At 43.0% G+C, this 72,089-nt stretch overlaps 1 protein-coding gene across 1 annotated transcript; it reads right to left on the bottom strand.

The window, feature by feature from the left end:
* Positions 1-34,260: 34,260 nt before the first annotated feature.
* Positions 34,261-62,357, bottom strand: LOC126456495 (UPF0746 protein DDB_G0281095-like; the record flags this gene model as incomplete). The annotated part of the gene is made up of 4 exons (XM_050092244.1): positions 62,223-62,357; positions 43,546-43,632; positions 38,436-38,896; positions 34,261-34,282 (listed from the first exon to the last, which is right to left on the bottom strand). Coding segments are annotated over exons 1-4 (705 nt in total), but the record flags the coding sequence as incomplete, so codon positions are not given.
* Between the last annotated feature and the right edge of the window lie 9,732 nt (positions 62,358-72,089).

Here is a 72,089-nt window from a genome sequence, read left to right as displayed (position 1 = left end):
TTTTGAAAGATGATTACATCCCCATTATCCAAAGTGACCCTGATTTCAACAAGATGTGCTTGATGCAAGACCGAGCCCGACCCTGTCGAGGGACCGAATTCTGGCTCTGGGGTACCCAGAAGCCACTGGCATGCGCCTCGATTGGCTCCTTTTTGTGGGGCTATGTTAAGGACTAGGTGTACATCATTAACCCCAAAACCGTTGCTGAGTTGAAAACAGTCATTCAGGAGGTCATTGACAGCATCGATGTTCCGACACTTCAGCGGGTCGTGCAGAATTTCGCTATTCGATGGCAGGCATATCGAACATGTCATAACCTAAATCCAAATATCTGTAGTGACGATTACATGTTGAATAAAGTGTATGCACGCCGTAATTTCCAAATATTTTACGTTTTTTTCCCATGTAGTTCAATGATTGTCACTCTGTATATACGCAGCATAAAAGATCACCTGTAAATTTAAGAAAATCATTTCCAACTCACAGAAGAAAAGACTACACGTTATGATAGCGCACATTACCTTAGTAAATACGACAACAGATACATAAGAAATGAAACATTTAGCAACTGTTGGAACTGTAAAAAAGATCTCACAATTTATTCTTCATATCATAGGGCTTGGATACAGACTGAAGTCCCTTTCAACGCTTATTCCAATCAAGCACGTCTGTTTATTATATTAACGTCCATCAAATGTCGATATTTCGGTTTTTAGATTTAATTTCCTATAAGTACCGAAAAAAACTTATTATTATTACAGGATTAATCAGTACAAAGATTAATTAATAACACTATCTTGTTTTATTCCTGTTATCCGCCGCCAAGTCTCTTTATCCAGCGCCGGGCGCTTTAGTACGGAACCACACTGCTGTTACGGTCGCAGGTTCGAATCCTGCCTCGGGCATGGATGTATGTGATGTCCTTAGGTTAGTTAGGTTTAAGTAGTTCAAAGTATAAGGGACTGATGACCACAGATGTTAAGTCCCATAGTGCTTAGAGCCATTTGAGCCAACTTTATCCAGCGCATCCTCCTTGTCGATGCTGCGATTTTCCATTACTCCATTTACATGGTCTGTCCAAGAACGTCGTGGTCTTTCGCGCTTACATCTGCCGGGTGGTTTCCGTTTACAAACCTTCTTTGGCCACCGATGATCTCATCATATGTCCGTACCATTTTAATGTTTTTCTTTCATTTCTGTCTATCACTGTATCATTTGCCTTCATTCTAGCTCTTACTTCATCATTAGTTGTCCTTTCGAATCTTGAAGTTCTGGCACTCCTACGGAAATAACTCATTTTCACAGCTATTAGTCTTCTTTTGAGATCTGCATTTGAGATCCATAGTTCTGGTCCATAGCATAGCACTGATCAACCATTATCTTACCTACTCTTTTCTTATTGCTGTTGGAAATATTCTTATCCCACCAAAAAGAATTTTTTTCATTAAAATGTGTGTGAAATCTTATGGGACATAACTGCTAAGGTCATCAGTCCCTAAGCCTACACACTATTTAGCCTAAATTATCCGAAGGTCGAACACACACACCCATGCCCGAAGGAGGACTCGAACCTCCGCCAGGACTAGCCGCACAGTCCATGACTGCAGCGCCTGAGACCGCTCGGCTCCAAGAAGAATTCTTACACAACATTTTTCTGCTTTGCTGTATTCTGTATTTTACTTCTGTAAGGCCCACTCCATTGTTATGAGTATGTGCCCCGAGATATTTAAATTTTCTACCTATCTCATAACTGCTTTGTCATTGATGTGTACGTGACCGAGCGGTTCTAGGCGCTACAGTCTGGAACCGCGCGACCGCTACGGTCGCAGATTCGAATCCTGCCTCGGGCATGGATGTGTGTGATTTCCGTAGGTTAGTTAGGTTTAAGTAGTTCTAAGTTCTAGGGGACTGATGACCTCAGAAGTTAAGTCCCATAGTGCTCAGAACCATTGATGTGTATTTCAAATTTAGCATCACAAATTCACCACCAGATACTCTGTTTTTGTTAGACTCATTTGTAGTCCCCATATGTCCTAAAAACAAAAATACAGAAGGTCGACGGACTTTCATTCTCTCTGTATGCCACACGAGACCATTACGCATTCATTAAAAAATGAAAAAAGAAATGCTTCATTTCTTGCACCTATATTTATATACTCATCGCAGTAAGTGTCCCACAAACTTCTGGGGTCCTTAAGTATCTCCAGAAACTCCATCCCTAAAGTTTCGTCCGCCTCGCACCCAGTTATGTATATTACAACTCCCGGCGCACAGTGACAAAAGAAGAAATTTTGTCGGGTGGTTGGCACGACAGCGCGATACACGACACAATTTGTTGGGTGGAATTGGAGCGCGGGGGGCGGGGGGGGGGGGGGGGGGGGAGGTGGACTGTCGAGTGGTCCTTCCAGACCGACATCCCGACGAGGAAAGTTCGTCGGTCGGTCGATCAAATCGCCAACACCCATCCAATTTGTCGGTCCCTCTGTAGGTCGGTTGGTGCGTGTGTAAGACCGATTATATGCAAGATATCGATGGTCGAGAAATGTACGGTCGAGATGTAAGGCCCGCTAATACGGTACACTGACCGCGAGGTGGCGCGTGGTATTAAAAGCAGACACCAGAGCAAGCGGCGCGTGCTGTTCAGTCCAGCAGGCTGCGGCGACTCTATCCAGCTGGTGACGCGACATGACCGAAGGCACACCAATAGTATCATTCGACGTCTGCGGAGATATTATGACGACCCCGTCGCGAACCAGGACGCCGCAGACGCGCAGGGAGCTGGAGTCTCCCAAAGTGGCCTGGGACCTCTGCAACAGCTTCGTTATCAGGCTCTCTGCGGGCATCGATGCCGCCATCGGCAGGATCGACTACTACTTGGACAGAACGCGAAGGAATCTGGTAAGTTTCCGTGCTGGTTATAAGCCAGATGTAGTGAACTGGCTTTGCGTTACTTTCGTTCTGCTTCGCACACTTTCAACCTTCGGCAGTTTTATAGGGATTTGTAGTGTAGCAGAATTACAGCGTGCAGCGAGTTAGTTTCGAAGGTGATAGTTTGGATCTGACAAAGTCAGCGAATGTGTCTCAAAAACAAGAGGTTGTGGTAACTGATCTGGACCGTAGTTTGAGGCCTTGATAAAACTGGAAGGCTATAGTTTGCGAGTTGGCGCAGCCAATGAACGTGTTAAGGTAGTCAAATACCGACCACTACATGAAATTTACGTCACCAGTGTAGAAACTTTCTTCCTGCGGGTAGACATTGTCTAGTTTCAAATTCATTTGAAGGCATAAAGACGCCATAAGCAGCCAAAATTATCGTTGAGATCATGGCATTTACATGATTAAAACAAACGTAATTGGATGTCGATGTAGCTACCACACAAGTGAAGTTACTCGTCCAAGGTAAAGTGTTCTGCCGCTTCTTCGGTACTTCATCAGCTCTGAGCATTTACATACGAAACCACTGTGCGAGATATTCTATAAGGAGCACGTTAACGTTTGTGCCTAGAAATATAAGCGGGAACAGAAAACTTTGGTGTACAAAGTTAACAACTGTGTTAAGTGCCGTTAGTGTACTCGTTACGTAGCCCTGCCCCCCTCCCTCCCTCCCTCCCTCCCCCCCCCCCCCCCCCTCCGACTCCCCTTTTGTCGTTAATAACTTGTTTGAATGGCGATACGTAGTCGGATTGTTCAGCGTTCTTGCAGTAATGAAAGGCTCCGTCGTACGGATTCTAGTTAATCGAATTCCTAGTGCATCCAGCCGAAGAGTTGATCAATAAGAGAAGACGGCTGATAAAATTCAGGCTTTCGACAGTTTCGCTAAAGTAGTTTATGTAAACGCAAGACTAGTTTCTTAAGCACGGCTACTTCTTTTCCCAATGAGAGCTTGTGTTCCGTCAATTGATCGCTCATCTTCTCGACGCTTCTAGTAGAACCTTTCAAAACTTGGCACAGATTTCCATTGAGCTTACGCGTCAAATGAAAATTCTGGGGCAGATGATGATCACTGTTCAGTACTTTCATTGACGACTGGTGATAAATTCGTTTGGGGTTAGATAACAAACAACTAAGGAAACCGTTGCCATGCTAATGTCAGATGTTGATGCAAAATCAACAGCTGTCTCGGGCACTTTCTGTAGTGTCGTGCAACATTGTCTTGCGCTGCACAATACCGAGGCAGGTCTTCAGCCAAAGGCACTCTTCATGAACGCGGAAACTTAAGACTTTGCGTGTGAATAAGATTTTGTACCAGCCTGTTCAGATAACTTTCTCATCACTGTTTTAGCACTGGCATATACTCAACGTCGTGGATTTTGCTGATATTATCCACACTTTTAGTACACTTATATGTATGATATGCTTTTTAAGCGTTCTCGAGAAATGTTCAGAATTTTACGTACACGTTAGAGCACCATTCCTCGAGCAGTGGCATTAGAGCAACCGCCCATGGAGTCTGCTTTTACTGCATTTGTTTACAAAATTACTGTCCATACGTTATCCTTCGTAACGGAATATTGTGATCAATTCATAACGAGGTATAACATGGAATTCTGATGCAGTGATTTATCGATACATTCATGTGCATATTTTAGTGTAAGCTATTCAAATCAGTTAGTGCATTGGGGCTTGCTGCTATACACCCGTGAATTTTTCGACAGGTAAGTGTTCATTTGATCAGGATTCCTTCTCACTAGTAGGAAGCATATTAGCTTGTTAAGCTAACTCCGCACCTCGATGGGTAGGCTTAATACGGTATTAGACTAGCTTCTCGAAAACGCTAGTGAAGCGCATCGTACTAGCTGCATTTCCTACGTCTAAGTATGTACTACAGTCATGCGAAAAATCGAAACAAGCTTCCCGTTGGGTATTTTCTTCCCTTGTCCGTGCAGTTACTCCATAGCGAAAATTCAGTAGTTTTAAAGTCAACAGATCTGTTTTGTTCCCGGTTGTTTCATAATCTAAGTAAACGTTCTTTCACTTGGTCAAGAAAATGTAAATCAGTGATAAGAAACAACTACACTGATGTTTCTCTTACAAGGAAACCTCCCCATCGCACCCCCCTCAGATTTAGTTAAGTTGGCGCAGTGGATAGGCTTTGAAACACTGAATACAGATCAATCGAGAAAACAGGAAGAAGTTGTGTGGCACTATGAAAAAAATAAGCAAAATATACAAACTGTGTAATGCATGCGCAAGATATGCAACATCAAGGATAATGCGAGCTCAGGAGCGCCGTGGTCCCGTGGTTAGCGTGAGCAGCTGCGGAATGACGTCCTTGGTTCAAGTCTTCCCTCGAGACAAAAGTTTAATTTTTTATTTTCGCAAAGTTATGATCTGTCCGTTCGTTCATTGACGTCTCTGTTCACTGTAATAAGTTTAGTGTCTGTTTTGCGACCGCACGGCAAAACCGTGCGATTAGTTGACGAAAGGACGTGCCTCTCCAAAGGGAACCGAAAACATTTGATAGCAAGGTCATACGTCAACCGATTCCTCCACAGGAAAACACGTCTGATATATTCTACACGACACTGGTGACGGCATGTGCGTCACATGACAGTAATATGTTGTCGACCCACCTAACTTGTACACTTGGCGAATGGGTAAAAAGATTCTTCTACCTTGCCCGATTTAGGTTTTCTTGTGGATGTGATAATCACTCCCAAAAAGTGATGAAAACATAAGTTTCTCACATAAACTGCAACAAATGAATGCAACAGTTTGTCACACAGTTTTCCCTGTGCTCTGTCAAAACATGTTTTTAACGTTTTCAAATTTTTCCGTGTGTAGACCGTCAAATACTGCATATCTCCAAGCAAATCTGAACATGTCCTGGAATTTTGGAGAGTGAAGTTGATTGTGTGAGAGCCTGATCTTTGATAATTGTCTTAAAATAAAAAAATTAAACTTTTCACTCGAGGGAAGACTTGAACCAAGGACTTCTTGTTCCGCAGCTGCTCACGCTAACCACGGGACCACGGCGCTTCTGACGTCGCATTCTCCTTGTTGCATATGCTGCGCATGGATTACTCAGTTTGTATATTTTGCTTATTTTTTCATAGCTCCACACAACTTCTTCCTGTTTTCTCGATTGATCTGTTGAGTGTTTCAAGGCCTATCCACTGTGCCAACTCATAACTAAATCTGAGGGAGGTGCGATGGGGAGGTTCCCTTGTTAGTAAAACCAGACGCTATACTTAACAAAATATATCAAATTATGAATGCTGCTACATGCAGAATTTTTCACGTGGCTTAAACACAATGTTGCGTCTTGAAAACTGTTTGCTGTTAACTATGGCCTTGCAATTTTAGCGGCATCAGAAGGTATACATATAAAACGTAGTAAGCTTTCCAGTTAACGTATAAATGTAATGTTTAATTTTTCCAATATGCTTTGCTGCCTTGCCTTGTCTAAAACTTTCGAAATAAACTGTCCATGCTGTCCATGCTGTTCGTGGAGGTGAAACAGGCTATTTCTTCGCTCAGAACAAGAGTTTCGTATTTTCATTTAATGAGTGGCTGCGTAAAAACTGAAACACGGCACAGTCGGATACTACCGGTAAAGTGGCTAGGTTCTGTTTACACGGCAGGCATTGGTCTCACAAAATCACGGAGTGGAAAAACTGACGTGTTGTGTACCTAGCTTAAAATCTCAAGTTGCACTAACATGTTATGGAGCTTTGTAGCGGGGAAGAGTTCGCGCTGTTTTATTCACCACAGCGGCCCACAAGTTGTCTAATTTAAATTCTTCCATTCTGTGGAAGTTTCGTACATTCGAAATCTTGTGGTCTCTGGGTACGGCACCATAGCAGTGACGGGTTTTTATCAAAAATAAACTACCGGAGAAACGAATTTAGGGTGTATGTGTTTGTGTCGGAGATTTCACAAGTACGAGCCATCTAGTTCTCCGAAGGAAACTGAGGAAATGCAGCAGTGAGAGAAAGAGCCTTTGTAAAGCGTCAGGAGCTGGTTTTCCTTTAATAATGCAGGTACTTTGAGAAATTCGCCTATCCTCTTGTTCCTTATTGATTTACTGACCTTATTAACCCTCATGTTATTATAAATTTGGAAACTGAAAATACAAATCAAAACTGTAGAATCTTTGTGCAAATCGAAAAGTTTCTCTCCTCACCAGCCATGTGTCTTGGTTGTGATGTGCTGCTTACGTTGAACGGAGCTTACCTTACGGGTACGTAACCTGTATCCTTAATAGTAATGGTAGATTTTCAGTTCACTATAGATTGTAAAGTCTGAGTAGTTGCGTCATGACCTTGAGGGGTGGTTTTCTTAAAAACGGGTAGGAGAGGGGCGGCGGCAACAAAATATTTAGTTTCAGGTTATGCACAATCGACCTGCGAAATAATGGTATCCTTTGGCTGTCTGACGCCTTCACCTTGTAAACCTTTCATGAATTGCTGTCACTAACGCATACGCGTAAGATTTAAGGAAATCATTGTTCCGAAATTCATTTTTAACCCAGTAAATGGTATATTGGAACTTCAGTCTCCTTTACGTTAGCTTACCACTTGATACTACAGTCTGATTAAATTTAGGGCTAACTAAATGTGAAAGGAAACCCCTTTGTTCTAATCTCCCACCTCGTTTTTTTATGTATCAGGAGAGTTAAGATGTTTCTTACTAGGCATTCTATGCCACGTGCGTCTTGTTTAATACCTCATAGTTCCTACCGTAATTTTCTTCGTAATACACAAAATTACCTTTGAACTATGAATGCATGAAATTTCTTTTCCCTTTCCACTTAGATTTAATTCACTTCTGATATTAAAAAACTGCGTCTGGGGCTTGACTATCTGCTTGTGCTACAACGGGCTTGTGTTGGGCTATGAGAATACCACACACAACAGCCCCGTGTGACTGTCGTGTTAAAAATTTGTTTGAGAGATATATTATCTTTAGCCTATTCCACCCACACCACTTCGTTCAGGAGGGTGAGACTTGCCCTCTTTTATGATGGCAATCTCGAGTAATATTTCTTGCCCCTGTATGTGTTAAGCCACTGTTTATCGTGAGAGAATCTAAGAGTAAATTAGTCTTTCTGATTTGTATGAATACATTAAAGTTTTTCATGTAAAAGCCGTGGTAATTAAGTGTTCCGATTCTTGACCTGCCACACTGTACAAGGAAAAGATTCCTCTCTTCCATTGCAACATGCCAATCCAAATCGGCTTGGACACGTTAAGCCCATTCCATAGATGTGATTTGAATTTTTTTTCCAAAAGAGGACAGAAATTATCTGAAAATGAACCCCAAGTCGAATCCTGCGATGTCACCTTGCACTAAGCTTTTTTTAATAAAGTTATCCGTTGTCTTAATGCCCGTTTAATCTTACAAAACCAGATGCTCCACTAAAGTTCAATAGGTCGTAAACGCGTCGCGAGCAGAGCGATACTGCCGTGATATAGTGCAGATTTTGTTTAATCTCAGCAGAAGAACAGATTAGTTACAAAAATCCCTTAAAACATGGATAGCTCTGGTAATACTTTACTTCAACAAAATACAATTTGTTTCGTAATCACATTATCAAATGGAAATGTGACATACATCACGATAATTAGTATTTATCTGGTTACTTTTGTACTCTTTTAGCCCTTCCACCCCCATTTCAGTCCAGCTTTATCAGTGTGTACTACGATGTGATGACTATACATAGTTTCCAAAAAACCTCGAAAGTTCTTGACACTTACCTCCAACTTTCACACTGTACTGTAATAAATATTCAGATGGACTTCAAAATGCTTGAACTTCCTGTTGAGTCTGTCTTCGAGAAAAGGCTGTTGTGAAACTTTGACAAAAAAGGCAGTTTCAACTAAGATAGCACGGCATTTAAACAAATTTTATCCGCGCTACTATCCTATGGCACAACAGCTGGATGTCTGTCATAGCCCATACACCAACGATCTGCAGCAATTCATTTTAAGACTTCAATTCCCAAACAAGGTTTTGTTTGCAATAACAACATAGCTGAAAGTCATAATGTGGTAAGATTAAGGCGTATACCCCGTTTTAAAACAGATTTAGCAAATGCGAAGCAGAATCTTGGTCGCTAGTACGTTACGAACAGGAGAACTTGAGTATTGCTCATCAGTGTGGGATCCGTACCAGGTCGGGTTGACGGAGGAGATAGAGAAGATCCAAAGAAGAGCGGCGCGCTTCGTCACCGGGTTATTTGGTAACCGTGATAGCGTTACGGAGATGTTTAATAAACTCAAGTGGCAGACTCTGCAAGATAGGCGCTCTGCATCGCGGTGTAGCTTGCTCGCCAGGTTTCGAGAGGGTGCGTTTCTGGATGAGGTATCGAATATATTGCTTCCCCCTACTTATACCTCCCGAGGAGATCACGAATGTAAAATTAGAGAGATTAGAGCGCGCACGGAGGCTTTGACAGTCGTTCTTCCCGCGAACCATACGCGACTGGAACAGGAAAAGGAGGTAATGACAGTGGCACGTAAAGTGCCCTCCGCCACACACCGTTGGGTGGCTTGCGGAGTATCGATGTAGATGTAGATACATGCGAATAAAATCCGTTATTTGTAAGACACTCCCAATGTCACTTGGATGCAGTGAATATTCTGTACTACTGTCACTCAACATAGCTTCAAATTACGTGGAACTTAATTTGACTGGAAATACGTCTTAATTCTGATGTAGGGGTTTTTTACAATGGGAGTGACTTCACAATCAACTACAATAAAAGTAGTTCCGACTGATTGTGCGATGGTTTCGGTTGTGGGGAGAGTCTTGATATTGATGGGTGTAAAAAAGATCTTTAGATAACAAAAGATACGCATATCTTCAAGGCGACACTGCAAATTTTTCATAGCGTTAAGGTGGTAACACTCAAGCAGCGACGCGGTGTTCCTATACCGGAAACCACACTCAAGGCGAAGTTTCTATCCGAAAAGTAAAAATGATCACCTCAAACACATATGTGGGCATGCAATCCTGAAGAGCAGACGACCACCAAAGAAGTGCAGACACAAAAATTCCGAATTTGAAAACAAGCTGATTGGTCTCATGAATGGCATTCCAAGCTATGTTACAGCTAGATCTGTACCGTGACAATACCAAACAGCTACTCCTAATTGCCCCGTAGTGTGAACACCGTGCTTGTTTCGCATAACCGAAATGCTTTCTTCTCTTTGCAGGAAAAGTTGAAAGTCGCGGACGACTTCGCGGCGCTGTTCGGCGTGGACGCCTCGTTCCACACGGACTTCGAGGACTACACGGAGAGCGTGCTGAAGGACGCGACCCGCGTGTCGCACGCGCGCGACTCCGTGCACGCGCTGCTCGCCTCCGAGGTGCAGTCGCGGGACGTGTCCATGAAGACCGTCGCCACCTGCTTCTCGCCCTCGGGCGCCACGCAGCCGGCGAGGGAGTGCGTGCGCTGGCTGCGCCGCAACAACTCCGTGTGGCTCGAGCCACCCTTCGCCTACGAGTAAGTCGGCTGCGTTTGCTTCTGTACTCCGCAAGCCAACTTACGGTGACGCGTAGGGTGATTATCATACCAATCTGATTTCTTCCCTCCTCCCTCCCCATCCCCCTTCACGTGTTCTTTCCTTCGTAGATCGTGCCTGGGTACGACAGTCGGCAAGCCTCTGTAATTCCTCTTATTTTGTCGCTCTGATTATTTCCCGAGACATGTGTGGAAGGAAGGTTGCCCGCATCTTCACGGCACACTGCATCCGTGATGCACAAAGGCTGTCAGTGTCCGCTACCAGTGTTTGTCCGTAATGTTCTCGCACCGATTAAAAGAATATCATGACAAGAAGCACGGCTCTTCTATCTTCATTCATTAATCGAAGCTGATGAGGGTCTCGCTGATCAGCAACACTCATGAATCGAACAAGTGTTACGTAACGATCAACGCGAAACCGAACACACTTTCCTCTCACATGACATACTGAAAGCTTTGGATCAAAGCAGACAGGTGATGCAAAATTTCTACATTTACGAAATGCACTCGGTGCCACACCTACGCTTGTCAAAAGTACTATCATTTGGAGGTATACAGTCAAAGGTTCCAAAGTGGTACAAAGAATGGCAACTTGCTTTAAATGTCCAGAAACGTAAAATTATGCGCTTCACGAAACGAAAACATACAGTAGCCTAAGACTGTATCAGTGAATCACCATTGGGATCCACACACTCAAATACCTGGGTGAAACACTGTACGGATATGAAATGGAATGATCGCATAGGCTCATTCGTGAGTAAAGGGAGCGGTGGACTTCGGTTTATTGGTAGAATACAGGGGAAGGGGAACCACTCTACGAAGGAGATCGCTTCAAATCACTTGTGCGATCTGTTCTACAATGTTGCTCAAATGTGTAGGACACCTAACAAATAGGACTGGGGATATTGAACATATACAGAGAAGGGGCAGCAGAAATGGTCACAGGTTCCTTTGACCTGAGTCACTGATGTTGAAAGAACTGCAAGACACCTTTACGTAGATGTAACCTACACCGAGACAGTCTCTTAAAGTTTAAAGAGCCGGCCTTAAATGATTAAATGGATATACCTCTACCCACTCCAACCCCTTACGTATCGCCCATACAGGGATCGCGAAGGTAAAATAATTAGAGCACGCAAAACAATTGCCATTCTTACCGCGTTCCATACGTGAATGGAACACAAATATTAACTGATATAATGGGATGTACCCTCTGCCATGCACTTCGTGGTGGTTTGTAGAGTGTAGATGGAGAACTAATTTCTTAGTATGGGAATTATTTCCTTGAGATTCTTCCAAGCTGAATCAGCTTGGCATCCGCTTTTGTTAAATATGTCTTTCTACTTCAGGTTGCTCTGTATAGATAATCCTAGGCAGTGCTTTAGTTGTGACGGTACCCAACGACCCTGAGAGCAGTGGGCATTCTCACTCATTTGTGTAGTGAGCTGTTTGCGATGTTATACTGTACTTCTACATATCAGTAGCTATTTTCTGCAAAGTTCTCGCCAAACAACTGAACCGATAAAGTTACTGCCCTATTAAAGCGAACTCCAGTGCCCATGGCAGGTTCTGATGATACGATAGTTTCATGGTAAACAAGGGGCAATGTAAAGATCATTGTTCATACCTTCAGATAACCAAAACAACGGAGAAAATTGCATTCAGTAATTTAACCAATGTAGTCTGGGGGCTGAAGCAAAACAAGCGCTGTATCCTGTCTCAGTAGGAGGCGAGCGAGTGTGCCTGGACTTAACCAGTTCACTGCTAGTAGCGCCACGTCACCCCAACGGGTCAAAATTTACGTTAAAAACTTTCATATATTTTATTGTAATAAAGTTTCAAATATAAAGTCTTTACGCACCTAGACTTAAGTTTCCGTAAAAATGCCGCTTTAAGAAAGAAGTGGTGCTAAGCAATAAAGCTAGAAATCCAGAATTTGGTCAGAAGGTGCCTACGGAGCTCATAAGTGGTCCAAGTTTCAAAGTTAAAAAAACTACGACCGGAATTCCAGTTTTTAAAAAATGGAAGGCGCTAAAAACTGGACTTAGAAACGTAAAAATTAGTTTTGTGCTTCATTGCACCCTAAACATAACGAAGAGACCACGTTAACCTACCTTTTACAGTTTTTAAGTGAAAACCAATTTTGTAACAAAACATACCAAACTGTAAAATGTTGTACATGGCTGCACGTTCAGAGACCGTGAATAGTTAAAATTGAAAGAAAACAGCCCTCGGTCGCTATTTATTAACGAATTAACCGGGTTTCAACACTGCTAGGAGTGTCTTCCCCAGGATTTAAATCAAAGAATGGTCTATAACATAGTCACAGAATTAAGACTACAAACGTATGATACAGAGTACAAGTACAGAATCATCGTGAAAGACTGGCAGTACTTACGTCATTTATAAAGTAATAAATATGCCAAAAGGGCATTAGTCTCAAAGATATTTAAGATAAAAAAATTAAGAGCCACTAAGGGCTGTTCGTTACTTGCACGGTTACAGGTTGCAAACAGCACCGTCGTCGAGGAGGTAATTTTAACTAGACTCCGGACAGGGCACTGTCTTCTTAGCCATCGACATCTAGATGGCGATCCTCCTCCGCTTTGTCCCCACTGCTCTCAACCGTGGACTGTGAGACACGCTTTTACTTCAGCGTCCCTATTTTAATCCGCTACGCCCCCTTTTAGTTGTAGCATGATATATCTCCCCTTTTAGCAGATGACGCGCTCAGCCGATCGCGTCCTTGAGTTGATCAGTGTCAGTGAGATGTCATTTGTAGCTTTTTTTAATGCACTCACTACTTTCAATAGTAGTTTCCTAAGATTTCCTTCCGTTTTTAGTTTCCCTCCTTGATTTTAGCTCCCATAGCTGCTGATTTAACAATCGGTTTTGACCTTTCCTTAAGCCACAGAATGGGAGCTTACGACTAGCAGTTCGCGCCCTTACCATAACAAAAAGAAAAGTAGGTAGGTACCGCTTACCAGTCACCAGACGAACGCTAGTACACCTTGCGTCAGAGAGAATCTGAACTCGTCTGTGAATGTTTCGCCTGTGTTGAAGACGGCAGTTGAACCAGGAAAGGCCGAACTGAAGACGAAATGAGACGTTGTCAAGCGGCGTACTCACACATCTGGGTCGTAAGACTTTCTCATAGCGTTTATCCTAGTCTAATCAGACATTGCGGTTGCATAGATTCTGCAGTAGTCTTGCATTGCTCTAGCGATAGCCGTATGTCGCAGCAACGCAGGGCTGACCAGATGTTTCTCCACGTGGAGCTATAATGCTTCGGCAACGATATCCAACTCCGTTTGTGTACGGACCTGTCTCTCTGTAGCGTGTCCACAATTAACAAATAGTGGGTGGTGACGCTGGCTTCTTTGGCAACACTATGGTAAGTCCATCCTTCTTCGATCAAACAAGACTGCCTTTGCAACATGCACTGCATTAAGATGTCGTATTTGTGGTGCTTGATCGAATACAAAGTACAAAAATGCCATCTCTGTACCTCATCCGAAAACACTGATCACTGATATTCACTGCCTTGTGGAGTACGTGATACTGTAATGCACATCACAGCTGAGATGGTGTTTTACTTTAGTTATTGCGCACATGAAAAGCAATGTTCTCAAACTGTGCAACATTACCACAGGTACGACCAATGTCAAACTTAACATACCAAATGTTGATACATGTCCCTCTAATTAGTTTGAGGAATGTAATTCCTGATGCAAATGAGGGGTCATCCCACATCAGTTTATCGTGCATATGATCATTGGAACATGAAACCTACCTGATAGCAACACACCACATGAGGTAGTGTAATGGAACGTGATCCCTTGTTCCAGCGGAAGAAGGCCCCATTCCCAACTCCTTCGCAGTTGCAGGACCCCCTCACAGTAATATACTTTGCTGGACTGCGGCTGCCTTTTGGCCCTTCGTACTAAACATGCCTTCCCAACGTTATCCCATGTGCTCTGATTTAAATACCTGAATTTCCTTCAGGAACTGGATTTACTCAATGTTGGCTTTGGTTTGGGAGGCCTTCGGTCTTACTCAACACACTGACCCGGTTTCCCACCATTTCCCTACGTTTTGTGTGGTCTTCATTTTCTGCCGTTTTGTCTGCTCCCATCTTCCTCCCATGGTGTTGTCCTAGTTGTCGAGATACTGGTAATGTGTGGGGATTGGGGTGGGACGGCGGTGGTGCGCATCCTGCTATCACCATTCCCCACCTACTGTTCTTTACCCTTCCTGCCATCCCAATATTTCTTTTGCCTCTTTGTTTGCCTATTTACCTTTGCATTGCCTTGGGGTGTTTCTTATTCCTTCCATAGTTCGTCCCTTAGGTCGTGAGACTGTTAACCTTGCTGTTTGATCACCCCATGCCTCAACAAACCAATCTCTTCCAGTGCCATGAAGAGCCTGTGGGACCCGGACGCTGACGGTGAGAGGAAGGCGTGGAAGCGCAGCCTGCGGACTAAAAGCCCTCAGGCAGACGTAGAGGACGGCTACGCCTCTGACTCTGCGCTGGAATCACGCTGGCGAGAGCGCCGCCCCCGCCAGTTCAGAGCGGCGCCAGCGTCCAGCAGGAGTCGGTCTGCGGAACCGGCGCTGCCCACCACCACCACCACCACCACCACCACCACCACCACCACCACCACCACCCCTACTACTGCTGGTGCTGGGGGCGCTCGGGCCGGTCCGCCCACCTCGGCAGGCCAGGGGGCCGAAGGCAGCGGCGGTGGCGGTCTCAGGCGGCGGCTGCTGGGCCGCCGTGTCACGTTCGCTTCTGACGTAAGCAGCGTCTCAGTGGAAGGGTCTGAGGATGGGAGTGGAGCCCGCAACAGGCGTAGCAGCGAGACCAAGGCAGAGAGAGAACTTAAACGAATCAAAAGTCTGTACTACCCGGTAAGTAGCAGTACATTCTCCTTCACTGATTAATTTGCCTACCGTCTACAGCAGTAAAATCGCATCACAAATCTAGATCGGTATTGTAGGACGCCTGGCGGGCAGAAAGACAGTAAATTGTCCTCACCACACACGAGACTTCTATACAAAGTTTACTCAGGGAAAAGGGTCAGACACCTAACGACCTCAAGGCTAAACCACACGTAACCGATTCCCCTGAGGCTTCTGTCGTCCTGATTCGACAGCCAGCTTAACATTTGGTAATCTATTGTTAATTATTTGACCCAGGCTGGGGAAACACTCGCACAATAAAACCGAACGTTACCTGGAAATATCCAAAGTCTAATTTCAAATTTTGGCCTACGCTTCGTGCCACATAGCGCTCAGCGCGAGGGTCTCAGCCTTTCGGCTACAGTCGGCTAGGTTATTGCGAACACCTGATGCTCCGATCTGTAGTGCTTGGTAAGTGGGCAGGGTACGGGTGGTGCTGAGGAGGCAGAATGTTGGCGAGTGTTCTTCAGTGGGTTGAGCTGTGGATCATCTTGAGGTGGTTTTGCTGACTTTCCCTTTCCATGAAGGGAAATCTTCTATGGGTTTCTTGAGGTGTTTTGGACTAGTCCAAATGTTTAATGCGGTTTTAAGTACTACAAGAATAAACTAGGAAGTTACTAAATTAGTTTGGTTACTATTGATTAAATTCCTGTAGTTCAAAGTGCTGCACAGATCTGCTGTGCGGTTAGTGCCTGTGAGTTGTTAAAGACGCTGATGTAGTTTCAAAGTGTTGCACAGGTTAACTAAATAGCTGTTGAATTGGTTGACTTTGTTGCAGATTTTTTGCTCTTTATATGTTAATGTCGATTTCATTGCTGCACACCTCAGGATAGCTTTGAGTTGACTAGCGAGGATGTAGGTTGACGCTTGTGATCCTCATGGCAGTTGTGAATTGCAGGGAACTATTGCCGGTATGCAGCACGCATGTTAAAGCTGCAGTACTAGGCGTTGGACTCAACGGAGACTATACCTCACGATTACAAATTGTTAGAGGAATTGCGTCTGAAGGCGCAGATCAGTTTTAGAACGCTGTGAAAGTACAGAATTCAGTTTCGCATATCTGCAATTAGTGTGCCCTAGTGGCCCAAGTGAATTGTAAGTTCTCTCCGGTCATTTGGTTGTAGTAATAAGTGATGGTTAGGGTACTGTAATGGTGATAACTCCACAGCCCTCCACTCAAACTGCTCGTGGATCGAGCCCGGGTTAAAACTACTCACAACCAGTATTTCGAATGATCGATGGAATCTCATTCGCAAGTCAGCCCACGTAGCCCGAATGAATGTACTGAAGTCTGTTGTCGAAACCTTATCCTCTGTTCAAATACTTGGAGTACACACCCAAAACCTACTTTTCCAACAAGCAGTCGAATTTATACAAGTGACAGTGAAGTCGCAACTTATTTTTTTGGGCTTACTCATGAGCGATCTCGACGCGACTGTTTGAAGATTTGGCGGTACGATATTCGAATGAAAGGTAACTACGCTCGCGATGTTTGGTCACTCCGATTATGTCGCTCTCAATACTGTTAACATAGATAGTAAAGTAAATGTTATTTTCCCAGTAAACGTCCCGACGTGGTTGACTGCTGGTCACGCAATACAAGATTCCGGAGTTGCCACTCTTAAATGATCACAAATGCCGAGCCGTCAACACTAACACGAAATAAAAAGTAATGTTAACTAGTGTGACAAAATTGCTATAAACTGCGTTCTGCACCCTCGGCAGCGACGTTGTACGAGACTCGGCAGAAGCTAGACCACGACTGCCGCAGTAGCGCTCCACCAACTGCGGTAGGCATGCAGGATGCGCAGCTGTGCTAGAACATGCTTGCAGAACTTCACGGAAGTATTGAAAACCTCCGAAATTTCCCCACAAAATATTGTTGGCAATTGCTGGGTGCCTGCGTCTTATCGCAAACTCAGTGCCTGACTCCAGGAAATGGAAATGCTGTTAATTTGACCACAACCTAATATTTTCATTGTATTTTATGGTTTTATAGCGAAGATTAACATGTATTCTTAGCATTCGAATGGTGTGCTGAAATGTAGATTGAAATTAAATTCGTTTGTGTGGTGTTGGTGGTGTGTGGTGTGAATATGCTGGTAAAGAGCTGTGGCAGGTTTCTTGTTGCGTTCTCTAGATGCTGTTGAGTCACCGTGTTTATTTGCAGGTTTGCTCGCCAATCTCCACAGCGTCTCTCCACGTCGACGTCGTGTAGCTGAAACTTTTATAGTAATAAGAATGACTGGGACGGATAGTTATGTTAGTGTCACCTAATCAACAGAGATAAGCACTTACTTCCTCCTTGAATACTTTTACTATAGAGTTGTGAAACACAATATTCACAACTGTACATTCCTTGTTCTCTGTCAGAGCAAGAATAGAACTGGAGCCATAATACATTCAACAGATGATAAAAATTAGATATAATGCAGTGCTTTGCTTTTAGTGCAAAGAGTAACGTCTTGGTTTCCTAGATACAACACAGTATCTGACAGTTACTTCCGTAACAAAATGTAATATTACACTACCCACGAATGATTGAATTATCTGTAATTACCAGTGCACTGGTCGGTCTCTAAGCTTCATTTGCGGAGGAACACAGTCTGCAGTGAGATATTTGGTAGAAAGTAAAGCTTCTCGATAATGGAAAGTTCTATCTGGTAAAATCGAATTACTTAAGGCGTGTTTGAAAAGCGAAGAATATTCTCCGAAAATAAAGGAAACAAGAGCTAAAAAGAACTTTATTGGCCTTCAAAGTAATTACCATTACCTAGAGCACATTTCGGACATAGCTTGTAATGCAGTTTGAAACTGTCAACAAACGCTTCTTGTGGAACACTTCCAAACACTGGGAAAGCGTATTTGAATATCAAAAAGACTGAATGTTCATGAACAGTGGTTATGGGCTTCGCTTGTATTAAATTCTTCCGCACTCGTTGTCGAAAACGGGCGCTGGTCATCCACAAACATTCACTGCTCTCATGTAATGTCTGGTATTGCACGTGTGGACCCTAAAGCGGTTATCGTACACACGCTTTGCCGTCTAAAAACGTTTAAACTGCTGCAGCCCACTTTCTATTTACTGTTTATATACTGTTCACATGCACTAACATCCCACGACTCTTCATCGCGGTTTTCTCTAATTTGAATTACACCTTGATGTTAATGCACTGCTCCGTTCATGACTGGCGGGGACTACCATTGGCAGACGTTGCTGCATCCAACAAAGCTTGAGCACAGTGCTTAGATTCCACTAGGTGCATTGGCTACTAGTTTCCAACAAGTGTCGCACGTGTCGGAGCTAATGATTACTTTGAAAGCCAGTAACAGTATTTAGTGTAACTGCTGTCGGCATTACTTTCTTAGACCCTTCAGCAGACTTTCCAGACACGCCTGATGTAGACCAGCCCCTTCGCTGACTGCTTACTGCAATTTGGCCAACTGCTCCAGAGCGAACTGTTGGTTCGTTCGCCTGAGTGCGTGTAGCACAACACTTTTTTATAGCAAGCCCTTCAGCTGCTAAGCCTGTCCTCAAGTCACGACCACATAAGAGCTCTCATTTGGATTTGGGAATCAGTAATATATGAAGTTAAATAGAACCCTCAACTCTCCCGAAAGTTGGAGTCTGACGGAGGTTTTGCTGTCAGACTTCCGCAACAAATTTCAGATGTGTACCTCATAGCATTAAAATTACAATCACAATGGCAGTTCTAAATTTTGCAACAAGTATTGCACCAAAATCGCACTCCAAAAAATTCTGAAATTTTTAATAGCTTTACATTACAGGATACAAGCAAATGATGGGAAAAGCTTTTTTCTGGGCGATTTATTTCCGACATTGTTAAGATGTTAAGCTTCAAGCTTCTGTATTTGGCGGAATACAGAATTTGTAAGATACCTGATTTTGACTATTTTACTGCCTTCAAACTCGGTATGTCTTGCCATGGTATACCTGTGAAACGTTAGCCCATTTTTCAGGGTTATTTATGATCTACTTTGAAATGACAGCATGAGATGTAAGAAACACATAAAAATATTGGATAGAGCACCTCTTCAGGTTTCGGTTGGTAACATGCACCATGGCCTACTTCCATTAGGACAAATATATCAGAACGTGTAGAAATCATCCCGTATGTATTCTCACATGGAATTAGTTAACCCCCTGCAGACAGGCAACCCAGTGACCCTGTTTCCAAAACAGGCTGCTGTAGTTCCTTCCCAAGCAGTTCATGTAGGCGACATCATTGAATTAAACTGATGAGTTGACATTTGCTGTGTCACAAACGGTGACCATACTGAACACCTGTAAAGAGTGGAGAAACATGCAAAAAATACTGTCCGCTGATGTATTTTCTTCAGTTTCCATGCAGTCGTCCTCTGAAACGGCTTCAGTTACAAATAACTCTGAATGTACATTGCTTGACAAATGAACTTAGAAAACGCTATTGCACGTCCGTATAACATTAGACTCGTGCACAGTATCAGCTGGTATTAAATAGTTGCAACTGTGACAGGTAGAGTGGACACGAGTGCATTAATTTTGCTACCAGATCTCATTACTTATTACACAGGCCTGAACAGCGACAGATGTTCAGGAAGCCCTGTGAAAGACGTGCAGGTGCAGAATGCTCGTGTGATACAGCGTTCACACCTGGAAGTGTGAAAAGGAGCTCATTGTGCATTATCCATTTGGCCAGATGGTCGGATCATACAATAAACGTATTTGGGGGTCATTTGGGTGTGGCTGGAAGTTGGATTGCATGCCAATGTGAGGGTAGGTTGACCACCTGTGACAAGGGACGATCATGTCATGCATCAAGAACATCATAATCGCTTGATCTGGGCCTCTAATTCAAAGAACGGTAATGAACTCCCTGCAGCACTGTCACCTCGCATCACTGGTCAGACTAGCAGCAGCCACAATAGGGAACTATCATTCCGTACATAGACAGCTCTTAATATAAATGGTGGTATTCGGAGTGGGCTGTAGACTGCTGCTCAATGACATTGCATTTCTGTGATTAATAGCGATTATGTACTGCTCTGCACATTGGCGGGTATAATGGCGACCTGGGAAGATGCCCCATTCTTCCAAGATTTCGGAGAGGTGCAGCGTTGTTGCTGCTGACATTTGGGGAGCAATCAGGGAAAACCACAAAATCACAGCTGGTAGTGGTTGAGGGTACTCTGATGGTGCAACAGTGGGTGACAGGCAACTGGCGTCCTCATGTGTTGCCTCTATGCGATAGTATGGCGATGACATTTTAGGCCAAGACTGTTCTTGTCCACAAGTGGCGCGTGCATATGAAAGATTTGCCTTGTGCTGAGACACTAAAGTAGCAAAATTACTACGTATGTCACCGATAGAACATGTGGGGGACCAGCTCTGACTTCAGCTCCATCCCAGTGGGAGATTCCAGGATATCAAGGAACAGCTAAAACACCTGAGGCAGCTTATAACACAGGAAGGGAAAAAAGTCTTTGACAAAATTCCCACTCGAAATGGTGCATACATCCAGGCCAAGGGGTGGAACATCATACTGTAAAGTAGTGAAAAAAAATTCTACTCGATTTTGTAGTTGAAACATCAATAACATATCGATCCCATGATCTTTCATGTGCTCCTCCGATTCCATTATGACGAAACATTAAGCAAAACCTTTCTTACAAAAAGAACAGATAAATACATCTGCTTACTGGTCTAAGCTCCCCAGTAGTTAGCAATGTGCTGGTGTGATGACAGTATGCAAAATCTTTCTGTAAGAGGTTTTGTTTTAGTACAAAACAATGGTACATGCCATCATTTCTGAAATCTTGAATATGAGGCATTGCTATGATAATGGCTGTATGTAAACTGAAGATTGCACTGAAGGCAAATTGGTAACTGATGTGATGATGACTGAACATTTAGCCAAGTGTCTACATTTGTTCCACAAGCCACCTTACGGTGTGCAGCGCATGGTACATTTTGTGCCATTGCCCATTTCCATGTTAGTTGTGTATCGTTTGCAGAAGTAATGATTGCTGGTAAGGTTGTGTGGTTTAGAATGTTTTTCTCTTGTGACTTGAGATACAAGTGAAAGGAAACAATATTGGTTGACTCTTCTAGAAAGATACGATCTCAGAACATCAGCAAGACCAGATATTGTGATGCAGAACATCTGTCGTAGCATGTGCCACTGGAGTCGGCTGAATGTGGCAGTGAGTCTGTCAGACTTAACAAATCTGTGACTAAAAGTGCTCCTCTCATTTGGATCTTTAAATTCCGTCACAGCCTCAACTATTACAGATCCCATTTGATGAGCAAAATTACAGTTGTAAGTTACTTCCTTCATCTGTGGGTTGAATTTCATGAGGATTCTTTCATGAATGTCTGGCATCTGCTGTATTCGTGATTTGGAGATCTGCTCCAGTTGCGCTAATTATTCAAACCACAACTGGTTTTGGAATTCTAAAATCACATCTGTAGAATGGACGAGAGGCAATTCTGACGTTACGGCTAATAATGGAAGCAAGGCTAAAGAAAAATCAAGACACTTTCATAGGATTTGTCGACCTGCAAAAAGCGTTCAGTATAAAATGGTGCAAGCTGTTAGAGATTCTGAAAGAAGTAGGGGTAAGCTATAGGGAGAGACGGGTCATATACAATATGTACAACAACCAAGAGGGAATAATAAGAGTGGACGATCAAGAACGAAGTGCTCGTATTAAGAAGTGTGTAAGAAAAGGCTGTAGCCTTTCGCCCCTACTCTTCAATCTGTACATCGAGGAAGCAATGATGGAAATAAAAGAAAGGTCCAGGAGTGGAATTAAAATAAAAGGTGAAAGGATATTAATGATACGATTCGCTGATGACATTGCTATCCTGAGTGAAAGTGAAGAAGAATTAAATGATCTGCTGAACGGAATGAACAGTCTAATGAGTACACAGTATGGTTTGAGTAAATCAGAGAAAGACGAAGCTAATGAGAAGTAGTAGAAATGAGAACAGCGAGAAACTTAACATCAGGATTGATGGTCACGAAGTCAATGCAGTTAAGGAATTCTGCTACCTAGGCAGTAAAATAACCAATGACGGACGGAGCAAGGAGGACATCAGACTCGCTATGGCAAAAAAGGCATTCCTGGCCAAGAGGAGTCTACTAATATCAAATACCGGCCTTAATTTGAGGAAGAAATTTCTGAGGATGTACGTCTGGAGTACAGCATTGTATGGTAGTGAAACATGGACTGTGGGGAAAACCGGAACAGAAGAGAATCGAAGCATTTGAGATGTGGTGCTATAGACGAATGTTGAAAATTAGGTGGACTGATAAGGTAAGGAATGAGGTTCTACGCAGAATCTGAGAGGAAAGGAATGTGGAAAACCCTGATAAGAAGGGACAGGATGATAGGACAACTGCTAAGACTGGAGGGAATGACTTCCATGGTATTAGAGGGAGCTGTAGAGGGCAAAAACTGTAGAGGAAGACAGATTGGAATACGTCAAGCAAATAGTTGAGGACGTAGGTTGCAAGTGCTGCTCGGAGATGAAGAGGTTAGCACAGGAAAGGAATTCGTGGCGGGCCGCATCAAACCAGTCAGTATACTGATGACCAAAAAAAAAATTTATGAAATTTTTGTAGTTGACGACATAATGCATGGTCATGCGTCAGTGCAAGAGCTGTAAATGTTAGCAGAAACTGCCAGCTGTTGGGCAGCGATACATTATGAACACAAACCATGAATGAGTGCAGGGCCACACTTGGTCTTGTGTGGTTGTTCCACTACTAGTTTCATAAACATAATCAGATATTTTATGGAAGTAACTTCTTAAACTGATTGTTGTGCAGTTGTAAGACTATACAACAAAAGGTTTTTGTCTACATACTAATGTTGCACTTCCTGATGTAAACTGCTGCTCCCTGCAACAAATGACCTTCTGTACGTATGTATGTGCACCTTCCCTGCATACATAATGTGCACAAAACCTTAAACTTTTGATGTCTTTGTGAGAAATCATGATCAGTCAATTCAGTCATTAGATGTGGCCTCTTCGAGTTGTGGATTCAGGTAGGCTTTCAAGTCTTATCCAAGTGGGATGGTCTTGGGCAGTTCTCTGCCAGGTGTTACCAGCGATCTTCTTGATGTCTTTGTCCCATCTGTCTGGTGGTCTTCCTCTAGGCCTCTGGTGCTCTCTCGGACTCCACTTCAGTACTAGCTTCGTCCATCTGTTGTCTTCTTGCGACGTGGCCAGCCCACTGCTATTTCGAGGAACCTACTCTTTAAGATGTCATTAACCTTTGTCACAGACCGGATGTCATCTGTGCTTCCCTGTCCTTTCTTGTATAGACCAGCATTGATTCCTCCATGGCTCTCTGTGCTGTCCTAAGTTTCCCTTTTGTAAATGAGTTCAGTGTCCGTCTCGCAGCCATACGTCGTCACAGGAAGAATGCATTGATCAAATACTGCTTTCTTCATTTTTACTGACATTTTTCATCTGAATACTTTTGAATTCTTCCCAAATGCTCGCCAGCCAAGCTTGATGCGTCGATAGACTTCTGGCCTTATGTCTCCCTTCATATTTATAATCTAGCCAAGGTAGACAAATTCAGTGACCTCTTCTAGTAGACTGTCTTTGACTTTCACTTCTCCAGCTGGGACCCATTTGTTGGATATTACTTTTGTTTTGGATCTGTAACTAAGTTTTGGAGCTCCGCGAAGTCTTTGGCCAGTAAGGCAATATCAGCAAATCTCAAGTTGGTAAGCCTTCTTCCATTAATTCTAATTCCCTTACCTTCCCAGCTCAGCTTTGGCATAGACATTTCCAATACAGCAGAAAACAGTTTTGGGGAGATGGGATCGCCTTGCTTGACACCCCTCATGATGCGGAATTCTTGAGTTGATCGCCGATGTTAACATAAGCTGAATTCTCGTACATTTTCCCGATCACTTCAATGTATGCTGCTCCCACTCCTTTTTTCACTCAAAGCTTGGAGGACAGCTACATGGCTAACAGTCAAATGCCTTTTCAGTCAACAAAGGCAATGCAGAGAGGCAGTTGGTATTCATTAGCTCTGATTATCACTTCACTAACGGTCAGAATGTGGTCAATAGTGCTGAAATTGCTTCGGAATCCTGCTTGTTCTATAGGTTGGGCTGAGTCTAGGGTGGAACTAATTCGGTTTAACAAGATCTTTGTGAAAATTTTGTACAAAATTGAAAGCTGATAGGACGGTAGTTTTTAGTATTGTGAATACTTCCTTCCTTATGTATCAAAATAATCTTGGACTTGTTCCACGATAATGGGATTGAAGCATAGTGCAGGCAGGAAGTAATCACTTTTGCCAAGTGATTGTTACCTCTCCTGCCAGTTAGAGGATGTCGCGCTAAGCTCATCACCCGGCACTGTTCCCTTCATGCTATCTAGAGCACACTATACTTCCGATGGGAGTATATCTGGAACACTAGGTACATCATTTAATTTAGATACACTCAAATTTTCTCCTGGATTGCTATACAAATTGCTATAAAAGTCTCTGATGAACTTCAAAAACGCCTCCTTTTCAGTGATTAGACTGTCATTTCCATAGAGTGCGATAATTTGCTTTTCACCGATTGTGAGTTTGCGTTTGGCTGACTTTAAACTTGTCTTGTTCTCCAAGCTTGCTCGTAAGGTGTCATCAGTGAATTTCTGTATGTCAGTTTTCATCTCTCTTCGCACTGTCTTACATAGTTCGGAATACACAACCGTCACGATCGGTTTGGATTTTCATTTCTCTCCTCTGTTGTAAAAGGGTTTCAGTTTTGGCACTGAATTTCTTTGTTTTCTTTATTTTTTTTTTTTTTTTTTTTTTTTTTTTTGCATAGGCCACCGACTTCTTGTGCACTTGAAACAATCATTTCCGCCAAATCACCATCTTTAGTTACGTGGAACTTGCTTTGGAGGACTTCTTGGAATTTCGAGGAATGTTCTTCCAGGTTTTTGAGGTTGATTACCCTTCTCTTCCCTTTAATAAGTTTATTCCTTTCATTTCTTACATTCAGTTCGACCCTTGCTCTCATAAAACGGTGATGACTACCAGTGTTGAACTGATTTAGCACTGATACGTCTTTTACAATCTGCGGAATATTTGACAGAATAAAGTCTCATTTTTGACACTGAAATTTGGGCTCCTCCAATTCCATTTTCGGTCAGGGTGCTTCTTAAATAACGTATTCATGATGGACATACAAGTGTACTGGACTGATCTCTCACCTCTATCGTTTCGGTCGTCAATCCCATAGTTGCCCACCAGTGTCGCCTTGTTTCTTGGTGCCAACTTTTGCATTGAAATCGCCAATTACCATCTGGAAGTGACAATCGCTACATTTTTACAGGTGTTATCCAGACTTTCATAAAAGGATTCAATTTCTTCGTCAGGGTGACTTGAGGTGGGAGCGTACACCTGAACAACCTGTATTTTATACCTATTCGACACCTTCAGGACCATTCGAGCTGGCCTGCTGGAAGTTCCTTCTAAGACATACTCTCAGCAATATTCTTGTTGATTAAGAACCCAACTCCATTGAGTTTTCCTTCTGGATCGCCACAAAAGTAAAACAAGTTGCCAGAGTGCAAACAGTGTCTTCCCCTTTTCGGCGTACTTCGCTTAAACCAACAATACTCCAGTTGATTTTTGTAATCTTTCTCGATCTCTTCTAGTCTGTCGTTGCCTATTAGATAGCGACAGTTATATGTACAAACTCGAAGAGTCTGTATCTTCTTCGCAGCACCACTTTGTGTTTGGGACATCAAAGTTGCTCCCACCCGGAGATCCGACTGTGGGGCTATTACTGCGGAAAATTTAACATTGTCACACAACATAACTAAGGTGAGAAACATAATAGCCACGCTTGCTTCAGAACGGATTGGAGATATAATTTCCAGGCCGTCCCTGAGATGGGTTACAGACTCCTTCGGTAGGCCGCTCCACTAGAGTACAGACGCCACCACGCTGCTAGTATTGGTCCAGGCCGGGTATTTCACTTCCCCGGTGCCACCCATATCTGGAAGGCTTTCCCCTATCCGCCACCTGGGGAGGCGCCCGATGGAGGACTAGCAACCCCACACAGGTAGTGAAAAGTAGAGGTTGTAAAACACTCCCTGGGGCACAGCGAAAGTTACTTTTACATCTAAAGTCTTCCCCATAGAGAATGACATGCTGTTACTCCCTCTATACTCTTGTCAAGCAGAGTACGTTACTGTCTTAACTTCATATAGGTTTCTATCAGTGACTGAGACATAAGAGGGTAATCTATACAGCTGTTAGCTGCAGTATCATGACGGTGCAGTGGTACACACATCTGCTAGTGAGCAGATGACCTGGGTTCGAATTCTGACCTTCGTACAACTTTCAATTGGTGGGTTCAATATGTATTCATTCTCATAGAAGGTTGACTCCATCCAGCCACAAAACTGGCCTGATACTGTGTACGCTCGTATTTTTTCATTGTGTGGCAGTGTGGAACTACACCAAATGCCTTCAGGACGATGAGGAACACAGTACCTAGCTGGGCATCTATCTCCTGCTTACAGGGTCTCATTGAGGAACAGAGTGAGCTTTTAGTTTGTTGCTCAGTAAGCGGTAATGGTTCCTATAGAGGAGCTAGTGATCACTAAACGTTAAATTATCTGGACGATGGAAACACCTTTTTAGTTATGTCAGTGTATTGTTAAACCATTCAGTTAGCAGGTATTGACCGAAGATGGTGTGAACTGAGAAACGTGGCATTTCCCAACTGTCTGCAGCTGGGCATGCGGACCGCCAGCGGCGACGACGTGGCGGGCCTGTTGGCGCAGCTGTGGGCTCTGCACGCGGCCGTGTGGGACGCGCTGAACGCGCACGTCGGCCGCCTGGCGGTGCTCGCGTCCCGCAGCGAGCGGCGCGCGCGGCGCCTGGCGCGCCTCTGCCACCTGGCGGTGCCCGCCGCGGAGCGCGAGCTGCGCGCCGACCTGCGGCCCGCGATGCGCGACGCTCGCGCCGAGCTGGCCGCCTGCCGCCGCCGCCTGCGGGCGCGCGCGGGCGACGCCGCCGGCTTCGGCAAGCTGCTGGCGCGCGCCGACCCCGACAGCTGGTGGCGCCGCCGCGGCGACGCGACGCGCCCCCTGGCGGCGCGGCTGGCCGCGTGGTGGCGCCGCGTCTTCTGGAGGCGGACGCGCAGGGTGGAGCCCCACTCCCAGGTCACGCGCCTGCTGCCGCTGCAGTACTGACCGTCGCTCTACCACGCACGACAGACGTCAAAGCATGCTGCATGTTCCGTGTCGTAACTAGTCAAATGTGATATTTTAAGCTCGACCGATATTTGATGTGGATTTTACAGATCTAATGTAACAATGTAGGAAAACTACGAAAGGAAAAATGTTTATTACACCGACTAGGCATCGTAGTTACGATCTCTTAGCTAACATACTTGCTGTGAAATGGTTTACTAGCTGTTTACATTCTGTTAAATGTCTGTGTCGTTCTAGTTTCAATAAAGTTTGTGTGCAGTGAAAGTCTGTCCAACTTGTTGTAGAAATGCACAATGCTGAGCATCACTCTGGTAGAGACCGGATTTTTATCCACAGAACTTGGTGTATTTACTGTTGCCTCGACCTGATACCTGACACAGCTATCACTATACAAATGCAGATTTCGCTTGTAGATTTAGATATTGATATCTTCTCAGCTTATGACTAGCCCAGGCGTCACTCTCTGGCTCCATTTTGACAAGTTTCCTGGTTGTCCTCTTCAGGTCAGCAGATAGGGTAGGAAACTTGTCTAAACGTTGCTGTAAAATAACACCTTCACTTCACTAACAACCTGTTAACTTCGGGTCTATCAGCGTTTCCTGTTCAGACATACAACATATCCACTAGCATGTCCCTTCATCTTAAGAGCTGCTAGCATCACTATTGTTAATAAAATCTGATGGTGTTGATCCGAAGGAACGGATTCCCCAGTTTCAGGGTGGTTGTGAAAGTTCCTGCTTGAACTGTGAAGGCTAGTAACATCATTCTACTAACTGTACCAGTACCAACATAATTTCCATAACGTGCATTACCAACAGTGTAGGGAGGGGTGTACTTTATGCCCAGCAAAAAATTTAAAGTTCAAAGTTGTCATTCTCTACTGTAATTTACACTTTCTAAAGACTGTCTAAGCGAGTTCCTGAACTTGTGTTAAAGAACACTGACACATACTGCCAACACTTAAAACTCAAATTTAAGTTTGACTGAAATTTAAAATATTTTTGGGACCTACCAGAATTCATCAAATATCTTACAAAATTAGAAAATATAAAGCAGATTCTATTTTCCAAAAGATAGGCACAAAGTACCTCCCCTTGACACTGTTAAACATGTTAGCTCAATCCCTTTGGATACAAATAACACATTTGGTAGCATGTTATTACTTTTCTGGCAGAGTACATAGACCTTCAAATACAACTGAAAATTGGATGTGCTACAGTGCTGGAGCTGTGAGGATGATGTGCAGCGGAATGCAGTAGTAAGGATCTGTTAAATGTTTCAAGGCACTAGGCACCAATAAACAGAGCCGGTCGGTGCGGCCGAGCGGTTCTAGGCGCTTCAGTCTGGAATCGCGCTACCGCTCCGGTCCCACGTTCGAATCATGCCTTGGGCATGGATGTGATATCCTTAGGTTACGTTTAAGTAGTTCTGGGGTACTGATGACCTCAGATGTTAAGTCCCATAGTGCTCAGAACCATTTAGATATAGTTGGATTCATTGGATTCGGCAAGTAGCCAGGGTAGCAGAAGGGCATTGGTCGCGCTCACATGGGCATGACGCAGCGAGGGACACATGTACTCAGTACTCCACATCACTCAGATGGCATCTCGTTTCGGTGTAACCCCTGCACCACCTCTTACGGCCAGCAATTTGCCAGGGTACTATTCTTGACATTGTAGACTGTGTCCTATTAACAGCTCTGCACAAGGTCATTAGTTGAGTCATGGCCCCTCAACGAGCGACTGGCCAGCGTCACAGATGTCTAGTCGTACATGGAGGCTGGGTGATGGTAGCTACTGCACTCGCATACGTTGGTGGTAATTCGGCACTTCAGCAGCTACCGTCAAATACAGGCCTCAGGCCTGTTGGTAGAAGTCATCTAAATCTTACCAGCAAAGGGGATGTGGCAACAGCCCACAGCAGCCATGTCAGTCTCAGTTGGCTGCTGTGCATGGTATGTGAGAAGGCAATCGGCCACATTGTTCAGAGAGGAACCATCCCAGCACTGGGCGTAATTGCCTTACGGGATGCGTAGAAAATTCAAACTGGGACGACATTAGATGTGGACCATCTCTCTGTAGTGTTCCACCCACACCATCGCCTGACTCTCCAAGCATAGTAAACCAAGGCAACGTTTTGCTTCTACTGGCGTCCTGTGTGCACACCACATTAAAAATGTGAACTAGTACAAAAGATACTTAACGATTCGGGAGAGACAGTTAAGTGTAGGTGAAGCGATATAGTTGGACTGTACTATAGTCAAGCTATTACTATGCCTGAATTTAGTGGGTACTTACTGCCTACAGAAGATAGACTGGTAGCTTCCATACAACAACGCTAGTCTTCGAATAATACAAAACAAGTTAAAACTCGGGGATAGGAATGAAACTACCTGCAAGTTCGGTATATGTGTTGGCTAGAAAACTAAAAATTACTATACAGAAAGCTCCTGATAGATGAGCTATTTGGATGACTGCTGGAGAGGGAGTGATAGTGGACACGTGAGACTACAGTTGAGCTTTAACCACGCCTGTTATTAGAACCTGGTGCCAAATACAGTGAAGAGTGCTCACCATAAGATAATGTGGAATATTAAGACAAAGTTGCATAGTGGATATCACTGAGCATCAGTACTAGAACTGGGGTGGCAGAATTAAATACGAAATATGGATACTGCGTATAGTCCTGTTTATTGCTGGAACATGTAAACTTCATTCTACACACTGAATATGTAATAAAAATACTGAAAGTGCACAATGCTTTAAATAGTGTCAAACACACGATAATTCCCTGTAATACGTTGATACAGAGGGGAGAAACTGGAAAGGAAATGCCAATATCGTACAATTTGCTATATGTAGGTAAACCCATTGATTGCTGATGTAGTTCACAGGTTAAAGGAAAGACTCAGAACAGTACATATGAGAACTGGCACACTTACTTAAGCACATGTAAAGGCAGTTCACTGAGTACCTGAATTAATTCAGAATTCCTCTTAGTCACATGCACAAATGCGGCGCATACCAGCATTATGAAAGTCAGATGCAGATAATTGCTGGAGTGGTAGTAGTTAGTTTGGTGCCAGTATCTGTGACAGATCATCGGCTAGTGTCGTCTGCTGGAAGTGCAGATGAAGCGAATGTTAGCTTTCTGGATCTCAGATGACACTTTCATATCTGCTCCTTCTAAAACTTTTGCTGGTTTTGCAAGTACCATATTTCCCGCTAGCCAATCACTGTGAGCCTTCAGAGTTGTTAGTCAAAAAAATTGCAGTCTCCCTCATCTTAACGAATCTGCTGCAAGTAAACAGTAATACACATTTGTTTTAGAATGGGACAGAAAGCGGAAATTCTCCCCACTAAAGGGATGGTTTCATATTTCAACCAATGATAGTGGCTGCACGTAGGCACTCGCGAGTTTTCATCCCTGTCAAAAAAATAATTTCGGTAAGACAATCCTAGTCTTGCTGACCAGCTTAGTCCGGCACGCACTGGTGTACCATGACCATCCGAAAGAGCGACTGTCACCCAGTGCGTACCTGCCAGCAGTTCTGTACTGTATCAAAAGAAGTTATACGACCTGTTTGCTATTCTGCCTCTATGCCACTAGCACTCTCAGGCATCCAATGCACTTAGCTCACAGAAAAATTAAATTACAGAAATTAAATGTATTTAAAGTAACGACATTGCTGTTCGTTACTTGGATACGTTCATACTTAAATTCTAATTTCAATTTATTTGGTAGTGTAATGTGAATAACGGGTTGGTTATCAGGCTACGGAGCAGTTCCGGAAAAACTGTCCCATAAAAATGTCGAGAGATGTCTGCAGGTATTGGGCTATGGGTAGGATTGCCGTTACCCACGGAGACGTTGGGTTGGATTTTCTATTCAGAATAGAAGTAGCAGGGTAGACAAAGCTTGATAGGACGGGTTTCTGTGGCCATTCATACGTTTCTCTAAAGCACGGTTGACACTGGAGTGAATGGAAGCGAACGCCAGAGAATAAACATTCGTAGACGATTCGCCAGTGTTCACTACCATTCTCTTGCATCTGCGAACAGCATTTACAGTGGAAAGAACGGAGACAATACGAGAGCCAACATGACCTATTAAATCTGCGTTTTTGTTCCTTGGCGCTAGTAATAATCGGCACGTAGGATACAACACCAATATAGACAGATCCGCAATACTAAACTTTGAGCCGGTCGCGGTGGTCTAGCGGTTCTAGACGCTCAGTCCGGAACCGCGCGACTGCTGCGGTCGCAGGTTCGAATGCTGCCTCGGGCATGGATGTGTGTGATGTCCTTAGGTTAGTTAGGTTGAAGTAGTTCTAAGTTCTAGGGGACTGATGACAACAGATGTTAAGTCCCATAGTGCTCAGACCCATTTGAACTAAACTTTGATAGAGGATTATTTTTCAGGGTGACAGGACTGTTTCTGACGAAGTAGGAAAGGGAAAAATTGAGGTTTCTTAGTTTTTACTAAAGTGTAACATGCGTGGCATTATTCCACTTAACACTAAATTCCACCTCTAGCTTCTCTGAGCATCATTCTGAAGTGGCCATTTCAATTGACACTTGTCGCTGATCTCTATGGACAATTGAAGGGGAAATGTGAAAACCATCCTTCAATAATACGGCCAACATAATCTGAGGAAAAGCAGCTAGCATTTACAATCATTAAAATTAGCAGCTGAAGTCATTTTCGTTAGTGATGGTTCTGCATTTCAATAGCTGCTACATCTGTTACTGAGGTATTTACTGACGTAAGCGAGGCTCACCAAGTATTTTCATAAAATACTAGGACTATTACAATAAAATAATTAATAAAATGCGAGATATACACAAGACTCGTCACACAGGCTACGTGATAGAATGTGCCAAATCAGTCACCAAATCTTTGTGCTTAAGGGCAAGTACTGACAATAGGCAGGTACCTCGGAGTGAGTGTGTGTGTGTGTGTGTGTGTGTGTGTGTGTGTGTGTGTGTGTGTGTGTGTGTTACTGGAATAGCATGCACTTTGCTGAAGGCTTACATAGTAATAAATTTTCCGTGCCTAAACCAGCGCTATCGCACGAGCAAATTATGTCAATTTTCTGATTACTGCACGTATTTTCTAGTCATCTCCATCTCCCCCTCTCCCCCTCCCCCCCCCCCCCCCCCCGGCGTTCCCTAGTAACTGAAGTAATACTAAGCAGCTGCAGTAGACAGATTTCAATCGTATTTCTGTAACAGGCCTAAATAAGAGACGGTTATAATGCTCAATTCCTTCCAAATTGTCACATAGGGGTATAATGGTGATAGCTTTCGGCATAATAGGGTTTACAAGTGAGTTATATCTGTCTTAACCGTAGTTTTTAATAGATCTTATTGGGGTGAACACATGGGCCACTTTCCCCTGCTAGCTGTGCAATAAGTTTTCCCGATCGGACGCGATGTTGGCATTAGTGATCCACAAAGGAGAGTATCAAACTGAATTAAAGAACTATATTTGGAAGCCACTTTGTTTAAACATTAATATTATAAAAAGTTATTACTCTCCATGCAAGTGACGTAACAAAAATAATCATTTACCTTAAATCAGATAACTCACTCATTTTTACTAACAACGAAACAAGGTGCTTCTGTCACTCACTGACAATAGTAACGTACATTAGAACTAGTCTAACGACTTCTTGGCAGGTAGCAGTGCTGTTCAGGGCAAGAACTAAGCAATGGCCACTTTTCCCATTGTGGCCACTTTACGCCACCTTCCCCTACTGATCTTGCTGTTACTTAGTAAACTAAATAAATTAGTATCGTATATTTATAACATTAACTGCAGTAAGACACACTCACAAATATATACTAAATGTTCTGAATGTCATTTTTCGTCTACTCATTGCATTATATTGCAACAGTGTTTTATTTCATACTTCTTTGCTTCAAACATGTACCACATTTAAAGCTGACAGTCCCTATACTGCGCATTAACGAATTCATATTACTGTGCACGCTCCTGAGTTGTTAGCATTGGAAAACATATCCGTTCCTTCGGCATTTTTGCTGTGGATCTCTGATCCCAAAAGCGCATAATATTATATTCTTTCTTCAACTATAGGTGAAGAGTGCTTTCAAGGGCATACCTAGCGGGCAATAAGAGTGCGCAGTTCTACAGCCCACTTCGCCCCGCCCCGAGTCACACCTACCCCTTCTTCAACGGTAAAAAAATTAAGGTATTAGAGACCACGGAGACACGGTTAACAATTCAATTTCGAATAAATCAGAACATGTATCCAACTGGTAGGTGCACCTTGCGCCATTTCTTGTGAAATCGCGAACTATTTCGTAGTTCACGACTACTTTCATTACAAATGAAAGTTCTAGATGGGTTGTGAAAGCATGTACCTGATGTACACTTCCAGTTAGCGAGAAAAGAGAAGCAGCTATATGAATATCGATAGCTGAATCGGCCAGCCACTACTAAGCAAAGAAGTAAAAGCTGAATGGAGGAAGAAACATACCAACAGGCTATACAAGGGAAACGAAAATGTTACAGTAAAGAAAGAAGTGATAGAAGTTGCGTGGAAGATATGATAGTTCCTAGAAGAATTTGACAGAGCGCTGCAAAAACTAAGTCGAAGCAAATTCGTTGAAGTAGACGACGATCCCACAGAATCAATGACGTCCTCAGAAGAGTCTGTTATGCCGAAATTATTCCAACTGGTGTGTTACATACGTATTTGTGGCATAGGCGGAATACCCCTAAACTTCAATGTGAAACTTCCAATTTAAAAAAATCTTCAAAGGTGCGAAAATTACCGAATAGTCAGTTTAATAAGGCATGGTTGAGAAATACTGAGACGAATTATTTGTAGTAGAATGTAAAAACTAGTAGAAGCCAACCTCTGAGAAGATTAGTTTCGATTCTAGAGTAACGTCGGGGGGTATGTTTCAACCCTCCCTCAATACTGACCCTACGACCTATCTTAGAAGTCAGATTGAGGAAAGGTAATCACAACTTTACAGCATTTGTAGATTTAGGGAAGTCCATTTCGTGATCACAATACACGAAAGATTCACCTGCTAAAAATAGTTCAGAGTTCAACTTGATGGTTCACAAATTAACACACGTGACGTGAAGAATAGTAAGTCATACTCTATTCTCACAAGGGAATGGTCAGACTTGTCATGTCGAAACCTGTTGCTTTTTTTTACCACTGTGAGTTAACATTACAAGAAGTCTGTATGCAGAATTTTAGCTGCTGACATGACCTGGAAGTCTGTAACAATTTTGTGAAGTAAGAAATTGTCGCATGGTTTCCGCGCTTATAACTGCCTCTTGTACAACCCTGACCTCTCTCGCTACGTTATACCAACGCTATCTAGGGACAAGGTGGCGTCAGCTACGCGCCGCTCTCTTGCCACAGCAGTGAGAGAGCTGATTCCCCCAGTGAAAGCGATCGTATGATAATTAAACATTCGTTGACAAATATGGCTGATACGTTATCTACAATATTCTTTCCAAATAGCTATGACATAGACACAAATAAATATACGGTTTAGAACACGTCAAAATTTTATTTTTTGTAATTAGCGCAAAAATGCGAAATATTGATACAATGTTAAAAACATAGGGTTTTTTGTGCACCAAGAACATACAAGCAAAGACGACATATGACAGCCCGGCGAATCACAGACGTTGTTAGATGTCCGACGACAAAACTGAGCTGGTATTAGGAATGAGTCAGGCCTAGTATCAGTATATTTCGAGGAGTGCCAGGCGTATTTAATCAAATTCTGAAACCGTGGGGAGGAAAGTTGATAATGTACTACTGATTGCAGCTTGAGAATATTGTCACGGTGATAGACAGGAAATTAGTGATCTGCACACCATAATTTTCTGTTAGTTTTCTGTAAAATGCCTTCCACTGGCGGAAAAATTCTGTCTAAAGATTGAATTACGTTCGTCGTGCCGGGTGGAATCTGAAGTATCTCTACTTCTTTGTCAGGGTGGGCTCGAAATACAGCTTTTAAAGACTCAGACCTTTTATGACCTGACCAGGAATCTAGAAGAAGAGATTTGTTCCCGCAGAACGGAAGAAAAGCATGACGCATGAAAAGTGTAACTTTTTCATTTGCCATTTTTCCAGACTTCGATGGGTCTACCACAAGATTGTTTGCGTAGAACATTGCTCTTTTGACACGTGGTCCAAAACGTCCAATTGGTTCTTGAAGACACACATATAGTTTAGGCAGCAATAAACCATCCAGACTAATTATGGGCATTATAGTGTATGAATGGGTGAGTGCAGTCGTGGACTGCGCAATCGCCTCAATATGTTTTTCCCGTTTGAATGACAGTGTTCTTTTCGCACGCATTTCCTTTTGAAAACCTGATTTGCATTGTACACATATGATTCACAAAAACTGGCTATCTTATTTTTTGCATTCGTAAGAAAAGCTACCATTTCGATTTGTTCACTTCATTTTCCGACCTGTTTCTCGATACAATTTTTTTTTTTTTTTTTTTTTGCCAGAATTTTATGTGATCTTTTGAAGCGACTAATCCAACTTTGAGAAGCTGTAAATTCTATAGCGCCTATCGCGTTGGCAATCTCCAACGCCCAATCACGCAATGTTGTATCGCTGACACTAAAATATGACTGTTGTCTGGCATCGGTAAATAGCTCAAAGAGTCGCGCATTTATCTCCGTCGCAATTTCCAGTCGACTCTTACGTCGTCGAGCGACTTCCTTTTTCCAGCTATACAATTCACGTTCAGAACGGACAAAGCGATACTTATTTTGAACAGTACTGACACGTAGGCGTTTCTTACCACTTTCGTTCAACCAATACGTCACCACTTTTTCTTTGTCTGATAAGGTAATTGTAGTTGCTGGTGTTACTTTCGGAGATAATTGATGATGGTATGCAGCACTATCACTCGAAGAGTCTTCATGAGTGCAACTTTCGTCAGTGTCTTCGCCGTCTGTAGATTCACAGTCTGCAGTATCGAGTGTTCCAGTTGTCTCTAGCCACATGTCTGCGACATTTACATGCTCGTCTAGAAGTTTAACAACCATGTAGCACAACACATAGGCTTAACGCGTGTTTCCTGTTGACTGCTTCATTTGGCGTCTGTGGTGTGTCACCATGGCAAGCAGCAAAACATTTACAGGGTTCGCCATCACCTGTGAGGGGAGATTGAATGTTCACCGTAAAGTGGCTTGCGGAGTACAGATGAACATGTACAGAACATCTTTCACACCTCTAACCAGTTTCAGGACGGTATGTTTCGAAATACTTACCAGAAATTAAAAGGACGTGCATGCCTCAGAAACTAATATTCGTTTTCCCTTTCCACCAAACCCGTGCAGCGATATTCCTGTTTAGTGAACGCCGCGATAAGACGGCCGCACTTCCCGACCATGCGCACAACGCTCGCGACTCGCCATTTCCAGGGGTGGCCAGCCGTCACTGCAAGCGCCAAGCAGGAAACACAGCCATGTTCGTGATTCTATTTATTTTTTTACTTTTTTTAGGTGACTTCCAATTCATGTCAGCAGCTACAATTTTGCATACGGACCTTTTGCACAGTTAAATAACAGTGCTAAAAAAAGATGTATTCCTTTCGGCATGATGAGTCTGACCATTCCCTTGTCACTTCTGTAAATCAAGCGGGAAAAGTTAAAGTCCTACTTTGGAAAACTTTCATTCCTCTCGAAATATAAAGTCCCTTCAAAAGTTAAAATATTGTAGAGGCCGTTCGGCACCCAGAAACAATCACCTACATAACTGAATCACGAAAATTGCTTCTGATAGGTCTGCCTTCTTCCAGGACTCTCCACAAAGTCTCCCGAATCGCTCCCTTGAGCATGTCACTTGAAAAGTTCGTCTCCACTTGACTCCTGTAGTGTTTCGCTACTCTCTGCTTTTCCATTGGCTGAAGTCTGTACCCACCAAAACTATGCCGTCTTTAACTCTACAGACATTATCTGATTCAAGTAGACCACTTACCTGTCGAAACCAATATACTACAACAATATTTAAATAAATAAATGTCACAAACAGTTAGACCCAGGTCATTTACAATAATAAGTAATAGTTCATAAATAAATAAGTCAGCATTATTGTACAAGTGTGCTTTTGATTAATGACAGCAGAGAGCTCTCAAATATTGTTTAAACAATTTATGTCTTCCTGACAGAAGCGTCTTTTGGTTCTTTTTCCAATTGTGGTGTCCGCTAACACACGTGACTTATCACTTTTGTGTTAGCACAGCTTTTTAGTAGCGCTTGGAATCAACCTTTCAATAAAGTTACTCGAAAAATTGTAAACTGTTCATTAAATAACTACACAAGTTAGATAATATGTGAGGTATTCATGCTATATGCGTTAGCTATGTAAATGTGGAGAATACAACGATCTGACAAATATTTGAGTAATGTAAAAGATGTAAAAGACCGAATAAATCAATAAATAAAATAGACAGGTACATGTACCTTTCAGAGGGGACAGCTAAAGTTCATTGCTTTCATCTGAGATACTGTTTGTTGAAATCGCATGATGTTGTTGTGGTTGTTGTTGTGGTTGTTGTTGTGGTTGTTGTTGTTGTGGTTGTTGTTGTGGTGGTTGTTGTTGTTGTGGTTGTTGTTGTTGTGGTTGTTGTTGTTGTGGTTGTTGTTGTTGTGGTTGTTGTTGTTGTGGTTGTTGTTGTTGTGGTTGTTGTTGTTGTGGTTGTTGTTGTTGTGGTTGTTGTTGTTGTGGTTGTTGTTGTTGTGGTTGTTGTTGTTGTGGTTGTGGTTGTTGTTGTGGTGGTTGTTGTTGTTGTTGTGGTTGTTGTTGTTGTTGTTGTGGTTGTTGTTGTTGTTGTTGTGGTTGTTGTTGTTGTTGTTGTTGTGGTTGTTGTTGTTGTTGTTGTGGTTGTTGTTGTTGTTGTTGTGGTTGTTGTTGTTGTTGTTGTTGTGGTTGTTGTTGTTGTTGTGGTTGTTGTGGTTGTTGTTGTTGTTGTGGTTGTTGTTGTTGTTGTGGTTGTTGTTGTGGTTGTGGTTGTTGTTGTTGCTGTGGTTGTTGTTGTTGCTGTGGTTGTTGTTGTTGCTGTGGTTGTTGTTGTTGCTGTTGTTGTTGCTGTTGTGGTTGTTGTTGTTGCTGTTGTGGTTGTTGTTGTTGCTGTTGTGGTTGTTGTTGTTGCTGTTGTGGTTGTTGTTGTTGCTGTTGTGGTTGTTGTTGCTGTTGTGGTGGTTGTTGTTGTGGTTGTTGTTGTTGTTTTCAGTCCTAAGACTGGTTTGATGCAGCTCTCCATGCTACTCTATCCTATGTAAGCTTCTTCATCTCCCAGTACGTACTGCAGCCTACATCCCTCTGAATCTGCATAGTGTATTTATCTCTTGGTCTCCCTCTGCGATTTTTACCCTCCACGCTGCCCTCCAATACTAAATTGGTGATCCCTTGATGCCTCAGAACATGTCCTACCAACCAATCCCTTCTTCTAGTCAAGTTGTGCCACACTCTGCTCTTCTCCCCAATCCTATTCAGTACCTCCTCATCAGTTATGTGATCTACCCATCTAATCTTCAGCATTTTTCTGTAGCACCACATTTCGAAAGCTTCTATTCTCTTCTTGTCCAAACTAGTTATCGTCCATGTTTCACTTCCATACATGGCTACACTCCATACAAATACTTTCAGAAACGTCTTCCTGACACCTAAATCTATACTCGATGTTAACAAATTTCTCTTCTTCAGAAACGCTTTCCTTGCCATTGCCAGTCTACATTTTACACTCCTGGAAATTGAAATAAGAACACCGTGAATTCATTGTCCCAGGAAGGGGAAACTTTATTGACACATTCCTGGGGTCAGATACATCACATGATCACACTGACAGAACCACAGGCACATAGACACAGGCAACAGAGCATGCACAATGTCGGCACTAGTACAGTGTATATCCACCTTTCGCAGCAATGCAGGCTGCTATTCTCCCATGGAGACGATCGTAGAGATGCTGGATGTAGTCCTGTGGAACGGCTTGCCATGCCATTTCCACCTGGCGCCTCAGTTGGACCAGCGTTCGTGCTGGACGTGCAGACCGCGTGAGACGACGCTTCATCCAGTCCCAAACATGCTCAATGGGGGACAGATCCGGAGATCTTGCTGGCCAGGGTAGTTGACGTACACCTTCTAGAGCACGTTGGGTGGCACGGGATACATGCGGACGTGCATTGTCCTGTTGGAACAGCAAGTTCCCTTGCCGGTCTAGGAATGGTAGAACGATGGGTTCGATGACGGTTTGGATGTACCGTGCATTATTCAGTGTCCCCCCGACGATCACCAGTGGTGTACGGCCAGTGTAGGAGATCGCTCCCCACACCATGATGCCGGGTGTTGGCCCTGTATGCCTCTGTCGTATGCAGTCCTGATTGTGGCGCTCACCTGCACGGCGCCAAACACGCATACGACCATCATTGGCACCAAGGCAGAAGCGACTCTCATCGCTGAAGACGACACGTCTCCATTCGTCCCTCCATTCACGCCTGTCGCGACACCACTGGAGGCGGGCTGCACGATGTTGGGGCGTGAGCGGAAGACGGCCTAACGGTGTGCGGGACCGTAGCCCAGCTTCATGGAGACGGTTGCGAATGGTCCTCGCCGATACCCCAGGAGCAACAGTGTCCCTAATTTGCTGGGAAGTGGCGGTGCGGTCCCCTACGGCACTGCGTAGGATCCTACGGTCTTGGCGTGCATCCGTGCGTCGCTGCGGTCCGGTCCCAGGTCGACGGGCACGTGCACCTTCCGACGACCACTGGCGACAACATCGATGTACTGTGGAGACCTCACGCCCCACGTGTTGAGCAATTCGGCGGTACGTCCACCCGGCCTCCCGCATGCCCACTATACGCCCTCTCTCAAAGTCCGTCAACTGCACATACGGTTCACGTCCACGCTGTCGCGGCATGCTACCAGTGTTAAAGACTGCGATGGAGCTCCGTATGCCACGGCAAACTGGCTGACACTGACGGCGGCGGTGCACAAATGCTGCGCAGCTAGCGCCATTCGACGGCCAACACCGCGGTTCCTGGTGTGTCCGCTGTGCCGTGCGTGTGATCATTGCTTGTACAGCCCTCTCGCAGTGTCCGGAGCAAGAATGGTGGGTCTGACACACCGGTGTCAATGTGTTCTTTTTTCCATTTCCAGGAGTGTATATCCTCTCTACTTCGACTATCATCAGTTATTTTGCTCCCCAAATAGCAAACCTCCTCTACTATTTTAAGTGTCTCATTTTCTAATCTAATTCACTCAGCGTCACCCGACTTAATTCGACTACATTCCATTATCCTCGTTTTGATTTTGTTGATTTTCATCTTATATCCTCCTTTCAAGACACTGTCCATTCCGTTCAGCTGCTCTTCCAAGTCTTTTGCTCTCTCTGACAGAATTACAATGTCATCGGCAAACCTCAAAGTTCTTATTTCTTCTCCCTGGTATTTAGTACCTACTCCAAATTTTTCTTTTGTTTCCTTTACTGCTTGCTCAATATACAGATTGAAGAACATCTGGGAGAGGCTACAGCCCTGTCTCACTCCCTTCCCAACCACTGCTTCCCTTTCATGCCCCTCGACTCTTATAACTGCCATCTGGTTCTGTAAAAATTGTAAATTGCCTTTCGCTCCCTGTATTTTACGCCTGCCACCTTCAGAATTTGAAACAGAGTATTCCAGTCAACATTGTCAAAAGCTTTCTTTAAGTCTACAAATGCTTGAAACGTAGGTTTGCCTTTTCTTAATCTTTCTTCTAAGATAAGTCGTAGGGTCAGTATTGCCTCACGTGTTCCCATATTTCTACGGAATCCAAACTGATCTTCCCCATAATCGGCTTCTACCAGTTTTTCCATTCGTCTGTAAAGAATTCGCGTTAGTATTTTGCAGCCATTACTTATTAAACTGATAGTTCGGTAATTTTCACATCTGTCAACGCCTGCTTTCTTTGGGATTGGAATTATTATATTCTTCTTAAAGTCTGAGGATATTTCGCCTGTCCCATACATCTTGCCCACCAGATGGTAGAGTTTTGTCAGGACTGGCTCTCGCAAGGCTGTCAGTAGTTCTAATGGAATGTTGTCTACTCCCGGGGCCTTGTTTCGACTCAGATCTTTCAGTGCTCTATCAAACTCTTCACGCAGTATCATATCTCCCGTTTCATATTCATCTACATCCTCTTCCATTTCTGTAACATTGCCCTCAAGTACATCGTCCTTGTATACACCCTCTATAGTCTATATACTCCTTCCACCTTTCTGCTTTCCTTTCTTTGCTTAGAACTGGGTTCCCATCCGAACTCTTGATATTCACACAAGTCGTTCTCTTTTCTCCAAAGGTCTCTTTAATTTCCCTGTAGGCAGTATCTGTCTTACCCCTAGTGCGATAAGCCTCTACATCCTTACATTTGTCCTCTAGCCATGCCTGCTTAGCCATTTTGCACTTCTTGTCGATCTCATTTTTGAGACGTTTGTATTCCTTTTTGCCTGCTTCGCATGAAGCGATTAAATTTTCGTAATTCAGAGATTCATTGTGTACATATTTATTCAATGTGAAATATTAACTTGTGTAGATTTATAGATATTCAAATAGAGTTATGCCATTGGATGTGCCTAATTTTTCTGAGATCACAGAGGTATTAAAGTTTGCATTAATATCTGAATGTGAATTATTATAGACTCTCAAAGAGCTGTAAGAGCGCATGTCAGTTTGTCTCACAGCCCGCCATTTCTGGGAGCATAGCTGACCCTCCTAAGCGATCGATGCATCATCCAAGCTGGATTTCCCCATTTATGACGAAGGCTTTGTGCCCGCAGATGGGCTCGCCAGCAATGGTCGCTGCTCTGGACTGGCTACAGCTCTTTGACAGCCCTGGGGTTGTCCACCGGCGCTCAGACGTACAAGCAAATTCGCCTCTTACCAATACTGAGCGACCGATTAGACAGCCTTAATATACGTAACCTCACACGATGCTGAGGGTATTAGATTAGGAAGTGAGATACTAAAAGTAGTGCACATGTTCTGCCACTTGAGTAGCAAAATAGAAGATGATGACTCGAGTACAGAGGATACAAAATGCAGACTGACAATAGCAGGAAAAGTGTTTCTGAAGGACAGAAATTTTTTGACATCGAATACAAATTTATTAGGGAATCTTCTGTACAGGTATATATCTGTAGTGTAGCCTTGTTTGGAAGCGAAACTTGGCTGAAAAACGGTTCAGGCAAGAGAAGAATAGAAGCTTTTTATATGTGTTGCTACGGAAAAATGTTAATTACTAGGTGGGTAGATGGAATAACGAATGACGAGGTTCTGAATATAATTGAGGAAATATTTAGGGTACCACTTCACTGAAAGAAGGGACTGGTCGATGGAACACATTTTGAGTCATTAAGGAATCGTCATTTCGGTGATGGAGTCAAGTGTGTGGATTATAGTTGTTGGGGAGACCAAGGCTCAAATAGGGTTGGCACATTCAAACGGATTTACACAGAGATTATGAGGCTTACACTGGAGAAACCAGTGTGGAAGCTGTATAAAATACCGCTGAAGACCACCACCTCCACCACCACCACCACCACAACAACAACAACAACAACAACAACAACACCTCAACCTCTTCTTAATGTTTTATAGTTTGAGTTTTCTCCGTGTGTTTCCTTTGCATGATACTAATGTCATCTCCCTCCCCCTTAGTTCAGATCTCAAATGGAAAGGTAAAGTATTATGTATTACAAGTATAGCGTTAGTAGGGTGACAAGGAAAGAACAAGCCCAGAAGGTCAGGGAGAGGAGAGGAAGAAAGGGGAGGGGATATTGCTCCTGCCCCCGCTGAACTCACGCAATCTGCAAGAAGCATCTCCTCCCCAAGTGCCCTGATTTGCAGCGAAATACAGTGAAGTATCAGACAAGCCGAAAAATTTGTCAACTATATTTTCTATTGTACCACACAAATAGATGGTTCACTGCTACAGTCGTCCTCAGTTTGTTGGTTGCACTATGAGTAAGTAGTTATAGCTGTTACCACTAGATGGCTCTATTGTAAAAAACACAACATGGTAGTACATTGTTTCTCACAGTTAAGATGTTGCAATATTCTGAAATGTCTGCAAATATACGCCAGCAGTGCAAAAAGTGCAGTATTTACACCGAGTAACCAGGATATAGTTGAGTTTAATACATGAAAACAAGCTATAAGACATAAATCAGTTAATGAGATGCCACAATATTGAGAAAATACATCTTCAGTGTAAAAGAAAGTGCGAGTTAATTTCCACATAAACATGTACAATAAAAGTGCCCAAAATTCTAAAGTATATGCTAGGTTTCAACACCTAACTGGTGTAGCAACCACAGATAGTATTACGACAGCAAAAGTCTTGAATCCAGGAAAAACAATGCTTTTATTGACGCATTTCACCAGTCTGATGAATCAACAGAAATATTTTTTTATATATTAAAATTTTCTGATAATGACCCAGAATTACGAAACGTGTCAACAAAAGCATTGTTTCCCCTGCATTAAAGACTGTTCTTCCTTCAAAATACAAAATCTGGTAATAGTAGTTTTGTGTGGCTGAATCTCCTAGTGCATGTCTTTCAACTGGATACTATTTCAAACACTATTGTGTCCCTGCCTTACCACAATCACCAACTGCGGAAAGGAAACCTACTGTTTAACGTGGAATCCGAACCATGTGTCGTTTCTCGCGAATTCTTGTAACATTGAGCACCTCTCAATTAAGTTAAAAGAAAGACTACACTATCAGTGATCCGAAAAGGATTCAATACTGCGACCTTCCAGTGTCCACACACACCCTGTACTACTAGACCACCGGCTCATCACAGTTTCTGGTCAAGCTCCGCTGGTCTCATGAGTTGTGGTGGCTGATTACTGAACTGCCATTAAACGTATCCTCTGTAGCTGGCCAGCTCATAGGTCCCATCAGTGCCACGAGATGTCACTCCAAACGCCAATTAAATATCGAAGAGATAAAAATGCACATATTACACACCAATCACTACATAGGAGGAGCAAATTATATACGCAAACCTTTCTCATGAATCACCCTATCTGTTAATGAAAACCTTATCAGGACCCTATAATAGTTGCTGAGATTAGCCTTCACATACAGTCAGAAAGCACAGGGGAAGACAGGGATTTCAATTTATAATATGCATAGAAGTATATGTTCTCAGTACAGGCGGTTGAATGTTGAACATTTAAAGTAAAATGTTGTTGTACTCTTTAAAGTAGTCATTTGACAACAGTCTTTCTAAAAAAAGTAAGCAATTAAGCGCTTCATTTTACTGGAATGGGATTCCAGAAGTAAGCAGTAGTGAGGAGGGGAGGAGGGAGATTATTGTGGAAATGACATGACGTGGATGAGCTGCGGGGGAGGAGCCTGAGCGTTGGATACGGAGGGCGGAAAGTGTGGGAAGGGATGGAGTATTCAGTGAAAGCTCAAAGGGTGTTTAGATATCCGGGTAGATTTAGCAGTCAATATGCGGAGGTTATTACATATCGCTAGGATAGGATGTGGAGAAAGTATAGGTCCAACATCAGAAGGATGTAATGGTACAGACGTGGCAGAATATGGGAGTTAATAGTCAGGGACGAAATGGTTGGGTGGCTTGCGCAAAGTTTACGGGAAGCGTAGGAAATCTGAGTGTTCGATATTGTGGAGGGGAGACAGGAAATTAATAAGCTCATACTGCATGCTAGTGGAGAACGGTAGCCATATACGGAAGGCTAGCCAGAATCCGTGACGTTTCAGGATCCTGAGAGAATGGTAGAATTTTGGTGGAGCGAAGACACTGGCGTAAGAGAGGATTGGTCGGATTAAGGCTTTTTGGATGTGCTGTATGTTGGTGAGACGCATTTCCCATGTTTGGGCCGTTAGCAGGTTTAGTCTACGGTTGACATTTTGTTGAATATTTTGTAAATCCGGTTACTGTGTTGGTATACAGTCGAGAAGTACTATCAGATATTTTAGAGTGTCAACTAATCTAATACGACGATTTTAGATGCCCTTTTTGTGAAAGGAGTGATTTTAAGGAACCACTGGGTACATTTTGAGATGAGGTGGAAGGAATCTTGGGGATTTCTAGAGGGCGGGATACAGGGGCAGAAAGGCTATGTCGACATTGTGTTGGATGAGGTACACAGCAGGAGACGCTTTAGACATTTGGGCAATGCAGACAATGTCCAAGAGTGGAGGAACTGGGACAGACTTGAAGTAGTCTTCTTGGGAGATGGAAAACGAAGGAATTTAAATCAGTAACGGGATCTAATCATCTATCCAGACGCTCTGTAACCATAATAGCACAGAGCATGACACAGAAACGTCCGATATATTAAACGTCTTTCTCCAAAAGCGTTTCACAGAGGAAGTAGTTCCTTCTTTAAATTATTGCATGAACAAAAAAATGACAGATACCGAAATAAGCGACTAAGCTACAGAAAAGCAACTCAAATCCCTCAACAGAGGAAAGGCTACTGTACTTGATAGGATACCACTTCGAAACTACTGACAATTTGCGAAACAGCTTGCCGCTGTTCGACCAGCAGTGTGCCATAGGTCGCTAGCCGCCACTTGCTTTAATTATAAAAATATATGAATGGCTTGTTTCAATAGTGGTACAAGTCCGTTTTTTTTTCATTCTGGGATACAGAGTCCTAAAGTTAAATGAGCGCTGAAAAATCTTCAGTTGAGATACCAGAAATATTCAAGCATATGGCTTCTTGCTAGAGATGAACCTTTGTTTGTTTCGACCATTAATTTCAGAAGCATTATAGACAGAAAAGTGAAGGTAATGGACTTGTACCACTATGCAAATAAGCCCTTCATGTCTGAATGGTGCTAAATGTTATTATCTTTACATAAAGAAAAGTATTATCTTCTCAATAACCTTCAAATCGTGTGCTACCACCTTAATTCTTTGTAAATGAAATTAGTGAATTTACTTGTGGCAGTTTCGTTGCCTAAGCATTTGGTGGCTTTCAGAACCCAAATTAATTAATTTAATAAGATTGGACCTTGAACTGCTGGTGTACCACCTTAAAATAAAAACAGTGAATAGTTGAAGGAGTATGAATGAGAACTGTGGCGTATTTAAGTTTACAAAGTAGCGACAAGCTTAATTAATTCTTTTATAACTACAGTGAGCTGATAAATATCAAATAAAAATGACAAACATAACTCAGAAACGGGATCATGTTTGATTGGCAAAGCATACATCGGGGTGGAAGCTGTACAAATTCTCCCCTGAATTAAGCCTTTTACAACGCAACTTGACTTTGTTTGTATGAATCCACTGTGAGGCCCAATTCTGTTCAGATGGAATCAACTACGGCCAAGTATACCAGAAACTATAGTTCACCTGAGAAAAGCGAGCTGTTAACATAATTTAACAACCCTACGCCGATGCAACAGTATTTTATCTTTTCACCTTGATTCAGGCGGCAGCAGAAAACGGCGCGCTATTGGCGAGGAGCGGCGCTCAGCGGCAGCTGTAATGTTCTGACGCGTCCAGGAAAATCTGCAAACTACACCGTCTGGCGTTCTGATTATCAGAACGTAGGGAACTTCCCTATCAGAGCCCTGAAATCCCTGCAGATTCCAGTGTGAGGCGCACCCGTTCACAGGTCTGGCCAAACCAATTTGACTCAAAGGCACAACGATGCATGCTGAATTGTCAAACGTCATATGGCCGACACAGGACAAATAAGAACGCCGGCCGGAGAGGCCGTGCGGTTCTAGGCGCTACAGTCTGGAACCGAGCGACCGGTACGGTCGCAGGTTCGAATCCTCCCTCGGGCACTGATGTGTGTGGTGTCCTTAGGTTAGTTAGGTTTAATTAGTTCTAAGTTCTAGGCGACTGATGACCTCAGAAGTTAAGTCGCATAGTGCTCAGAGTCATTTGAAACATTTTTGAACAAATAAGTTCACCGTATTTACACACGTTATGTCTGAGATGATATTCAGTTCCATTGTCGGTACAATTGGAAACTGCCATTGATTCTTAGTCCATTATAAGACACAGACGAGTCTCACCCACTACGGAAAGGCGTGGAGTTCTCCACCAGGAGAGGACCGGAAGACGAGGAAGGCGGAGAATGACAATTACTTTCCACCAGCCGTCAGTAAGGGAGCCGAATGAGAAAAAAACGAAACCAATCGAACTCTGCTCTACTCACTGAATCTCCCTCTTCACTGTTCTGTTGGCCTGGTAGTCAATCCAGACACAGCAACGGGGATCCCGCGCTGGTGGGGCGGGGGGGGGGGGGGGCGAGGAGCCAATCAGCGACTCAAAATCGCTCTTGTCTGAAAAAAGGAGATTTTAGATTAGGGAGACGTCGTTCTCACGGTGAGCATGGCAATATTTTTGGCAAAAATATCTACCTAGACAGGACCCTAGTCCCTCACTTAAGGAGACATCTAATCTTTCCAGTTCAACTATTTCCAGTTTCTGAAAGAAGGCTGTTAAGCTTCCCAGACAGTCGTGCCCATCAAACATGCTTTTGCCACTTGCTAGTAGGACCTGGTGACTTCCTGGCGACATGAGAGCATTTCCTCCACTAAACACATGCACCAGCCACTTTGTCCATATCGTCCCAGCTTCTAACATGAGAATGGAGCCGGCCAGTGTGGCCGAGCGGTTCTAGGCGCTTCAGTCTGGAACCGCGCGACCGCTACGGTCGCAGGTTCGAATCCTGCCTCGGGGATGGATGTATGTGATGTCCTTACGTTAGTTAGGTTTAAGTAGTTCTAAGTTCTAGGGGACTGATGAACTCAGATGTTAAGTCCCATAGTGCTCAGAGCCATTTGAACCATTTGAGCCATGGGAATGGATAGAGTTTAATGACCTTCCCACTGTTTGCACAAAGGCTCAGTTTACAGCAGTCTCTCTTAAATGGCTTCTTCTACCCACTTCCTGCCAACTGGTCATAAACCACACAGACCAAATGTAGTACTAGGGAACACCAAGATCACTACCTAAAATATGAACGTTAGTCACATTGACAATGTTGTTAAAATGAGAGAGTGGCGTGTCACCTCTCAAGGTCTCTAGAAGACCGAAGCGTTCCTAATGATTGGAAAAAAGCACAGCCCATTATTCCCGTTTTCAAGAAGGATCGTGGAACAGATGCACAAAGCTATAGACCTATATTTCTGGAGTCAGCCTGTTGCAGAATTTTGCAACATATTTTATGCTGACGTATTATGATATTTCTGGAGACTGAAAATTTTGTCTCTGTGAATCAATGTGGGCTCCAAATCGTGAGAAACCCAGCTCGCTCTATTCGTTCATAAGACGCAGAAACCAGTAAATATAGCCACCCAGGTAGACATTATGTTCCTTGACTTCTGTAAAGCGTTTGAAACAGTCCCACACTGCTGTCTGATCAACAAAAGACGAGCGTACGGAATATCAGACTAACTGTCTGATTGGCGGTCAGAGTTTCTAGCAAAGACAACATGTCATTCTGAATGGAAAGAAGTCTTCAGACATAAAAGTAACTTCGGGCCTGCCCCAAGAGAGTATCATAGGACCGTTATTTTTCACAATACATACAAATAGGCAATAGATAATATCGGAAAGTTCCATGAGGCTTTTTTCGGATGATGCTATTGTGTACAGAGAAGTCGCAAGACTAGAAAATTGTAGAGAGATCCAGGAAGAACTGCAGACGATCTATGCTAGGTGCAAAGGAAGTGGCAGTTGACCCTCAACATTAACAAATGTAGCATATTGCGTGTACATAGACAGAAGGACACTCTACTATATGATTACTTGATTGGAGAACAATCACTGGAACCGGTTACTTCCATAATGTATCTATAAGCATGCAGACGGAGCGATTTAAAGTGTGACGACGACATAAAATTTATCGCCAATAGGGCGCATGCCTCACTGAGATTCATCGTAAGAATCCTCGACGAATACTCGAATATTGTTCGTCAATCTGGGATCCACACCAGATACGATTAATAGAGGAAACAGATTAGATTTAAAGAAAAATAGCCTTTTCGTTACAGGTCATTTAGTAAGCGCGAAAACTTCATGGAGAAGGTAAGTCAACTCCAGTGGCTGAAACGGCAAGAGTTGAGGTCTGAATCACGATATGGTCTAATGCTAAAATTCAGAGTGTGCTTTCCTGGAAGAAGCAACAAATATAATGCTTCCTCTTACATACATCTAGCGAAAAGACCATGAAGGTAAAATTAGAGATTCGAGGCCACAGGCAGGCAATCGTTCTCACCGCGAACCATATGCGACTGGAACAGGAAAAGTGGAAAGTGACACTGGTACACTCTGAAACGTGGTTTATGGAGAATACGTGTAAATGTATATGTAGAATTAGTGTTGATCATGGTTAACAGGATGGGCGTTTGGCCAGAAAGATACATTAAAACAAACATAATTTGTTGGATGTACATACAACTGAAGGGTTGAAAGGGTCCACAGTGCCATATATGGTCAAATGCTTTGTCAAGGTCAAGGGACACAAAGATGGCGGAATTTCTATTACTGAATTCGTGGAATAGGAAGTGGGTAAGGCACAGGATTAGCTCGTCAGTGGAAGTGTTAGAGTGGAAGGCACACTGGTTGACAGAGAGGGGAAGACGTTGGTTTAGATGTGTGTTGGGACGTGATGGATTCGCAAACGATGCTGAATACCTAGGTAGACTGATGAGTCGGTAGGAGGATTAGTCACTATTAGGTTCAACGATAAGTAGAATACGGGAGGTTTTCCACTGCTCGGTACAGCAGCCTCTGTACAGAATCACTCTATAAAGTTGGGCAAGGTTTTCTAGGAAGGAGCCTGGTCATTCTAGGTGCATAAAGGCAGCACAGTCGGGAGCAGGAGCAGTGTTTGGTTTCTTTTGTAGTGTTTGGATGATATCTTGTGCTGTGATTCGAGTGTTAAGACACGTTTTAGTGTGTGGTCTATGTACTGGAAATTAGGTGTAAGAAGTGGGACAGAGACGATGGTTCGTTCACGGACAGTAGGGAGTAAGAAGTCATCTTATTGAGGGTCATCACCAGGGACTGCGAACCTAACTGAGGGGTATGGTGCAAACTGGTTATATTTACCTCGGTTGTAAGGAAATTGATGATAATTTCGCAGGATTGGCTAGCAGGAAGTATGATTCTTTCCAGTGAGGCGACCGTCAACACCCTCTTGTACCCCTAAATCAGTTCATTAATTTTGAAGTAAGTTTTAATTTGGGCGGCTGGTCACATTTTCACAACATTTGGCATTCTGAGATAGTGACACACTGCAGAGACAGGTAGCAACGATAGACTCTGAATGAACAGTTTTCATAATATTCATCTTTTACTATCCTCCTTCTTTGTTACAAATTGTAGGCTCTTAGACCATTGTGAAATGTAACTTTTTATATTGGTCTAGACGATACTCGGTTTCTTTTTGTTAAATAATATGAATACTGGTGGACTTCGTATTGTTGAATAGATAAATTTTCAGTCAGTTCACTTCACAATACAAATTAACATCAACCACCACGCTAACACAACACACATAACTTGTACTCCACCCTCGCACTTCAAACTTGTACTACAAACTGTCTAAAGACAAAGGTTTACCTCTAACAACATTTAGCAAAGAAAATACTACCACTTATCGATTTATTTGTGCGAAATCATCTTTGAAACGTGAGTTTGAAAAATAAAGTACAAGTAATTGCTTATCATACACCGCAGTAATTACATTAAGTCTTCATATATGTTGACGTTTATACATTTTCATATTGCTGTGTGGTTGTGGATTACTGGGTTTTGAGTCTTCAACTTGGGAATCGGTCATTTCATATGATAAAAGATCAGTTAGTACATTTATCTCACCATAATTAGTATTATTAAAATTCCCCTGCACCCAAAAATTGAAAGAATTGAATGCAAGAAACATTTTGATACAAAATAATAGAACTGTTTATGTCAACTAGATTTGGAGTATAACAAATCAATATTCATAGGTTCTCCTTTACATGATATACAACATTTTTGACTAGCTAGTATCATTACTTCATTCAAATGCGAAAAAGAGCAAAATTTCGCTTTACAAAGTTCTTTTCTCACAAATTTTCAATACAGGTACAAAGTGTGACCTTTCGCCTATTCTGTAGCTCTAAAATTGTCACCAAATGTCATATAACATATGCGGGACACACAAAAGATGGTACACATAACAATAATATCTGCTTATTACTCTATCCTTTGACATAAAGTTACTTTCATTGATTTTATCGTAGTGGCATGACAGTAGAACCTGTACTTTATGACAGTCAGCCCCCGGTAGCTGAGTGGTCAGCGCGGGAGAATGTCAATACTAAGGGCCCACGTTCGATTCCCGGCTGGGTCAGAGATTTTCTCCACTCAGGTATTGGGTGTTGTGTTGCCCTAACCATCATCATTTCATCCCCATCGACGCGCAAGTCGCCGAATTGGCGTCAAATCGAAAGACTTGTACCAGGCGAACGGTCTCCCCGACGGGAGGCCCTAGCCACAAGACGTAATATAACTTTATGAGAATGTCTAAGCATTTTGAGAAACCTAAAAATACTGTGATGAACTTGCTGTAAGTAACTACTACACAAAAACATTTTCTTTGCGCTCCTTTATACATCAACAATTACAAATCTGTCTCCAATTAGTGAAATATTATTGATTGGTAATGCAGTTTGTCCACATACAATTATTTGGAGGGCTTTAAAGAAAATATAGCAAAATACTTTATATCACAGAACAAAATTAATGTACTTACGAACTCATATCTTTTGTTTAGAACACAAATGAAATGTGTTTGCAACATTTTATAACATCTTTTATATTCTTCACTAATATCTACATGTCCTTCATAATACCTTACATTACCACCAGATATGTCACTATGGAAAATAGTGTTCATCAAATTTTAAGCCCATAACTGAATTTCTTTATTTATGTCTTTATTTATTTTTGGTTATCCAATTACAAGAATGCAATTCTCTCTCCATTTCACTTTCACATCGTTTAACAAATTAAATGTGTCTGCTCAACACTAACATTCATACCACACACAACAGAACTTTTATCATTAAGCTAAATTTCATCGTCTACAGCTTCCGCTGTCATAACAACATCAACACCTTTTCCTCCACATAAACCTCTCTTATTTCTGTGGAGTAAGCACCCTTTTGTGCATTATCATTTTGACCCCCACGTATGACAGGAACCACTGCCTGTTCATTGTAAATTTTCACCTGTTAGGAGGAAACACCCCTTTTTGTGCATTATCACTACAGTTCAAATTCATTTTTCCAAACTCCACAGTGGACTCAAATTTATCATCCATAATGGATACCAGAACCTTCTTACTTCCGAATTTAGCATTCATACAGAACATTGAACCCTATGACTACAAAAATATGCTACAACAAAAATTACTTCTTGTAATATTTTACAAGAATTTTTTGTGCATGATGTGGCAGATGCTTTAAGTGTGGAACTGTCCCCTAATCCACAGGAGTTGTAATGACATCTAATGGGAATAAAACAAAAATTGAAAAGTACAGTGGAAATAGAACCCAGAAAGGAAAGAGTTAGAATAGAGTACACCAGAAAATAAGAATGGTTACACCCAGCTAGGGAAGGTACCATTCGCCAGGTGGTGTGCCTATCAAAGTCAGCAGACCCTCTACCTTAATTTCATGTTCAAGACCATCAATTTTATCACACATTTTGTCCTTTAACCTCTGCATGCTACAAATATTTTTCGTTCATTAGTTTTCATATCACATAGTTGATTATACAATAATATATGCAAAATTGGTTTCCAGGTCTTGAAATTAGATTGCAGGATGAGACAATTAGCTCATTCTTCCATGTATTTCTGAAAAATGAGTTATTTAGTTACTTATGCAAAAAAATGGACATAAGTTATGCCAAAAATGTCAACAACACTGAAATTTCTTTTAAAGTGCTGTTCATTAACTATTTCTCACTGTCGTATCTTCGTTTTTCTTTCACCTCTACAGAAAATAGACTGATTCAATGGGGCAACATGAAAATTCAATACATGCTAAACATCAGGAAAAATGTCTGTCGTAAGTAAATTGCATACAGCACAAGAAATTGCAGTTATTTTGTGAGAAATGGATTGGTGCTTTCCTATACACATTCCCAAAACTAGTACATAACAAATATCACATTCATTAGATGACAAAAAATTATAGACAGCAAAAAGAAATGCTGCAATGGTCATTTTTCAGACTCCAGAGACTTTTTACACAAATATCATGACTAAAAATAACATGGAAATTACACAGGCACTAATTCATTATATACTGCAAAGAAAGTTACGTTATGAACTGAATAAACACTCATGAATTGACTGAGATCTGTACTTCAAGCTTCAGCTTTTCAAATGGTTAGTTAGTTAAAACATTACTCTAAGCACTGACAAATAACACTGTAAACAACTAATTACTTTTCATGAAAGAACATAATAAAATACAAATTGTGACTTATTTACAAACTGTAGACAACCGACACAGCATAATCAAAAATAATAAGTTACCATACTTAAATTGTTTGGGCAGAAATTTATAGAAAACTGTAACTACATAGTTTTTTTACATATGGTAGAAAACGTTTGTTTCTACACTCCTGGAAATTGAAATAAGAACACCGTGAATTCATTGTCCCAGGAAGGGGAAACTTTATTGACACATTCCTGGGGTCAGATACATCACATGATCACACTGACAGAACCACAGGCACATAGACACAGGCAACAGAGCATGCACAATGTCGGCACTAGTACAGTGTATATCCACCTTTCGCAGCAATGCAGGCTGCTATTCTCCCATGGAGACGATCGTAGAGATGCTGTATGTAGTCCTGTGGAACGGCTTGCCATGCCATTTCCACCTGGCGCCTCAGTTGGACCAGCGTTCGTGCTGGACGTGCAGACCGCGTGAGACGACGCTTCATCCAGTCCCAAACATGCTCAATGGGGGACAGATCCGGAGATCTTGCTGGCCAGGGTAGTTGACTTACACCTTCTAGAGCACGTTGGGTGGCACGGGATACATGCGGACGTGCATTGTCCTGTTGGAACAGCAAGTTCCCTTGCCGGTCTAGGAATGGTAGAACGATGGGTTCGATGACGGTTTGGATGTACCGTGCACTATTCAGTGTCCCCCCGACGATCACCAGTGGTGTACGGCCAGTGTAGGAGATCGCTCCCCACACCATGATGCCGGGTGTTGGCCCTGTGTGCCTCGGTCGTATGCAGTCCTGATTGTGGCGCTCACCTGCACGGCGCCAAACACGCATACGACCATCATTGGCACCAAGGCAGAAGCGACTCTCATCGCTGAAGACGACACGTCTCCATTCGTCCCTCCATTCACGCCTGTCGCGACACCACTGGAGGCGGGCTGCACGATGTTGGGGCGTGAGCGGAAGACGGCCTAACGGTGTGCGGGACTGTAGCCCAGCTTCATGGAGACGGTTGCGAATGGTCCTCGCCGATACCGCAGGAGCAACAGATTCCCTAATTTGCTGGGAAGTGGCGGTGCGGTCCCCTACGGCACTGCGTAGGATCCTACGGTCTTGGCGTGCATCCGTGCGTCGCTGCGGTCCGGTCGCAGGTCGACAGGCACGTGCACCTTCCGCCGACCACTGGCGACAACATCGATGTACTGTGGAGACCTCACGCCCCACGTGTTGAGCAATTCGGCGGTACGTCCACCCGGCCTCCCGCATGCCCACTATACGCCCTCGCTCAAAGTCCGTCAACTGCACATACGGTTCACGTCCACGCTGTCGCGGCATGCTACCAGTGTTAAAGACTGCGATGGAGCTCCGTATGCCACGGCAAACTGGCTGACACTGACGGCGGCGGTGCACAAATGCTGCGCAGCTAGCGCCATTCGACGGCCAACACCGCGGTTCCTGGTGTGTCCGCTGTGCCGTGCGTGTGATCATTGCTTGTACAGCCCTCTCGCAGTGTCCGGAGCAAGTATGGTGGGTCTGACACACCGGTGTCAATGTGTTCTTTTTTCCATTTCCAGGAGTGTACATCATTTGTTTGTGGAGTAGATGCATATTTTTTGTGGTTGTTGTTGCAACTATTACTATGTTGCTTTCCAGAAGATTTTTTACCATTTACTCCATTCTGTTCCTTCTGATAATATTTGTTACCTTTGTGGTTACTTTGTTCCCTTCTGTTGTGATTATTACTGCGCCAGTTTTGCTTACTACCCCTTTCAAAATGTGTCTCCCTATTGTGGTCGTATTTCCCTGTTTTTCCTAGAACTTTGTCTAATTTATCAACACATTTCAGAAATTGGTCTATTGTGTCATCTGACCCACAGACTAGGTCCCATTGTACCTCAGTCCGGAGCCTCCTTTTTAAGGTATCAATCTGTGTAAGTTCATCAAAGGGTTTGCTCAAATGATCTAATTTTTTAAGTTAATTTTTGCAAAACTGTTCCATGCTAATACGCCCTTCCCTGTAATTTGGCCCACTGAGGAATTCAATTTTTATTCTAACTTGCTCAGTCTCTGACCAAAACCTATCTAGAAATCCTTTTTCAGAATCTGCATAGGTCGTGTCATCATTAGCACACTGATTAGCTCAACTTAATGCTTCACCTTCTGGAAACTTCATAACAATCTTGATTTTCGTCATGTAAAAGACAAAATTCTCTCTACAATGCTGCAGAAAATCTACAGGATATAAACTACCTTCACCTGAAAATTTTTCCATTGGAATGTTTCAAAACAAGGTGCTAACATTGTTAATAAGATTTCTATTAACTACATAATTGGACAATTCTTCAACTTTTTGCACTGGACAGAAACACTACTTTCTAGGGTGCTGGTTTTATTGTTACTTAATAACACATTTCTTGTGAATTTGCTGTCTGCTGTCTTCACCTGTTCAACAAAACTGGTTTCAACAAGTGCCCATTTGGTATCAACATTAGTTTCCACACTCGAAATTCGGCTGTTTACAATTTTGTCAACAATACCTGTTTCCTCATGCACCTTTCCGACACCAGTTTTGTTTCGTTCTATCTTTGGTGATTTCATCTTTAACATTTTTGACTTCAGTGTTGACTTTAAGCGTAATTTCTTTTAATTTGGACTCAACAGACTCTAATATCTGATCTATCAATTTTTTTATTTATGTCGTAAATTTTAGCTGTATTTTTACTGATACAATGGAATAGTGGTCCTATGGAATGACATTACTTTCTTGTTTATGATTTTCAAGTTGCTCATTAATGTTTGCAAATTGGTCCTTACTTTTTTGTTTATGAATTTCCAGTTACTCATTAATTTTTTCTAAGCAGTCACTACTCATTTTTATTAACTGATCCTTATTATCATTAGTAATTTTTATTAACGATGCCAACATGCTACTCGTTTCATTGTTATTACCTCATTTTACTAATTTACGTTATTTCTCGGCGTTTTTTTTCCTACTATACTGCTTCGTGAATAAAGCTTTCTTGTTCTCGATTCACAACGCTCCTTAAGTCTCCCATGTCTGCATTACTCTCCACTGTTTCAGGTTCTTGTTCAATGACTGTCGTTGTTAATGACTACTCAGTGAAACACTTCACCACTAAAAGAAGAAAAATAAAGAAAATATTTCCAGAACTTTGTTGTTGGATGTCGACGTTGTTAATTGTTCACCTCACTTTTTATTTTTTATCGTCTCCTTCTTCTTCTTCTTTTCTTCTTGATTAAGAGCTCCTTCTGAATTTATTGTTGCTGTTTCGTAGCTGTGGTTCATATTTTCGCAATATACATGCTTTCAGTGTGGAACAAGAAAAATAGCCCAGCACAGTACTCATATTTCACCTCCAGAAAATCAAGAAGACGCCAACATACTCTGACTGTTACCACCCTCTTGTAGCATTAAGCTGAATTATTAATTTTGAAGTAAGTTAAAATTTGGGTGACTGGTCACATTTTCACAGCACTTGACACTCTGAAATAGTGACACAATGCAGAGACAGGTATCAACGGTAGAATTTGAATCAAGTTTTCATAATACTCATCTTTTACTGTCCTCCTTCTTTGTTGTAAGTTGTAGGCTCGTAGACCATTCTGAAATGAAACTCTTTTATACTGGTCTAGAGGATGCTCGGCTTCATTTTGTTAAGTAATATGAACACTTGTGGGCTTTCTGTTGTTGAGTAGATATATTTTCAGTAATTTCAGTTCACAGTACAAATTAACTTCAACCACCGTGCTAACACAACACACACAAATTGTGCTCCATCCTCGCACTTCAGACTCTTACTACGAAGTGCTTGAAGACAAATATTTACCTCTAACAACAAGTAGCAAAGAAAATACTATCTTATATCGATCTGTTTGTCAAAGTCGTCTTTGAAATATACATTTCAAAAATAAAGTAGAAATTATCATTGCTTATCTTTTTAAGAAGTCCATAATCATTATCGTAATTACATTAAGTCTTTATATGTGTTGACGTTTATACATTTTCGTATAGCTGTGTGGTAGTGGTATTCTGGCTTTTTAGTCTTCAACTTGGGAATCGGTCATTTCATATGATCCAAGATCGGTTGCTACATTTATCTCACCATAACCGGTTTTAATATTAAGGCTTTCCAGTGCTTATAGTGGGGGCGAGAGGTGGGGGCGGGAGGAAGGGAAGCTGACAGCGGATAAAAACGCTGTTCAGTGGAAGTCGTCGCAGATCGCCCGTAGCGCTCGTCAGGTTTGATTCCTTTTTCGCGAGTACGTGGTTTAATTACCAGGACTTTGGTATGAAAGAGAGCTGAGAGATTAACGGGCTACGGGTATGGGGGACTTCCTTAGATAGTCACGAGTACGAAGAATGTTTCAGAATAGTGTAACTTGCTGGAGCTACGCTGTCAATGACGCGACCGGTGGACTATCAGTAGCCGGCCCCTGGCACTGGGCTCCGCCACAGCGATACGGCAGTGGGGCGGCCCCAGCTGCGATCACTGAAGGACAAAATACGGTTCTAATATCGTAATAGACCACTTGTACGAAATCTTGCATTGTATAGCATGTTGAAAGCTAGTGTGCGACAGACCAGATTTGCTTGATACTAGTTTGAGATGGAATGAAAATTCATCGAAGCCAGCCAGTGAATCAACGGCGCTACATCTTTACGAGAAGCAGAATAATACACTGACTGGAAAAAAATACAGCACCAAGAGGGAGTTGTGCGACATAAGTGAAAGTTGATAGGCGTGTTTCTGCATCTGAAGGATTATGTCCGTTCTAATTTCACGCCAGCTGCGTAAGAGGATGCAAATCATTTTTGCTTTAAATGTACGCTGTAAGCGTTAGTTAGCTTTGAAGTTGGACGTGGAGAGTTGATGTTAGTCAAGAATGCCTTTAAGGCGACAAAGACACCATCATCAGCATCTCACTGAGCTTGAGCCGGCCGCGGTGGTCTAGCGGTTCTAGGCGCGCAGTCCGGAACCGCGCGACTGCTACGGTCGCAGGTTCGAATCCTGCCTCGGGCATGGATGTGTGTGATGTCCTTAGGTTAGTTAGGTTTAAGTAGTTCTAAGTTCTAGGGGACTGATGACCACAGTAGTTAAGTCCCATAGTACTCAGAGCCATTTGAGCCACTGAGCTTGAATGAAGTCGTTGAATAGGGCTAGGAGGTGCCCGTCGTTCCTTCAACAATATTGCAGAAAGACTAGGCAGGGATGCTGGCAGCAGTGGTCACGAGAGTGTACGGCCGCAAAAAGACCGAGCTCCGGACAGTTACGTGGCACTACCGAGAGGGAACACCACTGTGTGCGACGTATGGCTCTGACGCATGGTACTGCATCTGCAGGAGCAATTTGTGCAGCAGTTGGCGCACCAAAGTGACACAACGTACAAATCGGTTACTTCAAGGACAGATCTGAGCCAGACCCTCTGCAGCGTGCATTTCACAGAACCCAAACCACAGCCATTTGCGACTTCAGTGGTGTCAAGCGAGAGCTCACTGGAGGGCGGGGTGGAGGTCTGTTGCGTTTTCTGATGAAAGCTCGTCTTGATGAGATGGCAGTGATGGCCGTGTGTTGGTTAGGAGGAGGCCAGTTGAGGGCCTGCAACCAACCTGTCTGCCCCCTAGACACACTGGTCTTAAACCTGGAGTCATGGTCTGGGGTGCGATTTCACATGACAGGAGGAGCACTCTCGTTGTTCTCTCACGTACCCTGACTGTTAAACTGTACGTCAGTCTGGTCATGGGACCTTTTGTGCTGCCATTCATGAACAACATTTCAGGGAGTGTATTCCAACAGGATAACTCTCGCCTTCATATCGCTGCTGTAACTCAACGTGCTCTACGGACTGTCGACATATTGCCTTGGCCTTCTCGATTATCAGATCTGTCTGGTATAGGGCACACCTCGGGCGACAACCCCAGCGTCATCCACGAACAGCGCTGACCGTCCCTGTATTGGCCGACCAAGTGCAACAGGCATGGAACTCCATCCCACAAACTGACGTACGGCACCTGTACAACGCAACGCCCGTACGTTTGCATGCTTGCATTCAACATTCTGGTGGCTATGCCGGTTGTTAATCTACCAGCATTTCACATTTGCAATGTCGATTCTCGCGCTTTCATTAATCAATGATTTTGCAGTGTTAATCACTTAAATATGTTACCTAGAGAAATGTGTTCACGAAATTTCATTGCTCTACATTAATTACTTTTTTGGTGTTGCGATTTTTTTCCATCAGTGTATAGCGGGTGATCAAAAAGTCTGTATAAATTTGAAAACTTAATAAACCACGGAATAATGTAGATAGAGAGGTACAAATTGATACACATGCTCGGAATGACATGGGGTTTTATTATAACCAAAAAAAAAATTGCTAGACGCGTGAAAGATCTCTTGCGCTCGTCGTTTGGTGATGATCGTGTGCTCAGACGCCACTTTCGCCATGCTTGGCCTCCCAGGTCCCCAGACCTCAGTCCGTGCGATTACTGGCTTTGGGATTACCTGAAGTCGCAAGTGTATCGTGATCGACCGACATCTCTAGGGATGCTGAAAGACAACATCCGACGCCAATGCCTCACCATAACTCCGGACATGCTTTACAGTGCTGTTCACAACATTATTCCTCGACTACAGCTATTGTTGAGGAATGATGGACATATTGAACATTTCTTGTAAAAAACATCATCTTTGCTTTGTCTTTGTTATGCTAATTATTGCTATTCTGATCAGATGAAGCGCCATCTGTCGGACATAATGTGAACTTGAGTATTTTTTTTTTGTTCTAATAAAACCCCATGTCATTCCAAGCATGTGTGTCAATTTGTACCTCTCTATCTACATTATTCCGTGATTTATTCAGTTTTCAAATTTATGCTGACTATTTGATGACCCGGTATTAGGTCGGTGTTACAGCATTACTCGACTTTTGATTAGTAGTTGGGCTTAATCGGGGGGGAATTAATCATTTTGCGTGCTTGATTTGAAGTGTAATCATCGATTTCATTTTTCTTGCGTGTGAAAATACCTACGTGGAAGTGACACCCAGTTTATTCTTTGAAAGAGTTATAGCTTCCATGGGAGTGGCAAATTTTAGCAACCGCGAATGCTCTCTACCCTTGTGTTACAAAGTCAGCTAACTGGAATATTTCAGGGCTTATCAGCTATCAATATAGTGATTACAATGGAATTTAACACAAGGCCTTTCTCGTGTTTTATCTGACCCGAGCCGATGACAAGGACTTTGTAGAACTTAGGAGAGGCCAAGTACAAGGCTAGGTTGGTTCATGTTAGGAAGGGGTAGATGAGGGATTTACAGGTGAGAATAACTTATAGTCCATGATAAAAAATTTCTCTTCTTCAGAAACGGTTTTCTTGCTATTGCCGGTATGCGTTTTGTATACTTTCTACTTCGGCTATCTTCATTTATTTTGCTACACAGATGGCAAAACTCAACAGCAGTACCACGGTGAACATACCGGTTTTGTTCAGGTATCAAAGTTAAGCACCGTCCGCTAGGCCGGTATCGTTGTGCCTACCGAGGCCTGTAAGGACGGAGTTTTATTCTACGTAGCGAAACTCGTCTACTACTTTTAGTGTCTCATTTACTGATGTAATTCCCACAGGATGTAGACCCCAGATGTGGCCTGTTGGTAGTATCAATAGTTATAGTCAGTTTCGGACTTTGCGTCGTGCAGTCCTTGTTAGTCTCATATCGAGGATTAGTCCTAAATGATTCACTTTGTAAGAGGGATGGTCTGGCCGTAAAAGGAGAGCTGGAAATCTTAACGGAAACGCCGAATGGTGCGAACAAAAATGTTGGCTTGAATTTTCTCTGGATTTACTTTCAATTTCCAAGCATTATACCATTCGCCAGGAGATTTAATTAGCATTTTGTGAGACATGGGAGAGTCGCAGGGTTTGATGGCTAGATGGGTAGACGGTGTCGTCAGCGTTGTTGCTGGAGATAGGCGCTTGCAGTTACTTTTGACTGCCTATACGCGCAGTCGAACCGTCCGCCACTTTTCACGCGGCGCTTAGCCATCGAGTGGCGCCCCCTCAAGCGGACGGCGGAAGGCCGACGAGTAGCGTGGTTAATGGGCAGTCCTCCGCCGGTCATCCACGAGACGGGAACACCATGAGTCAACTGCACGTCGGTGCTGGCCCTTCCAACGCCTGGGCGTGCCCTGGCGAGAACTTAGGCCCTGGCCGAGCGTCAGAGGAGGGCAGGGGTCGGGAAAGAGAACAACTGGAAGACGTCTTGGCCAGGTTCAGCAGCACCTACTATGTGTCGCTGGTGACCTCCATCGGAAGGGCCGCCAACAGGGTCTACCTGTTCATCGAGACCGTCAAGACCTTTAAGGTACGTTAGTGGCGTGTTGAGGTCCCTTCTGAAGTAAGATTCCTATTTAAGGGCGTTACACACGCACCGACCGACCGACAAATTGGACGTGTTTAGGCTCGTTGGTCAATCGACTAACTTTTGTCAACAGGCAGCTGACCCCCTCTCACCACCACCATCACTCCACCCGACTCCGCCAATATTTCAACCAGCAAATTGTGCCGTACCTAGCGCTGTCTTGCCAACTACCCGACGGCAATCGGTTTCTTATCGCTCCAGTGCTGCAATCGCTGAGTGAAGTCGGTCAAGTCATATGTAGGCTGTTCACGAAATTGGTCTGTCCGACGATTCGCGCGTATGCAAGAACTCCTAATGTCAAGGCGAGAACAACCGCTGAATATTGAAGTTTAAGTAATTAGGCTCGTTTTCGGGAGAAATGCTATTCAAACAACCGGGCGGGGACTATTTTTTTCTGTGGTAGCCATAAACAATTTCATGAGTGTCGTGGTGGTTCCTTACACGCAGTATTCTCATCCGCATCTAGTTACAGCTCTAAAACGTTTTATTTGTTAACGTCACCGGATCAATCATTTTGTTAATCGTACATGGCTACACCGCATTTAAGACAAACTATTTGCCATCTGGTTGAACGTTTCCTGCGCCACGAAGTCCTCCAGTGAAAAATAATTGAAATATATTGGAAATGGAAGTGAGAATCGCCGATAAGCTCCAGCTGAAAACAAAATAAATGTATAAAAACACGTAATATAGACAATTCCACGAAAGTCATATTTCGCAATGCACGAGAAATGTTTTCGGAAGTAACTGGGACATTATTGAAGTACAGGAGTCATAAGTTTATTCTAATGTTTTTAACCTGAATTTGTCCACGATTTTTGTTTCTATTTTGAATACATATCAATTAAAATTGTTCCTCGCCGAAGGACATCATGTCATGGCACTTTAAACATTAAACATTTGCAAATAATTTGCGTTGTAAATGCACTGTAGTCATCTGATGAACAGAATATTCTAAATCTGTAATAGGACGAAATAACACACTTTAAAAATTTCCTCGATTTAATGGCTAGCTATTGTCATCACACAAGACAAAATAGTGTCAGACTAACAGTGCCATGTCGATTCAAAGGCGATGGATGGCTATAGTGAAATTCGTAGTACTGTCATTTTTTATGTGACATCACCAATGAAACTATTATGATGACACTTGTGTAGCGTGGTCCGAGGTTTGTTACTATAAAGGCGATAGTCCTGTTGCTAGTTGGCACATTCCGAAGTTTTTTCTCATGGAACATCACTATTTGCCCTCCCAAAGTTGATACACTTGGTATCAACAAGAATGTCTACGCAAAAAAAAGGAAAAGAGCAATAGTTGAAGTGATTAACTTCTGTTGTTACATATTGCTGAAAGTCTTGATAGCGTCACAGATATTTGTTTCTGCTCTATACGTAATATTTTTCACGATGGCTATTGACGAAACACAACGAACTTTCGGAATTTCGTAATTACTTTCGCTTTCAGAAAAGGTTTCTGAGCCAGTCGTTTGAGAGTTGGAATATCTTTTGTCCGTGATAAGTGGAGCAGCGAACCTCTTAGCAATAGCATTACTATCATGAACATGCCGACTCTAAAGATTGTCAACGAAACGTCTGGTGAAGTAGTGAATTTTGCTTTCCATACGAATAGAAAATCTGAGTTGCGACTTGTCTAATACTGCCTCGCATCTTCGGAGACACTGTATCGGCTCGCAAATAAAAGGAATTTGGCGTAACGATTTTACAAGTAGTATCAGGATGATACCGCCAGTTCAGAATTAAGATTGCGAGCGCCATCGTTCATACAGGTTAATACCCATTAATTAGTATCGAAATAGTCTAAAGTCGCGTTTACTTGTTAGCGGATATCCTGTAACCATACGTTTGCTGATAGTCAGATGTCACCCCGAAGACGGGAACGTCTAAACAAAGCGTCAGCCCTAGACACGTTGCGATTTACATGAACCTGTCTACCGAATTTCTGTTCACGCGCATGTGAAATCGTCAGAATGTCTCGTTTCTAAAAAGTAGTGTATATGGCCGGTTGTGATAGTAAATTCCTGAATTGTACTTGGGTCGAACGTATTGCTACTCTCCGGAAACTGTTAAGTTCCTTATAGTAAAACTATTTGTTCTACGTCACTGCGCAGTCGTACAAGATGGTCTGCTGTCTAGGAGCTATACAGCTTAAACATTGAACCACCACTCCCTCGCAATTTCCTGATCTTCCAAAGTAACTGGTTTCAACCTGAGGCTGTCATCAAATTCATTTTAGTGGATTTTAGTGATATCTTCGGAAAACGTATACGAAAGATATAAAAATGAAACTGATTTACTATTGCCCAGAATTAATAATTTTGGAAGGTTATACAATAGAATTGCTAATTTGGTTGTTCATTAAATATTAACACTAATCTCGTTTTATCTATTCTGATTTAAATTGACTATCTACATCTCAGTGTACTTAAATTGGACCATGTATGTTCTCTACCAGTTTTGTCCCCGTGTGAAGCATGGGTAGAACTTCTGAAATGAAATGTCTCTGCGCAGACTGTAATTAAACTGATCTCGTAATCGTGTTCACTGTTAAAGCGATACTTAGCAGGCTGTAGGATTTTCGTAGTTTACTCGCTTAGCACTGCTTTTTGAAAGTGTTCTAACAGACTTTCTTTGAATTGTTAATCTTTCTTCTAGCCTATTGCAGACCAGGTTTCAACATTTTCCTGACGCTCTCGTGTAAGTTAAATATTCTGTTTGGCTGTGTCCCAATGCAGTTAAACAATATTAATATATGTCGCACCAGTGTTTACGTAATATCCTTTACATTTTCTCAGTATAACGACCCGAAATCTACCACCTGCTGTAGCAACGACTAAGGCTATGTGATCATTCCATTTTATATCTCCATAAATTTACACACAGGTGAAACTTCCTGGCAGATTAAAACTGTGTGCCCGACCGAGACTCTAACTCGGGACCTTTGTCTTTCGCGGGCAAGTGCTCTACCATCTGAGCTACCGAAGCGCGACTAACGCCCGGGCCTCACAGCTTTACTTCTGCCAGTATCTCGTCTCCTACCTTCCAAACTTTACAGAAGCTCTCCTGCGAACCTTGCAGAACAAGCACTCCTGAAAGAAAGGATACTGCGGAGACATGGCTTAGCAACAGCTTGGGGATGTTTCCAGAATGAGATTTTCACTCTGCAGCGGAGTGTGCGCTGATATGAAACTTCCTGGCAGATTAAAACTGTGTACCCGACCGAGGTTCGCAAGAGAGCTTCTGTAAAGTTTGGAAGGTAGGAGACGAGGTACTGGCAGAAGTAAAGCTGTGAGGACCGGGCGTGAGTCGTGCTTCGGTAGTTCAGATGGTAGAGCACTTGCCCGCGAAAGGCAAAGGTCCCGAGTTCGAGTCTCGGTCGGGCACACAGTTTTAATCTGCCAGGAAGTTTCATATCAGCGCGCACACTCCGCTGCAGAGTGAAAATCTCATTCTGGTTACACCCAGGTATTTTTATAAATTGACTTATGTTGTAACCATTACATATATTGTTTTGTGAACAATTCTCCTTTCTTCGAATATATACAGGATGTTGGTAACTTTTACAGCACTCAATCTTATCCCGATGTGAGTAAATATTTATCTTTTCTGAAAGTTTTTCTCTATATACAACAGTCCTCTAAATGTCTGTCATGCCGTTAACACAAAATGTTACGCCCTAACATTACGCTTGGCCACATCACAAGTTACTTTTAGATCTGGCGATGATTCTAATGTTACCTCTTCTGTTATGAAATCCTCGGTTACAAATTTTGTTTGATAGCACTTATGATAGTACTACCGTTAATAAACGTTGGCGTAATATTTCGGAATACTTTAAGATAGGAGAAATCCATATGGTATGGCTGAAGGCGATGAGTTGACATACGGCCCGATTGGCACATTCCTTCCCGCAAATTGGTAATTTTGCTTTACAATCCCTAAAGTTCACGCTTGGTGTCAGTGTCTGATCACGTGCTATGTACTACGCCTTCACGTCTAGTTACTGGACTTGGAATAGCCTAAAAGCCATAATTCACTGCTACCTCCAACGCTATCGTGTTATCAGTTGGAGAACTTCTCTCTGAGCTCGGAAACTCCTCATGGCCAATTTTCTCTGGATTCACGGCCACATCGGAATCCCGGGATTAGTCAAAAATAAACTTGGTAAGAAGGCGACGAAAAGGATGCACTGAAATGGAAGGTATAAAGGACTCTACCGCAACAACTTTGTCATGGATTAGGGAGTGGTAGTCAGTAGCCACGACAACAAGCTGTGCATGCAGGACTTAAAAACTGCGTAGATGTCTTAATGCACAATTTCACCATCAGCCTGAAATTCTTTACTGACTGTGCATCTGCGACATTAAGGAGGTCCATTAATACATTTTTACGCAAGCTACTCTAAATTACAGCTGCTGTGGTGCCTCTTTCAGTGGCGCACATTTTAATAAAGTGCCCCGATAGCAAATACTGAAGCTAGCTGGCTCATTACCTTCAAATTTAGACACTGACGTCAAAGCAGCGGACATATTTGAACAAATTACTTGTGTGGCATTGTATAATGTTACCTGCCGGTCATATACTGTGGTCTTCCCGCCCCCTGCTCGGGTGCAGGGAAGTGGGGGGGGGGGGGGGGAGGAGGTAGGGAAAGGGGAGGTAGATCTCCTCCCGCTCCAGCCTCAGCCCTGGTGGGTCTGGCCGACTCTCTGGTGGGTTGGCCTGATCTCACCAGTTATTGCGTTTATTTACCTTCGTACTCTGCAAACCACTGTGAATTACATGGCAGAGGAACGCCCATTGTTTCAGTTACTAGGGTTCCTTCCCATTCTATTCAAATGCAGAGCGGGAAGCACTGCTTCATTGCCACTGTGTGCGCTGTCATTATCCCATTTTTCGCGATCACTAGGCAGCGATATGTAGGGCATTGCAATATATTTCTAGATTCAATACTTAAAGTGGGTTCTGCAAACTTTCTAAGTAGGTCTTTACGGAACAGTTTGCGTGTAGTCCTAAGGGTCTGCCAGTTCAGTTCCTTCAGCATTTTTCTTTGTATCCTTTAAAAGTCCACAGTCCTATTTGGTACAGGTACCACACGCTCCACCATATTCTAGAAATGATCAGAGTTTCTTAAGAAATGTCTCTGAAGACTGTTTAGACTGTTAGACTGGTATTCTACCAACGAAACGAAGTCTGCCACATATTTCACCGACGTCAACATTCCCTTCTGAATCTCTAAAATTGTTGCACCAAGCTGTTCATATGAATAAAGATTCTATTTTTGACTCAGTGGTATTCTAATAGTAGGATAAGATTTTGTCGCGTTGTGAAATGCACGATTTTAACAACTGAAAAGTTACAGCAAGTTACCAATCTTCGCACCACTTTGAAATATTTTTTATTTGCTGTCCATGTAACAGTCAGGTTTCTGATACTGTCATAGATTTTTCACATATACAAATATATATGTAAATACATACATTGTTATAGACAATGAAGATCAGAAATTGTTTTGTTTGTGGTTTTTTGTTCCAAAAACTTAGACGTGACAATTTGCAGCTTCTTTCAGACAGTTCTCATAGAGGAATGCGTAATCTGCGATAACTCTGACGTTACTCTTGATACTGTCTGCAATGTCTCTAATACACTTGAACAAACAGGAAGCCAACACTCTGCCTGGGGTAAGCCCGAAGTTACTTCATCGATCGATGAAGATGCGTCTAAACTGACGTGAAATCGGCAGTTGCGAAAAGCTATGTATGTTTTGGAAACAACACATAATTGAGTTTTTAATTGTTACAATTTTTAATGACATTTCGGATGGTTGAGTGTTATTATTCATAACGTGTCTGGGCTGTGGTTGTCCTCCCTAGAAAGTGGTCTGAACAAAATGATTTTTGGAAATGCATAAGTATCCCATCAAGCCGACTGCTTTGATTCATGACTTTCATTACGTCATGTGAAAAAAGTTACTTCGGTTTAATATGATAGGTCTCCGGAATGCATTCTGGTTGGTATGAAGGTCATTCCGTTACAGATACCTACTATGTTTCTCATATGTTCTGATATTCTAGAACAAATTGTCAAGGATAATGGACGGTAGTTTTCTGGATCACTTCTGTTATCCTCCTTGTAGTCAGGTGTGACCTGTTTGCTTCAAACTACTGGGCACGGGTATTTGTTCCAGGGATCTATGATTCATAGTAGCATTTAAAAGGGGCTAACACAGCTGCAAATTCAGTATATTAACTGATAGCGATTCCATAAAGCCCTTGAGCTTTCTTCAATTTTAACGATTTCAGCTGTCTCTGAGTACCATTGAAAGTAATACTTTTCATTCATCTTTTATATGGTATGAGGATTAAATTGGGGAAACTATCCTGGGTTTTCCTTTGTAATGGAACACTTGAAAACGGTGTCAAGGATTTCCGCGTTAGCTTAGCTACCTTGAATTTAAGATCCTGTCTCGCCCATGATTGTATAGACGCTAACTCTGGTGCCACGAACAGCCTTTACACATACCCAGAATTTCTTAGGGTTTTGTGAAACGTCATTCGACAATATTCTGCTAAGGTAGTCATTGAAGGCACCAACCGTTTCTCTTGATATCCAAAGACGTTTTTCAGCATCTATCTATAGGCCTGTGCTTTGTTTTAAACCTATTATGCGGTAGTTCAGTTTGTTCAGGAGTTTCTTCAGAATGCCTGTGAGTTATGGAGGGTCCATCCCTTTACGAACTGTTCTACTGGACACCTCTATCTAATGCACGATCAATTATTCTTTTAAGCTTGAGTTCCTATATACTTTCCTGACCAAGGCTGAAAGTTTAAGTTGCTCATTGAAATATAACAATATTGCTACTTTTTTAATTGAACATATAAATGTTTCTAATTGCTTTAGTTGTCCTTTATGCTTTGGTAATAATGTTTGCTATAACTGCCTCAAGGTCACTGATACCAGTTTCGATGCAGACATCCTCTAAGAGGCCAAGTCATTTGTCGCCATTAGTTTCACTGTTTTTCCGTCATGAGTGGGTTTCTGAACTATCAGTTCAAAATGGTTTTCGGAGAAGACAGTAATGTTTCGCTTGATGTCTCGCCATGTCCACCAGTAACAAAACTGTAGTAATAGCAGGTGATCATTGGATGACTGAAGTATCCTCTAATGATTAAAGTAAGATTGGGAACATACATACTAGCGAACTGTTTTTCTCTAAAGGTTTAGATTATTTCAGGGGGTATCTGGTGGTATACAGGACCGCTCTGTGTCCCTCATCGTATTTACATATTTACATTAGGGCGTTTAGGTTTTGTTGTCTATTAATGGGCTTTATGCGACCTGCTACGAATTCTTGTCTTGTATGAACCTCCTCTACTCAGATTATGTTCCTTTCTTCCTTGATTCTGCGAAGAACCTCATTCTTTCACTCCACTCAATTTAATATCCTTCCGCATTACGACATCTCAAACTTTTGCCCACTACCATACAATGAGATGCCTCAAATATAAATTCTCAGAAATCTCTTCCTCTTAATTTCTTTCAAAACAGCAGACTTGTTTTGGCCAGAAATGCACTCTTTGTCAAAGTCTTTTATGTTGTCCTTGCTTCGTCCCAAAATTCTTTTCCTTCTCTTGGTCCCCCAGGTGTGATACCTTTTATCTGTAATTCAATTTTTGCTACTTCTTCTTTCGTATTTACTAGGGTTACTCAGCATGCATATATTGTAGTCATTTAGAGTTCATTCCGCTAGAGGGCTGTAATTCTTCGCTGCAGAGTCTACGAATGGGATCAGTTACTTTTATCATTAATATCTTTTGAGTGTGAATTTTAATCCTACTTTTAACTTGGGTAAAATTAATATTGAAAATTTCTCAATAACACAGTTCGTTAACCTTTACTTCTACTTAATTGTAAGTCGCCGTCGCTATCCAAGTAGTATTGACATCACACATACCTAAGTCTGAACCTTTATAGGTGATCTCTTGGGTACCTACGGGTCTGGCACCCCTGGGAGAGAGAATATCGTGGAGGAAGGCTTAGCCACAGCTGAAAATATTTTCCAGAACAAATTTTACACGCTGCACTGGAGTGTGCTCCGTTTTAAAACCCTAATTAGAGTCTTTGTCTTCCACCCAGCTTTACTCTGGCAGGAAGATCTCAAAAGGCACTCATTCCATTGCAGAGTACAGCGTTCGTCCTGGGGTAAGTACACACTGCTTACACGATAAACGGGCCCGTTCCAGGTGAAGTTAGATGCCGCACACCTGTTGACGCACCACGAGATCTCGAAGCTGTCGACGGACTTCCGGAACCAGCTGATGGCGTACCTGATGCCGACGTTCGTGGACACGGACCGCATCGAGGACAGCCAGGTGCTGCTGGCCACGGTGCTAAACGCCGGCGCCGCTGCGGCCCTCTCTGCACCGGCAGCGGCAGCAGCGAGAGCGGCGGCGGTCCGTGACAGGCGGCGGCCGGCAAGCCGCAGACCGGCGGCGGACGGCGTGCTGGGCGAGCTGCAGCGCAGCCTGCAGCACGTGGCGCGCTGGGTCAGCCTCGACCCGCACCCCTACTCGCAGCTCGGGTAACCAACCACGTCTGGTCTCTACATCTGCTCCAGTAGACAGTCAACCCAAAGATTGGTTTGAACACTGAGTGCACTTTCTAGGCGTGGTCCCATCGGAGGTGCTACAGCACCACCCCCCTCAAAGCTTCAGAATGACTTACCCAGCCATTATCAGATGACCTACAGTTTGGCATGTTCTTCTTGTGTTACGATAACTTTAGGACCGTTCACGGATTGTTTTCCTCCCAGAACTACTCCATCGCTTTTCTCCCCTGCATGCCTGGGGGTTAGAATAGGCCTGAGGGATTCCTGCTTGTCATAAGAGGTGACTAAAAGGTCTCACACCTTTTGGCCTTAATGTGATGGTACCCTGTACGATTTGACCTCCATTTTTCAAAATTTTCCTGAAGAGCGAGCCAACTGGGGAAGGGTGCTTTATATGGTGCAAAACGTCCAATGTACATTGAGATCTTTAGCCCACTTTCTCATCGTGGCATTGCAGCTCTCCTCATCCTCCATTTCTTGAGCGAGGACACATTCCTTGCTGCGTTTTCCTCCATCCACTATGCAGTGTAGTTTTCTGTGCTGATGACTATGGAATTCTTTGCACCTCATGTCCAGCACGGTAGCCAGTCCATTGTCCTGGGGCCTCCAGATACCCTGTTGGTTGTAGCCCCCGACTACATAGGGATCACTGTGCTGAAGCCTGTGCTGACTCCTCACACATTCAAGGAGTAGATGCCCATCATCCTGGGGCATCAGGACTCCTGACAATGGACATTCTGCCAGGTGGCCTTTGCTGCAGCTGGGTGGCGCCCCTGGGGAGAACCCCTGATCAGAGTGGGTGGCATCTG

This window comes from Schistocerca serialis, chromosome 2, assembly GCF_023864345.2.
Source record: "Schistocerca serialis cubense isolate TAMUIC-IGC-003099 chromosome 2, iqSchSeri2.2, whole genome shotgun sequence".
NCBI classification, from domain to species: domain Eukaryota; kingdom Metazoa; phylum Arthropoda; class Insecta; order Orthoptera; family Acrididae; genus Schistocerca; species Schistocerca serialis.
The sequence above is the reverse complement of the archived record's forward strand: the minus strand, read 5'-3'. Positions and strand labels throughout refer to the sequence as shown.